At 44.8% G+C, this 71,156-nt stretch overlaps 3 protein-coding genes, 1 long non-coding RNA gene and 2 pseudogenes across 9 annotated transcripts; 3 read left to right on the forward strand and 3 right to left on the reverse strand.

The window, feature by feature from the left end:
* Positions 1-19,623: 19,623 nt before the first annotated feature.
* LOC120706116 lies at positions 19,624-28,059 on the reverse strand (annotated as a pseudogene).
* A 3,947-nt stretch (positions 28,060-32,006) lies between these two features.
* On the forward strand, positions 32,007-37,105 carry LOC120706117. Its single transcript, XM_039990690.1, has 10 exons — positions 32,007-32,737; positions 33,082-33,219; positions 33,852-34,037; positions 34,873-35,010; positions 35,112-35,233; positions 35,368-35,500; positions 35,581-35,710; positions 35,816-35,895; positions 35,973-36,104; positions 36,451-37,105. Exons 1-10 carry the CDS (start codon positions 32,288-32,290, stop codon positions 36,685-36,687), a joined length of 1,746 nt encoding a protein of 581 aa, XP_039846624.1. The 5' UTR covers positions 32,007-32,287; the 3' UTR covers positions 36,688-37,105.
* A 502-nt stretch (positions 37,106-37,607) lies between these two features.
* Positions 37,608-39,472, forward strand: LOC120706120 (protein MAO HUZI 4, chloroplastic-like). 2 transcript variants are annotated; one of them, XM_039990693.1, is made up of 6 exons: positions 37,608-38,227; positions 38,308-38,494; positions 38,619-38,719; positions 38,815-38,943; positions 39,015-39,149; positions 39,231-39,472. In XM_039990693.1, exons 1-6 carry the CDS (start codon positions 38,177-38,179, stop codon positions 39,333-39,335), a joined length of 708 nt encoding a protein of 235 aa, XP_039846627.1. In that variant the 5' UTR covers positions 37,608-38,176; the 3' UTR covers positions 39,336-39,472. The 2 variants fall into 2 exon arrangements, with proteins under 2 accessions (XP_039846627.1, XP_039846628.1); XM_039990694.1 differs by having other exon boundaries at positions 37,616-38,227; positions 39,061-39,149.
* Positions 39,473-39,674: 202 nt separating this feature from the next.
* On the reverse strand, positions 39,675-43,527 carry LOC120706118 (endonuclease 2-like). The gene is made up of 8 exons (XM_039990692.1): positions 43,291-43,527; positions 43,000-43,171; positions 40,944-41,042; positions 40,690-40,829; positions 40,507-40,599; positions 40,302-40,369; positions 40,130-40,203; positions 39,675-40,022 (listed from the first exon to the last, which is right to left on the reverse strand). Exons 1-8 carry the CDS (start codon positions 43,426-43,428, stop codon positions 39,892-39,894), a joined length of 915 nt encoding a protein of 304 aa, XP_039846626.1. The 5' UTR covers positions 43,429-43,527; the 3' UTR covers positions 39,675-39,891.
* Positions 43,528-45,252: 1,725 nt separating this feature from the next.
* Positions 45,253-47,430, forward strand: LOC120706119 (annotated as a pseudogene).
* Positions 45,681-49,026, reverse strand: LOC120706121. Of its 5 annotated transcripts, none has more exons than XR_005688198.1 (5): positions 47,273-47,407; positions 47,065-47,178; positions 46,535-46,634; positions 46,016-46,442; positions 45,681-45,928 (listed from the first exon to the last, which is right to left on the reverse strand). It is a non-coding gene; the product is annotated as an uncharacterized LOC120706121 (long non-coding RNA). The 5 variants fall into 5 exon arrangements; XR_005688200.1 differs by having other exon boundaries at positions 45,681-45,935; XR_005688199.1 differs by having other exon boundaries at positions 45,681-45,938.
* Between the last annotated feature and the right edge of the window lie 22,130 nt (positions 49,027-71,156).

Genomic DNA, 71,156 nt, shown 5'->3' on the forward strand with positions numbered 1-71,156 from the left:
CCTCTCATGCCTTTTCATTTAATTTTAGTACTCCCTCCGACCGTCTCAAATAGACTGTTTTGTTTTTTTAGAAATTATGTATCTAAAATAGTGTAAATCTAGATGTATAGCAAGCAAAATCTACGAAATGATTATCTTATTAATTAGCTACAAAAAATGACTTAGGGTCGAAGACAAATACCTATATTGACACTTTGATCAGAATCAGATTGAGTGATGTGTTTTATATGGCCCTTTCTACTACTTGAACAAGCTATGGGTCCTTTTTTACTCTCTCTAGTGGCAAATATATATATTGACGTACACTTTGATTAGAAATCCAACCTAGACTTTGACCACCAATAATATTCAAATATTTAATTTGGAATCATAAAAACCATATCTATGTATTTATCTTGAAAATGAATTCTTTTATAGTCTCTTACTTTACTAGATAACATAAATATATTCTAATCAAGAAAAATAGTGGTGGAAGATAGAATTTAAAGAGAAAAAGACAAAGTCGTTAAGTATTTATTACTGGGGTGAGTAGCTTTTGTCCTCTAATATATCATGAACTTTTTGGAGGACACCTACACAAATTAGTGATTAAAATGACTATATATATGATTCATTGTCATTTCAGAACTTAAAGTTGTCACTTAGCATGACTCTGATGTTTTTCAGTAATGCTCTTTGTGTGATGCAAAATGACAAAAGTACCTGTGTTAAGGATGCATCATGCATGGGGACCTAACATTATGTTGCTCGCACGCTCCTAGAGTGAACCATGCATACACTGATGATAATGCACATATCATGCCGCTGCTGCCTGCTTCGCATTGGTGCGTCTCCACTGCCACTATGCATGCATGTTATGGCTGTTAGGCAGTGGTGCCTGTTGTGAATGCACTATTAGAATCATGTGCTGCATGCATGGCTGGCACGTGTAGTACCACTTTTTATCCCCCTGTGAAGTTGTGATGTTGTATAGCATAGGGTCCATTACTCTCTTTTTTTTCCCTTCTAATCTACTGATGTCACTGTGGCTGCCAATGTATCTTCCAACTCATATCTTGTCGTTAGCGGTGACATTCCTTCGTGTCCCCGTTAATAAGGACCATTTGTACTGCCGGTGCCAACAAATTTTTTTAACCCGCCAACAGCTTTGTGGTCCGGCATGTATTGAACTATTGATAGAGATCGAAGAGTCAAAACTTTACTCAATTACAGAGAGAAAAATAAAAACAAAACGTAGCTAGAGTAAACAAAAATTACTCTCCTGGAACAATCTCTCTCAGTTTTTTTTGCTCCGGCCATGCATATGCACCACATTCTTCCTTGATCTTTGATCTTCACAATTAAAGAAGTTTTTTTTACTGTCAACGGAGGGGGAGAGGATCCCCACCTGATATGTATTAATTCAGGGGCCCATAAGTGGCCAGATAGTGAAAACAGTTTACGGTTACATCAAGTCGGGTTTACATTGCCGAAGAAAACAGATTAAAGAAGTTGCACTAGGGTATCTCAACTCCCAAAATTTTTACGCTCATTCCAAATCTCTTAAGCCACAAGGAGCCTGTACTTTGCTTCTCTTTCTCTTAATGAAAAACGTGCTCAGACACGGTGGCAAAAAAAACAAGGAGTAACATCGAACAAATTATATTGCACACAGTCTGTGCTTCAGTTTTCCCCACCACACGGTCCACCAACCTGAAACTGACTGAAATTGTGCCAATGGACAAGAAATAATTCATAGCATCTAGTTTAATTAGCCTTTCAGCTAGCTTCACCCAATGGACAGACTTGCAACTTCTTCACAAAATGGGAAAAATATTTGCCCTGCGATCACACGCAGCCAAGTTCTTATAATGATTTCAGCTCAACAACTAATCACAAGTAAATAGGAAAAGGACCACACAAATAATAAGGATTGTCAAATTAAGTCCAGCTGACTCGATCGATCGACCGGAGCTCCTTCCAGAGAGACTTTAGCGAAACAGAATTCGATCGACAGCGTTGTGCCGTATGAGCAGCGTAGTACACAGACGCATATGGAATCCTTCCAAACAAGTGCTGCACGCGGGAGGTGTGATCGAGGACCTGCTGGTGCTGGGGCTTAGCGAGCAGACGAGAAGAGCTCCAAAAGAGGACAGAACGAAAGAGAGGACAGGAGAGTGGAAGTGCGTGTGAAAGATTTGCTAGCTGCTGCATCGACGATCGACCTATCCTGATCCCCGATGACCAGCAGCAGGTGCGGCAGCAGGCAGAGAGAAACGCATGCGCGTGCCGATCGATCGAGACGTACGAGCGACACCCTCGATCAATCACATGCAACGAGGAGAGAGAGGCCGGCCGGCCTGTGGATCAGTGGGTGGGTGTCTCTCGATCGCTGCCTCATCGATCACTGGCACTCGCCACTTCACTTGAAATTAAACCCCCCGTGGGCGCCACCTACGCCTTCGTCAACCTCCCGCTTATTATCACAAGCCGGAATATAATAGCCGCGATTAATTAGCCGGCTGCAATTCGATCATGTGCCCAATCTGCCGCGGGCCTGTAGACGAGTCGTAATAAGCGAGTACGCTGTGGACGCATAGGGATAACGATGAATGCACCATCAGATATAAGAGGAGAGCTTCTGGTTCTGGATACTGTAGGCGCTGAGCGTACCCACGGCACAATGCACATTTATTTCTCTTCAGTTGTTAGGGCTAGATCTCTGTGCATTGCATGGGTCTAAGAACGGCTCGGCAGGGCTAATAAGCACATGGTGCTTCATCATCCGTTTGCAGAAAGAAGAAGGGAATTAAAGGCAAAAACTGTAATGCATATATATGTTTAGTTGAATTCCACGTAATCTAGAAATATCTTGTAAAATAATAGAAAAACTACACCTTAATTCAGGAGTCTAGCTAGCAATCCATGCGTCTTCATTCCACTGGATATAAATATTCGTAGTTTCTTTAAAAACAAAAGAAATATTCTTAGAAACTGTGGATAGTAAACTTGTTCATACCTATGGTCTCTTGTCGTCGCATCTTCCATGGCCGCGGTGTATACCAAGAGCATCTCCAAGAGTCTTTCTAAATTTCATTCTCTAAATCATCATTTGGAGAGTCATCTATATAAAAAATGTTTTCTATACATGTTCACTCTCCAATAGCTTTTCTATATCCTGTTTACACTCTAGAGAGCTATTTTCGCTATTTATCTTTGGCTAGCGAGAAGTCTGGAATAGATGATGGCTATATTTGGATAACCACTTAGAGAAGCTCTTGGAAGGTATTTTTCTATTAAAATCGATATTCCTAACAATTGAGTCTTTTTGGAGTTGCTCCAAGGGGACCCCTTTGGCCTTTAATTGTCACCTATGCCGTTCCTCTTGGTTGCGGGAGGATTGCATAAGATGATTTAGTTGGCAGATCGATCCGAAATCACTCGATCTCCAACTGCTCTTTGGCACCATGACTTCTTGCAATAAATCTATACAAAAAATAATGTTAGTCTTCTAATGGATGTTTTTGACAAAATCGTAGTCAGTGTTCTAAAGACTGTAAGGCGAGGCGAGGCAAGGCGAGCTAGGTATGCCTGGACGCCTAGGCGACAAGGTGCCACTGTAACTCAAGGCGAGCTGGGTCTGCCTGGACACCTCGGCGACGCCTTTAAAACACTGATCATAGTATATACTAAGGCCTTTGACAACAGTACTCCCTCCTTTCTGCATCATATATAGCGATCTACAGCTTTATCATATAACTCATAAGTCAAATATTACTATTATTAATTAGAGGCTCCTTTGAAGCCTCTATGTGAAGCCACCTTGGATCCTAGATGGACACTCTAAAAAAATAGAGAAATTCTATAAATTCTCACAAAAATTGGGAACAGCCGGCCATCAATTCGACAACTCTAATCATAATAGTTATTGGATCTATTATCTTTCCTAATAAATTACACACATCTGCTATTATAAAAGTAGATTAAAGTAACCCCCTAAGCATGATTTATTACCCACATCTATCATTATAAAAAAATCTAAAGTAACCCCCTAATCTATATATAAATTACCCGCATATGCCATTATAAAAACAATGCAAATAACCCCCTAAATTTGAATATAAATTATCTAATTATTTCATTATTAAAAGTTAAAGTAGCCCCTAATTTTGAATTTAAATTGTATAATTATAACAAAATATTAAAGCACGCCAATCTGAAATTCTAAATTACTATTTATATCATTATTAATATATTACTCATACTACCCACAATATGTGTCACCATGTATTCATGTATGATGGAAGAGATAAGAATATGTGATGCAAAATGAAATCTATTGCAATTAGATAATGATAAATATATATTTTAGAGTATGTGTTAGTAGATAATTTAGTGGATGAAAGAGGGTGTGAGATTAATAATTATAATTATTTGATATAAGTTTTTTTCATATTAATTCTAGGCGGGAGTTTAGGTTGATAGGCTAGTTTATCTAATTTTGATCAAATCTATAGAAAAAATGATCCATCTATGACAAGATAGTTTCATTGAATATACTGCAAAATGTGTCTTGATATTGCTTTTATCACAGATGTTATTGCATGTTTCTATAAATTTAATCAAAATCAGATAAATTTAATTCGGGATAAAATTAAAAAGGAACTATGGCAGCAGAATAATTTGTAATGACCAGTCGTGGTAAAAAAAAATACTGTACACAAACAGCACATGGACACATGCGATTCTTTTCCCCGAAAATGACGCGGCTGGCACTATATATCTTGGAGCAAGAAAACTAGAGGGGGGCCTCAAAAGGCAAGTTCACGTACGTACCTTCCCCTGCTGCAGGCATGGCATGCGCTCGCGTGGTCCTCCTCGATCGATCATGGATCATCGGTCGATGATGCTAGCTAGGCCCCCGGCGTAGCTGAGCACCTACACCTTACATATCTGATCATCTTAAGGGCCTGTTTGGCATAGTTTCAGCTTCTCCTAAAACAACTGGTGAAGCAGCTTCTCTGGTGAACAAGCTGAAGCTGTTTTCAGAAAATGTCTGGCAAAATAACTTCTTTCTGTTTTTTATGAATGGATGAAATAAGTCATATGTCCAATATACCCTTAGCTATTTGACTTGATTGAGATTTTCTCTAGCCTGTAATATGATTTTTTTTCCTTATTTTATTTTTTCCATTCCTTTTCTCTTTTTCTTCTCTAATTTTTTCTCCCTTTCTATTCTCTATTTTTTCTCTCCTCCCTATCCTTATCTCCCCGCTGGTCAATCCCCCACCTCACCGTCTCCACCTCCACCACCTCCTCCTTGTCACACCCTTCTTGGCGCGCACGCCAAGGCCCGGTCCCCGCCCCTATTTAAGCACCGCACCGCACCCTGGAACCCTACCCAGCCGCCGACGTCGTTTTCGTTTCGCGCAAAACCCTAGTTCGAGCCGCCATCGTCGGAATCGACCTCAGTTGCCGCCATTGCGCCGCCATTCCGTTACTCTCCTCGACGCCCAAGCCGCCGCCGAAGCTTCCCAGCAAGGTAGGGCTTGACGCCGACCCGGTTTCACCTCTCTCTTGCTTCCCTTCGCGCGAGATAGCTCGCCGGCGTAGTCCGAGCTGCCGCTCGCCGTGGAGTGCCCTTGCCTGGCCTCCAACTCGCGCACCCGATCCTCTAGATCATTTTGCCGCGATGCGCGCATGCTCCCTGACCCGAGCCCAGTTTGAATCAAGCGCCGGAAGGCCGTTCCGGTAAACACCTGCGATCCGCCGTCGCGCGCCGCCCTTCACCGGTCATGCGCCGCCGCCGTTTGCCCCCTTTGCCCAGAACCGTCAGATCTTGATCTAATGGTCCATATTAGATCTAAAACCCAGGTCAAACTCGGTGTACCGGTCAACCGTGGCGGTTTTGCAGAAAACCCCCCAGTTTATAGGAAATCAACCCGCAGTCCCCTCCAGTTCAGAAGTAATTACAAAAGAGCAATTTTATTTATGTTTTAGACCCTTACCTTTTAGGAAATACAACCCGCCATCCAAGAAGTGTAGTTTTGCTTCTAACCCTCGCGAGTTAGGTTTAATTTCGTTTTACTCTCTGGTTTCTTTAGAGCTAGCCCCTGGAAGTTCAAAACTCTCACAAACAAGTCCTTAGAACCTTGTTTTAGCCATATCTTTCACGTTTCTACTCCGTTTTCAGCGATTCTTGCGCTCACGTGATCCTTGTGACGTGTGCAATAGATTTATAACCTTTTTATCCTCTGTGAGCACACTTTGTTGTGTCTTACAAATCTTTTCTATTAGTTCTTAACTCTATAGTTAATCGCGACTAGATCCCTGAAGTATCGTTTATCTCATAGAATCGCCGTTTTAGTTCCGCGTTTCTTGAGCTCTCGTCACCGTAGCAGCGAGTCTTATCCTTTAGTACATTATTTTAAAGATTTTCTTTGTTTGGTGTATTGTTCTTAGTTGTATCTTTTGTTTGTTGCTTTGTATGTTTGCTCGTTGATTGCCCTAAGTAGAAGGATCGTCGTTTGAACATTGAAGATCAAGTTCTCCGAGTGAGCAAAAGCTGAAGAGCAGTAAGAGTAGCTTTTCATTGGTGAAAGGCAAGTGACCCTAACCACACTTCTATCTATGCTTTATTTACAAGAATACTTATTTAATTGGAACATGGAGAACCACCCAAGAAAACCGTACAACCACAATACTACATAGCTCTAGTCTTGGCTAATTAATTAGAGACTCTAGCTTGTGACAGTTTTACCGAAAGGGCAAGAGGGGATGCATCGACGGGGTATAGCTCGGTCCTCTTGGGACAATTGGTATTGTTTAATGGTCCTTTGGCAAGGTACCACCTCATTAGGACAGTGTTATGACCGCTTTGGTTTGAAACCTTAGCGGATTGTCATAGGTTAGGGAATCTTTGTAAACGCCTCGTAGCGTCCCTATGCAATCACACCTCGAAAGGGTGGTATTGTGCCTAGCTAGCACATTGCGTGGTTGGGTTCAAAGTTCTTCGGAACTTTTACGCGAATTGTGGTGAAAGTATACAACCTCTGCAGAGTTAAAACTAACCGGTTAGCCGTGCTCACGGTCAAGAGCGGCTTGGACCCTCACATGATTAATAAACTTAAAGATGGATATAAATCACTTTCTGGTTATTTCTTGTGGCCTTGCTGAGTACCAACCATAAGTGTACTCACCCTTACTCACTGCTGCTCAAAAGGAGAAAGTTGTGGTGAAGTCTTTTGAAGATGATGTTGAGTTCTAGGCGTACGCAACCCCCAGTCGATTGCCTGTGAAGTTGAAGCCATCGTTTTCAGGATAAGCTGTATAACTCTAATAATCTTTTAATTGTTGTTTTTACATGATACTGTTACTGATTATTCACTTATAATGTCTCTATATGTATGAAACTTGATCCTGCCATACATATAGCTATGCATTCGGTTTTGTCCTTAAAACCGGGTGTGACAGAAGTGGTATCAGAGCTGTATCGACTGTAGGACGTAAGCCTAGATAGCAATGGTCGTGCTCTAAGGTTTCTTTTGATATCAAATCTATTCATCCTTGTTCTTTGACCCCCTCCATTGAATATTCTCTCTCCTTAACTATTTTCTTTTCTTAATCAACCTTGACAGCCTCTCTCACCTGGCTATATTACCATTTGCACTTTCTTATTTTGCAAATATAAAATCTTAAACCTTTGTACATTGGCCTACTCTTCCCTTAAAAAATGATATTTGACCCTTGGTCAATTACACTTTGCTGTTTTTCAATACTCTCAACCTTTCTACCTATTCTTTTATCTCCTGATGAATCATTCCTTTATTTTCTTAAGAACTTATCCTTGTGGATATATCTCTCCTTTCTTTATTTTATCCAACTGTCTCCGTTGAGCCTCTCCTCTTTATTCTCAAATAAATATCGCTTTGGATTCATTTCTTGACTTGAATTCCAAAGTATCTCTTCTGTTTCAAAATTATTTAGATTATCCGTGCCACGTACCCTAATGCCTGTCCAAGCCATCTGAAGAATGGAGCTACTAGTTGATCATGAGGAGTCAAATCGAAGCAATTGGAAATTGTACCACTTACCCACGTTCTTGCTCAAGTTGGATGAAGGATTCAGAGCTCCACCAAAGGATCAAGCCTGAGTAAGATTATGACACTCTCACTACCACTACAATCACGAAGGTGGAGTCAACACTGGACAAGCGGAAGGATACACGTGTCGTCAACAACGAGAAGCTGGAAGATATAACCATGCTTAGGAGAACCCCTTCTAACTCTAACAACGTTTAGCATCGTCTTTGACTATGTTGACTGGTGAATTTTAGTGTTTGCATGATGATATTTTGTCTTTGTGACCTTGTTTGATTCGCTTCTTTGTAATGATTGTTGGTGTATTGTGGGTCTTCTACCTGCAATAACATCAGTTGTTTAGCTGGGTTCTTCTTTTATACCTCCCACATACTTGTTCTTTTTTCCTTTCTTTCTCCCAAATTCAATAGAAAACACCAAGAAAGAAGTTCAAGATAACACCGACAGCAATAGTAGGAACCAACGAGTATCTGCAATGGTCGACAAGAGAAAGAAGCTGGAGACAAGAGCATTCTAATTTCCTTGTTACCTCCATGCCTTTTTCCCCGTCCACCTTGATGTATTTAACAATCCCGACCACCAAGAGTTAGTGAAGAGAATACCATAGATCTTACCTTGTCATTCCATCTTCTTATCAATTGTTCTCTGTTTTGACCTTCTCTCTACTACCTAATCAGATGATGAGTCCCCACAGAAATTATGAAGATAGAGTCAACAAAGAAGACCTCAACGTTCCAGCTCAAACTCAGAGGCTACAAGCAATGGCTCCGATCATGGCAAATATCCAGCAGTGTATTCCAGAGCAAGCCTTATTCCCTAAGAACCGCAACACAACCATCGGTGATAACCATTCAGCCTCATCTGCTCTGTTGCCGCCATCGTTTGATAAAGAGAAGCTATTAGCCATGCAGGCTCAAGTGTTACAAGGAAGAATGCAGTCCAATACAGTGTCACCTCATAGCATGAATTTGAGCAATGCAGAGATTCCTATTGGACCAGTAAAGAGGCAAGTCGCTGAAGCATGGAACCGCCAAAGGAATAAGAGAAGCCATGAAACACTGGAACTGGAAAAGGAAAGACAACATAAAAATATTAAGACTCCAGGAATATGTCAATGTTGTGAGCATTATGGTCGCCCATGTTTCCTGGAAGAAGATAGCTTAATGGCAGCAGAAGCAAGGCAACGTTACCATTCAGATATTAATAAGAAGTTATCTATGCAAGATCCAAACCTAGAAGGAGTTACTCAAGCTGAAGATAGTAATCAGACTATAAATCTCGAGGATTGGACTATCACTTTCAAAGAGTATCAGCCTAAAAGAAGCAAGCAGTATAGGAAACGAATCAGTAAAGCAAGCCAAGGGAAGTTGGAGTTACCGCAACCATTGGCAGATAGTCGTACTCAATCCAGTTTCAACCAACCACAGTCTAAAGCTGTTCAACCTCCGCATGACAACTCTATCAAGAAGAATCATGATGTGCAAAGAGTTATGGTGGAGCAGAAAAATAGCCCATATGGATGTCTTGCTATTTTCATGTGAATAGGGGGATATTTCACAACAGTGTTGCAACCGTAGCAAGTTAGGTCATCACACTAGAAGATGCCCAGCAAAGCGAGATGTAGACAATACTCAGTGGTCAAGCTACAATTGTGGTAAAGAAGGGCACTATGCCCATAGTTGTCCAACAAAGCATAAGAAGACCAGGTCCCATGATCTTGGATTGTATTGCCTCAAGTGTGGAGAAGACGGACATCTTGCTAGTTGGTATGAAAAAGAGTATGATAATCAACCGCATGGCCAAAGTCCCAATAGCCCTGTACTCGGTCAGACGTCATCAGTTGGCCTCCTTGCCAAGGTGGATGATCAGGATAGTGCCAGACAGGAATGCTATTAATTTTCAATACCCAATTTCTATACCTGTCATCGCCATAAATTAACAGGATTAATTTATGGGCCGAAATCAAGATGGGCTTAAAGCAGAAGACTGAAGAAGACTTGTAAATCGGCTCCTGCGTGAGCATCTGGGCCACATGGGCCATGCATCTTTAGATTTAGTTCAAGGTTAGAGATAGAGTCCGATCGGGACAAGATTAGTTTAGATTGTTTCCCAAGTCTCCGGACTATAAATATGTATCCTTTGTTATTCGTAAAGGAGAGCGTCATCATGTCTCGCAAACAACAACTCTCGGCGCATCGCCACCCCTAAACCTAGGGTTTCATCCAAGTAAGTGTCATGCTGCCCTGATCGCTTCTTGCGATCAGGGCAGTATTGTTCTTGCTTTTACCTTGGTATTACTCGTACTGAAGCGTTTTTGATGGCGAGTAGTACTAGTTATCCTGATGTTCGTAACATGGCTTTTAGTAGATCTGTTATGCTTCGTTGCTTATCATCTACGAATATCATGTTGTCTCTGTGCAATCACGTTTCAATCTCATGCTAGTTCTTGTCGCATAGAATTAGTTGCACAGAGGCAACACCCTGCTTCTTTTATGTCTAGTAGATCTGATCTGTTATGGTTTGCTCTTATCTTAAGAGTTGGTATAATATCTGCTAGGTTAGGCCTTGCAAACGGATTGGATGATCCGGTGGTGTAATAGATGCTTTATCTTAGCCCAGATAGGGATTGTTCCGGGAATCGGCTCTTGCTAGTTCTTAGGCCTCTGTTTTGGGTTGTGGTTTAGTTGTCTGTTATGTTCATTAGGCCTAGTCACGCGTAGGATGTTCCGATCTAGCAGTAAAGCTGTTACCATCGTGGATTAGATCAATTAGATTTATTTGAAGCAGTTTTATAGTTATTTGCTTTATTTATCATATCTGGATACAATCAGATCCCATCTGACACCGGGACTCGATCGGCTCTTTAAAGCCGATGCAAGAGTCGTCCCGGGGAGCCGACCACGGCTCGGACTTACATTTACATGTGTCTTTGTATGCAGGAAACTATTTGGAGCACGTCTGCACCCTCCTGATCGGGTATAGGTCAGGTGGCACGCCCGGTTTTCACACATCCTCCGGGCGCGTGACGGAATTGCGGGCCGTCGACGAGGGAGCAGTGCCTGCCAGCGCCCCAGCAACCTCCCGGCTCTTCGTGTTGTCCGTCGTTACTCGCCGGTGGGTTTCGACTGACAACAATACCACATCGAGTCGCCAAGATATCAAAGCTAGAAAGAAGCAATCAAGCTCTATTCAAATCACTTTATTTAAGTACGACAGAAGTTCTTAGATAGATGGGCCGACAAAGTTGAGAAAAAGAATGAATAGCTAAATGTGGAGTTAGACTGAGTATCCATTAAGTGTTGATGTAAGTTGTGGAGAATAAAGAAGCATGTCTGCAGAGGTATTGTAAGAGGAAATGACCGAGAAGAAAGTTAATATATGTTGGAAGCTACCCACCTTAACCTCTATTCTCTTGCTAGTCTTATGAATCTCGGGATGAGATTCCTTTTAAGGGGGTAGTTCTGTCACACCCTGAAATTTTTAAATTTCAGGATGTGATTAAAATTTAAAATAAAACAATAATTATCTCATAATTTTAAAATTTTCTCAACATATATTTTCTTTACAGGAAATTTAGTGTAAAATAAAATATATGTTGGTTGTTTTTCCAAATTAAATAATGTTGTTCTTTTGTGTTGCATGCATGCCACCTCTGCATTGTTTTATTGCTTGTTGTTCAATTTAAATTTGAATTCATATGAGTTTGAATTTAAATTGAATGTGTTTGAATCTTTTCAAAAATGGAAAAGCCTTCCTTTTCCCCCTCTCCTTTTCAGCACAGCCGGCCCATCTCTCCTTTCTCCCTCTCTCTTTTTCTTTTTCTTCCCGCGGCCCAGGAAACCTCACGCGGCCCAATCCAGGCCGGCCCGGTCCAGTCCGCCAACCCCCTCTCCCTTCCTCCCCCTGTCGCTGCCACGCGGGCCCCGCCCGTCGGGCCCTTCTCCTTCCTTCGTGCTGAGCGCGGGCTCTGCTCCGAGTCCGCCTCCTTACGCGCCGCCGCGGCCTTCTTGGCGCGCACGCCAAGGCCCAGTCCCCGCCCCTATTTAAGCACCGCACCGCACCCTGGAACCCTACCCGGCCGCCGCCGTCGTTTTCGTTTCGCGCAAAACCCTAGTTCGAGCCGCCATCGTCGGAATCGAGCTCGGTTGCCGCCTTTGCCCCGCCGTTCCGTTACTCTCCTCGACGCCCAAGCCGCCGCCGAAGCTTCCCAGCAAGGTAGGGCTTCGCGCCGACCCGGTTTCCCCTCTCTCTTGCTTCCCTTCGCGCGAGATAGCTCGCCGGCGTAGTCCGAGCCGCCGCTCGCCGTGGAGTGCCCTTGCCCGGCCTCCAATTCGTGCACCCGATCCTATAGATTGTTTTGCCGTGTTGCGCGCATGCTCCCTAACCCGAGCCCAGTTCGAATCAAGTGCCGGAAGGCCATTCAGGCAAACGCCGGCAATCCTCCGTCGCGCGCCGCCCTTCACCGGTCATGCGCCGCCGCCGTTTGCCCCCTTTGCCCAGAACCGTCAGATCTTGATCTAACGGTCCATATTAGATCTAAAACCCAGGTCAAACCCGGTGTACCGGTCAACCGTGGCGGTTTTGTAGAAAAGCCCCCCCAGTTTATAGGAAATCAACCCGCAGTCCCCTCCAGTTCAGAAGTAATTACAAAAGAGCCCTTTTATTTATGTTTTAGACCTTGACCTTTTAGGAAATACAACCCGCCGTCCAGGAAGTGTAGTTTTGCTTTCTAACCCTCGCGAGTTAGGTTTAATTTCATTTTAGTCCCTAGTTTCTTTAGAGCTAGCCCCTGGAAGTTCAAAACTCTCACAAACAAGTCCTTAGAACCTTGTTTTAGCCATATCTTTCACGTTTCTACTCCGTTTTCAGCGATTCTTGCGCTCACGTGATCCTTGTGACGTGTGCAATAGCTTTATAACCTTTTTATCCTCTGTGAGCACACTTTGTTGTGTCTTACAAATCTTTTCTATTAGTTCTTAACTCTATAGTTAATCGCGACTAGATCCCTGAAGTATCGTTTATCCCATAGAATCGCCGTTTTAGTTCTGTTTTCTACGTTTCTTGAGCTCTCATCACTGTAGCAGCGAGTCTTATCCTTTAGTACGTTCTTTTAAAGCTTTTCTTTGTTTTGGTGTATTGTTCTTAGTTGTATCTTTTGTTTGTTGCTTTGTATGTTTGCTCGTTGATTGCCCCGAGTAGAAGGATCGTCGTTTGAAGATTGAAGATCAAGTTCTCTGAGTGAGCAAAAGCTAAAGAGCAGTAAGAGTAGCTTTTCATTGGTGAAAGGCAAGTGACCCTAACCGCACTTCTATCTATGCTTTATTTACAAGAATACTTATTTAATTGGAACATGGAGAACCACCCAAGAAAACCGTACAACCACAATACTACATGGCTCTGGTCTTGGCTAATTAATTAGAGACTCTAGCTTGTGACAGTTTTACCGAAAGGGCAATAGGGGATGCATCGACGGGGTATAGCTTGGTCCTCTTGGGGCAATTGGTATTATTTAATGGTCCTTTGGTAAGGTACCACCTCATTAGGACAGTGTTATGACCGCTTTGGCTTGAAACCTTAGCAGATTGTCATAGGTTAGGGAATCTTTGTAAACGCCTCGTAGCGTCCCTATGCAATCACACCTCGGAAGTGTGGTATTGTGCCTAGCTAGCACATTGCGTGGTTGGGTTCAAAGTTCTTCAGAACTTTTACGCGAATTGTGGTGAAAGTGTACAACCTCTGCAGAGTTAAAACTAACCGGTTAGCCATGCTCACGGTCAAGAGCGGCTTGGACCCTCACATGATTAATAAACTTAAAGATGGATATAAATCAATTTCTGGTTATTTCTTGTGGCCTTGCTGAGTACCAACCATAAGTGTACTCACACGGCCATCTTCCAGTCCACATTGAGCCAACCGTCGTCGCCCCTCCTAGGTAGCGCAGGTCATCAATGGGACGGGAGGGAGCAGCTCGATGCAGGTTGAAAGCTAACCGTGTTAAACCTGCTCTATAGATGGAGAGTAAAAAGGATATGTCACATCTCAAAATGTACTGAGCGGTGACTGGAGTAGCCAACATGGCGTGCCACGTTACATTCAAGGACGAAGTTGGACTGATTAGAATAGTTCAGAGACTAAATTGTGTGAGATTTGGTGGAAGCGTTGAACCTCCGTAGAGGCCGCTGTGCGTGTTAATATAGGATGGGAATAGCCCCCACCGTGGCTTACAAGATGCACCCGTGTAACAACCTGGCCGAGATCTAGGATTACAACAAGATATCCTACAACTAATCTACTAACAGCACACGATTTGTTACACGGGATAAGAACTGAATACACACACCATCTAACACTCCCCCTCAATCACACCTTTTGAAGGTTGAGATTGTTCCTAAAAACTTCAAGCTGTCGAACTGGAAGTGCTTTTGTAAAACCATCCGCGACTCGATCATCTGTAGAGACAAATCTGATCTGAAGAAGCCCTTGAGCTACTCGTTCTCTGACGAAGTGAAAATCTACCTCAATATGCTTTGTTCTAGCATGAAACACTGGATTTGCCGACAAGTATGTAGCACCAATATTATCACACCATAGACGAGCAGAAGTAGGAGCTCTTACCCCAAGTTCTTGCAACAAAGTCTGTACCCACATAATTTCAGCAGTAGCATTGGCCATTGACTTATACTCTACTTCAGTACTAGACCTTGAAACCGTGGCTTGTTTTCGAGCTGTCCATGAAATAAGATTAGAACCCAAGAAAACAGCAAAGCCACCTGTTGAACGTCTGTCATCCAAACAACCGGCCCAGTCTGCATCTGAGAAGGCGCTCACAAGAGTAGATAGACTTCTATGTATTCGAAGACCAATACCAGATGTAAACTTTAGATATCACAAAATTCTTTTGACAGCTGTCCAATGTACAGTGGTTGGCATATGCAAGAACTGACATACCTTGTTCACAGAAAAAGATATATCTGGGCGTGTAAGAGTTAAATACTGAAGAGCTCCTACAATGCTTCTATATCTTGTTGCATCAGTTGGCCCCAATTGTTCTCCTCCATATGCTGACAATTTTTCAGAGGCCGACAATGGTGTATTCACTGGTTTAGAGTCCACCATTCCAACCTTCTTTAGCAGATCAGAGGTATATTTTTCTTGAGACAGAACAATACCTTGCTGTATTCTTTTTACCTCAATGCCCAAGAAATAATGAAGATCACCAAGGTCCTTCAATGGAAACTCAGACTGCAGTTTCCGTAGAAGCGCTGCAGTTGCTTCCTGTGACAAACTTGCCACTATAATATCATCAACATATATTAACAAGAACATAGTAACCCCCCCCCCCATTGCGAAAATAGAAGAGTGAAACATCAGCTTTGGATGGTTTAAACCCCAAACTTTGTAGTTTTGTGCTCAGTCGGGAATACCAAGCACGAGGAGCTTGTTTTAATCCGTATAGTGCTTTATCTAACTTACACACATAGTGTGGATGTTTCTTACTTTCATACCCAGGGGGCTGCCTCATGAACACTTCTTCAAGAATACCATGAAGAAACGTGTTCTGTACATCTAGCTGGCGAAGACTCTAGTTATTAGATACTGCAATGGAGAGTACAAGTCTGATAGTAGCTGCCTTCACTACAGGACTAAATGTATCCTCGTAGTCAATGCCATATCTTTGTTTAAAACCTTTTGCAACTAACCTGGCCTTGTACCTGTCAATAGTGCCATCTGGTTTACGCTTAATTTTGTAAACCCACTTACAGTCAATTATATTTCTGCCTGCTTGTGAGGGAACAAGATGCCAAGTCTTGTTCTTGAGGAGAGCATCATATTCTTGATCCATAGCACGCCTCCAATTTTTATTTTCAAGTGCTGCATCAAGAGAACTAGGCTCAGAATTTTCTGTTAATAGCCCATACCTGACCGTGCCATCTGTATAAGTCTTCGGCTTGCGGATCCCACTTTGTGCGCGAGTTTTTCGTCGTGTTTCTCCCCCTGGATCCGCAGACACCACAGGAGGAGCCACAGGGGCCGCGCGGGTCGGCGAGGCGGGAGCATGCGAAGCCGTGTCATGTGCTGGTTTGGTGGCGGGGTCGTTAGCCGCAGCATCAGAGGGCGATTCGCCTGGACTGGACGGCACGGAGTCGGAGGGCGATTCGCCTGGCGCAGGTGATGCAGCTGCAGGCAAATCCTCTTCGGGATTGAGAACATGCTCCCCCTGCGTATCACCACCACTAGAAAAACCTTCCGAAGCCAGATTTTCAGGAGAAAAAGCATCAGTAGTTACGGGTAAATTATTTGAACTATTAGCCACATCAGTACTAGATATTGTTGTACCCCTAACAAGCATAAAAGGACTAAGTAAATCAGGTGGAAGGAGGTTTATTTCTTTACGAAGAATTGCACCGGCATTGTCATGAAGCTCAGAGAAAGGGAAAACTTCTTCATCAAAGACAACATCTCGAGAGATGTAAACGCGTCCGGTAGAGATATCAAGGCATTTGAATCCTTTGTGAAGATTGATGTATCCAAGAAATGCACATCGTTTGGATCGAAAGGCTAGCTTTCTGGAATTATAGGGACGCAAATTCGGCCAGCATGCACACCCGTAAACTTTCAGCATAGAGTAGTCGGGTTTCTCATGGAATAGACGCTCAAGAGGTGTTTGAAAATCAATCACCTTGCTGGGAGTGCGATTAATAAGATATGTAGCGGCAAGGAAAGCTTCATCCCAAAATTTAAGAGGCATGGATGCATGAGATAATAGAGATAAGCCAACTTCAACAATGTGTCGATGCTTACGTTCTGCTGCTCCATTCTGCTGGTGAGCATGAGGGCAAGACACTAAATGAGTGATGCCGACCCTCTGGAAGAAAGAATTGAGCTTCTCATATTCTCCGCCCCAATCCGTTTGCATAGCAACAATTTTTCTATTAAACAGGCGCTCAACAAGATTTTGGAAGTCATTAAAGCATTGAAAAACATCAGACTTATGCTTGAGCAAGTAGATCCAGGTAAACTTGCTATAATCATCAATAAAGCTCACATAAAATTTATTTCGCCCAACCGAAGTAGAAGCAGGTCCCCATACATCAAAAAATATTAAATCTAAGGGAAATTTAGAGGTGCTGGATGACTTGGGGTAGGGAAGCTGGTGACTCTTAGCTTGCTGACAAGCGTTACAAATGGAGTGTTGATGAACCTCCCTAGCACAAGGCAGCTTATTTTCACTAATGACACGCTGAACTATGGGAAAAGCAGGGTGACCCAGCCGACTGTGCCATCTCGTGGTAGAGGCTTTGACGGCACTGAAGGCGTCTTTGCTTGGCTTCGGTAGGGGGTAGAGACCAGATCTACATTTGCCTTCCAAAAGAGTTCTCCTCGTTGCCTGATCCTTGATAAAGAATGGATCAGGATGAAATTCAAGAAAAGCATTATTGTCTTTGGCAAGACGATGAATGGAAACAAGATTTTTCTTGGCTTGTGGAACGTGAAGAACATTATTTAGATGCAAATTGCGAGTAGGGGTACGAACAATAGCATGACCGATATGGTTAATGTTCATACCTGATCCGCTAGCAGTGCGGATTTGATCTGTTCCAGTGTACTTGTCGTGGGTGGAAAGCTTCTCAAGCTCGCCCGTCACGTGATCAGTGGCACCCGTATCGGTATACCAATTCGTGTCGATGCCGTAGGAGTTGGCGGCAGCATTGACGTTCCTTTCATCAGGGACATAGTCTTGGTCGAAGCGATGCCAACAGTTGACCGCACTGTGTCCCTCCTTGAGGCAGACTTGACACCTGCCATTGTACCTTTGCTTTTGTCCACCATTACCGTTGCCACGACCCCGGCCTCCAGTGCCGGAGCCACGGCCACAGCCACCATTGCGGCCACCACGGCCGCCTCCTCTGGTGAAGCCGCCTCGTCCTCGCGAGGCTGAGTTGACAGAGGACTGAGATCCACCGCCACCACGTTGCATCTCCAACCGGGCTTCGAAGCTGGTGATCTGGGTGACCAGCTCAGTGTAGGAGATCGTCTCGATCCTGGTGAGGACAGTCGAGACAAGAGGATTATAATCCTCCTAATCCAGTCCCGTCAAGATGTATGACGTGAACTCGTCGTCGCCGAGAGGTCTCCCGGCGTCCTTCATCTCATCAGCATAGGACTTCATCTTGGCAAGGTACTCCGAGGCAGTGGAGTTCCCCTTCTTTGTCGTGGCGAGCGCGATGCGGGTGTTCACCGAACACACTCGGCTTTGGGAGGAATAGGTCTCCTCCACATTTGCCCATAATTCGGCAGCTGTTTTTGCCATGGCGACTTGCGCCATGACGTCTCTGGTCATGTTGCTGAGCAGATAGCTCAGCACCTGCTGATCGCGGGCCACCCATGAGGCATACTCTGGGTTGGCCTCCTTGACGGTCTTGTCGCCGTGCTTGACGTCGATCTCCTTCGATGGTGCCGCAGTAGACCCATCAAGGAACCCCTCTAGCAGGGCACCTCGAATGGCCGGCAGCACCTGGAGCTTCCATAGACGAAGATTATTCTTGGATAGCTTCTCGGTGACGGGAAGAACAAATGGTGAGGCAATGGCCTGACCAAGGGAAGAGTTGGAGGTCGCCATTCTAGATGCAATCTAGAGGCAGTTGGCTCTTGGTACCATGTGAGATTTGGTGGAAGCGTTGAACCTCCGTAGAGGCCACTGTGCGTGTTAATATAGGATGGGAATAGCCCCCCACCGTGGCTTACAAGATGCACCCGTGTAATAACCTGGCCGAGATCTAGGATTACAACAAGATATCCTACAACTAATCTACTAACAGCACACGGTTTGTTACACGGGATAAGAACTGAATACACACACCATCTAACAAATTGGGCGCTTTCATAATTTATGGACCAAATTGAATCGAGTGCTCTAGTTGAGGGACGATTTTAGCTATTTTACCAAATTTTAACATTTTATCGCGACCAGTAAACGCCATCACAGCGATCCTCCTACGTTCGTAGACCTTGCGATTTGTGACGAAGCAACCAACGTCAACGAGGACCCAAAAGTCAAACGCTTCGATCGCTGCTGCTTCCGTCAGAGATCAACATTGACTTTGCAGCATGATTTTCACACCCGAATTCTTTTTTTTTTAAAAAAAGGAAGCATGAGGTGTCGTACCGCCGTACTGGCACTACCACTGGTAGCTTTCAGGTGGTAGCCCAAGTAGGGCATTCATCGCCCCGTCCCTGCTTTGATCGGCGTGTCCTCCCCCTCCCCCGTGCCGGAACGCTTTCCAGTTCGGGCGCTGCGTCCCCCGCTAGGCTTTCGCCGCCCTACCTGCCTCCAGCCCATGTCCGGCCGGCGACACCGACACCTACCCTGGAAACCTGGCGGCGGCCCGCCGCCATGTGGAAGTGGACTCATCAGTCCGGGCACTGCGTCGCGGCGCAGCCAAAGGCATGCCTGCCTGAAAAGAAACGCGCGGGCCATTGGAGGGAGCAGAGAGCGCATCATTTCTTTTCTTCGAACCACACCAGTTTCCAGCATCCAGATCCAGCGTCTGCGTACACATAGCCTGCTGCAGCCTGCAGGTTTATTACTGGATCATCTCTTAATCTGACCGCTGGATCATCAATTCTACATTTAGCTGTGCACAAATGCCAAAAGTGGAGCGACTTCAGTAAGCTCCGTCGTCGCTTGTCTACCCATTCTATCCTACTTACAAGCTATACTGTTTACTGGTATAGTATGTGGAAGTAAAAGTGTTCTATGTGTAATGAGCCAATGAGGTCTTTGCCTGCCCATACGTGTATGTCCATCACTTGGGCGCATTCGTCGGTCTACCTAGTACGGCGTCCTTGGAATGGAGGGCCAGATGCTGTTCTGATGATCTCGGAACCGAGCTCCTGAATCTTGTGCAGCAGCATCGCCTTCTCCCGCTCCAGCACTTCTATGTACTCTTCCTGCTCGCTCTGGATGCCTTCCATCTCTGTCACCGCCAAAGAAAGGGCCTCCGGGTCACCGCCCTCGTCGATCAAGCCTGTGAATTTCTTCAGGCTGTCCCTCATCTGTGCAAAAATCACATGAGTACGTTCATCACACTATCAGAAAAAATGAATATCAACGAGAAGAAGACTTGGAAGGGTGCAGCGCGAGTAAACGGGATCAATTGAACTGAGGCTCCACACCTGTGTTGCTATCTTGTGTCCTTTGCCAGATGGATCTGTCCCTAGCGCGGCCTTCTTTCCTGAGTCTGATACTGATACCCTTCGTGCAATCTTTACATGGATTTCTCCGCAGTTTACCCCTTGGAGCGGTATCCATTTATTGGCGGATTGATTTGGAGAAAGCATGCTGTATTCCACGGTGCAGTGGCCAATACTAGCGGTTGGAAGGATCGCGTTATGGTCCTTGACATGCAAAATCAGGGGTTCTCCAGTTTCGGGAAACTCAAATGTCTGGTTCCACTGCGGAGAGAGTGTTTTGTAAATGACCTGAACAGAAAGAACAAGTCAGCTTCAACATACTGCGACTTCTCCATAATAGCATATATGAGAATTAGGCCAGCCAGGTGGCCATAACATTTTCCAAATTCAGACGTGAGAAACTGCAAAAACAATGGCACAGCCCCAGCTGCAAGAGTGTATACTAAAAAGTGACAAGCGTCCTTGCATTACCAAGGAAGTGCTTTCATTATACTTCCTCTGTCCCAAAATGTAAGATGCTTTTGCTTTATCCCAAGTCAAACTTCTCGAACTTTCACCAAGTTTATAGAAAAAATGCACCAACATCGACAACATCAAATTAGTTTCGTTACAAATCCACCATGAAATATGTGTATGGCTTGATAATACATTTATTCGGTACTTTAGACATTAATACTTTTTCGGTAAACTTGTTATAGAAGTTTGACTTAGGACAAAGCTAACACGTCTTGCATTTTGGAACAGCGGGAGCCGGGGGTAGCTAAGAACAGTGTTCTACGATCTGAAGTAAACAATAAGCACCAATAATGCCAGATACTACTAATCCAGCACAGTGTGGCAAAGTTGCTCGGAAAATCAGTATGACTAGCAGCTCCGATTAGGCAGAGATCTCATGCAAACTTAGCAAGATAAATTTGTAATCTAACCTTAGTTCGTTTCTTCTTGTTCCCATATTGCACCCTGACATAAGGATCGCTAGTGCCTCTCAGATCGGCAGCAACAAGATCTCTGGCTTCAATTACAACCAGCTCAATCCAACCAGCTCCAGCTTTACTACTTGAGCTCTGGAAAAGAGAACGAGAAGCAAAAGTTCAGATGCAGAAAACAAGATGGGCAACTAACGGAGGGTTATGCAATTATCAATAAACTGGTATTGCTGCAAGCTTCAGATATTCAAATTCATAATGTCCACCGTCTTAAAAATGCCAGGAGCTCTTCACAATCCAATTTAGTTCTTAAGAGCACATACATACCTGCATGGTATTGTTGTGATCATTCTTTATAGGCTCTATTTCAAGCCTGATCTCTCCTGAATCTACTTTTTCAAGTGGGACCCAAACATCACGGCTAGCACCATCTAAAAGTCCCTCCAAGTTAACTCTTGCACTACCAATGCTTTCATCACCAAATACATCTGCACTATAGCATTTGATCTTCAGACATTCACCACCAGCAATCTCATCAAACTCAAACTTGTCATTCCAAACTGGTCGAACTGTATGTGACAGCGTTTTTGTTCGGTATAGAGCCTAATAGCAAAATAAAGCATTTTTAGAATTTGAAATTGTCTTAACTGAGTAGTTGGTGGAACTAAACTTCAGCAAGTGAACAACTAACCTTTCCATACTGAAGTTTCACATAAGGATCGCACTTTCCAGATTTACTATTTGCAGTGAGGGCCCTACCCTCAACAACTCTGACCCTAAGTCTCCTTCCTGTTATGGACTGAAGCTTTGGTGATCCATCAGATGAGGATTGAAGACCACTGCTCAGAGAATTACTCAATGTAACCGACCCATCAGAGAACTGCCATTCTTTTAGCACAAGGCTTACAGTTAACTGCAATCAAAAGCATTCAGAACAACTTCATACCATTCATAATTCGTAAACAAAATGAGCTAGAACAGGGTGGGTGTGGGAGGCAAGAAATGGCATAGCTTGTCTTTCTTATAGCAACCCAGTTTTAAGAATCCGTTTCCAATTGTTATGCCAATTTGATTTTACATATTGTCATGATACACAGCTCTCGTGCATGTTCAGGGCAAAAAATAGGACGCAGCACATTTAAGATGTAATACCTCTGTCCTAGAATATAGTTATTTTTAGGTTTTCTTCAAGTCAAACCTTTAAAACTTTGACTGTAGATGGTAGAAAAATCATAAATATTGACAACATAAAAGTGATAGTAGTTTATCCATGATGAAACCAACTATTGCAACATGTAACCTTTTCTGTTTAAAAGTAATTATTTTTGGAGATATTATTGGTCAAAGATGAAAACATTTGACTTCGACCAAGTCTAAAAGTTTTTATATTTTAGGACGGAGGTAGTAAGACATTAACTGAATTAGATTGATTTATAAAAAGAAGGGCTCAAGTAACAACTTAATTAAAATAACACCTAATTATTCAGCCCTTCTAAGAAATTATACACAGAGCTTGTAAAGTCCAATTGAATGAAATTTCATTACTTCCACTGGTTCTCTGAATGTGGATGAACTTTATCTTTCTTTCTCGCTTCAAAAAATGTTAGTAAATAAAATCAGCAAAACTTTCTTGTCATATAATATATCAAATGTTCCAACCATAAAGACTGTCAAAAGTGACAGTCAACAGGAAACTATGTAGAACTAGGGAGACCAATGGAAGTTTACAACTATAGAAGTCACAGCGCCTTAGTTCACAACATGTCTAGATGACAATCTCCTAGAAATATATGGTATAATGGCAGACCACTACCAGACAGATATGGTGGTGACTTGAGAAAACTAGCCAGCACATCTAATTAAATTTCTATCAATTGAACATTCTTGTCTTACAATCGTGTGTGAGGTTTAAAAACTGAAATAGGAATGTAAATGAATAGGCAAGTTACCTCGCCATCGATATCCTCAAATGGAACAACCATTTGAACTTCTTGTCCGCAATGCTCAGGATGCTTTGCGACAACACCAGAGTTATGCCCTATAGCCCAAAATATTGTTGAACCATCATGAACATACTTGACCTGTTTACATTAATTTTTATCTGAGTGTCCTTGGATATATAGGAAGAGCCACAGTTGCCACAAGAACAGGGAAAATTCACTAAAATGAGAATAGCTTTATATCTAGAATACCTTTATCTCACAGCTTGTCAAGTAATTGAATTTGACACCACCAGAATCCAATTCATATAGAAGAAACTTAACAATGCCTGTCTCTCCATGCAGTACCATGTTAAATGTATTGTTCCACGTAGGATTTAGACCCTTACTGGTACTGGTTTTTCTCATCAAATTGCCAACTTCAACCTCAACAAATGTCTGTTGTATCTTGTTATCAGCAATTCCAGACATGGTCCCTCCATTTAAGCTTTGGCGGTTAGCAGTGTTCTTACAGAGGTTACTAGCTGAAACAACAGTAACTGAAAGAACACCTGCAACAGCTTGTTTTCTTAGATCTACTGCTGGCAAAGAAAAACATAGTCGGCGTGGTTCGACCATTGTTTTCCCTATGGTTTCAGTCAAAAGCTTTACCTGCATGGTTCATGAAGCACACACCAGATATCATTAGATATTCAGATATAACATTCAGATTATGGTATGCAATGGCTGCCATTGATGAAGATATTACATGATATGAACCACTTTTTAGATAATTAAAATTTGAACCTAATTCTTGGAAGTTTGGCCCTAAATGGCTAACACAAACCCACCAGCCATGTCGAGACACCTGGCAACTCCATACCGGGAATTGCTTGACTTCCACCACTTCCAAATGCTACTCCAATCCTGACTTCCGGGGTAGATTCAAAAGAATAAAGTATAGCTTCGCCATCAAGTATGGGTGATAGTAGAAGCTGCAACAATATAATCTGTATCAGAGATAGTGTAAAAACTCTGGCACAGACAAGTGGGTGATGCAATAATGGCCACTTCAAAATTCAGAATAATTGTACACATAGCGTAATCGAGGGATAAAAGCTAGCTTTAAGGTGATGAAAGTACTTGAGTACAAAAAATTCTCTGCTCTGCAGCGAAAAAATAATATTTATTATTATATTCAGTGAAATACCACACTACAACAACAACAACATAGCCTTTTTTCCCAAGCAAGTTGGGGTAGGCTAAGTGAAATAGCACACTCAGCATACTAAATCACAATATATGAAGTATCATGCAAATCAATTGTTGTTACAGCACTATTTCCTAACCACGCAAAACTAAAAAAAAGCTCAATAAAACCACTTTTTATCATCACTGCTCGTTGTAGACTACTCAACTTGTTCACAATGACAGAATTTCTCAGCTTTTGGAATTATGAAAAGTATTTTGCAGAGTTATAAAAAAACAAATATAATAAGTCAAGGAACAAGACACAATGGAGAGGGGAAAGAGCATACATCTCCCTTGATGTGAATGCTGTTAATAACAATGCGACATGTCCCAATCAGCGGCTTCGCTAATTTCGCCAAAAACATTACACTCATCTCGTGGCTATTCCAATCAAAACCCAATCTCATGACTTGCTGTGAGAGAGAGAGAGAGAGAGAGAGAGAGAGAGAGAGAGAGAGAGAGAAAGAGAAAGAGTTTATGTTAGAGAAGGTGTAGCTACTAAATTGCATATTCCATCAAATACAGAACCTCTTCAGCTTCAAAGGAATACATGAAAGTAGATGGATACTTTTAACTTTTAAGCACATATTGGTTGATTATGCTTTCAAAAAGGGCGTACCCAGTGCCGTAGGCTTCCCTTCCCCAGACCCCGCACAGTGCGGGAAGCCTACGGCACTGGGTACGCCCTTTTTGAAAGCATAATCAACCAATATGTGCTTAAAAGTTAAAAGTACTGTAAAGTATCCAATGATTCACCTTTTTCTTAGTTATAATCCTCTTTAATGATGTGGGACTAAGTTTGAAAATAAAATAGCCAACATACTGACAACAAGCTAAATCAGTGTCATATAATTTGGTAGGACCACAAACTGCCTAATACCTCTATTTCCATCTAAAGAAAATCATGGGCAAGTGAAACTTTCAGATGCAACTGCAGTTCAGAATAATATACGACTGACCTGGTCACCTGAAGTAATCCAGCGCATCCCCTCATCTCCCAAGGCAGGTGGGCACGAGCCAAGTGAGAATTCTTGTAATTCTATTTTATCCTGGTGATAGGAAAACAAAACCTCAGTACTAAAATCAGATGATAAATACATGAAAAGAGAAGCATATTAGAAAAAAAGAGGAGCTTACTATCAATTTTGGTTTCCGATTCTTCAAACGTCTCTGCAAAATCATATAGCTCTGTCAGCTATGCATGGAAAATGTATGATATAATTCTAATACATATTTAATACATCAAATAAAGGAATTTATTAATTAGTATCTTTATCTGGGACCTATCCACTTCAAAGAATCAAATACACCTAATCTCAATAACACAACCTACTCAAAAGCTTGTCTGCCCTCTCATGATAACAATTAATTAGCTTATACTCAAACGGAGTAAAAATCTTCCAGATGCTCTAAAGTTCATTCTCTAGATTACATCCCCCGCAAAACTACTAAGGGACAGTTTGTAATTGATGTCACTGTACTTTTTTTTAAAGCTGTGTCTGAAAATGATAGTTAAAAACCTCAGTTTTAGTTGGAAAATTAAACTTAGTTTGTACAAAGTCTGCTATTCAACCCTTGTTACCTCACAATTGTTGGTAAATAGAAACAAATCTGATCTCTGGTTGCAACTTTAATTAAAAGCAGTTAACCAGACTAAATTTCAAAAAGCTGTTCTACAAATAACATTACAACTATCCACCGTCGAGCAGACACAAAGCATAACTGACATCTTTCATAAATCAAGAATAATGGTGAATTGGTCCTAGCACCTTAGTGTCTAAAGCTCTAGAGCTAAAGAAAATACATCCTAGAGAGAAGAGACATAGAGAACAAATATTCAGTGAGGTTGCAGAAGCAAACCTCAACAGTAGATTGAATCCTCCTCGATAGTTTTGGTTCCATGTAATTGGGCCAAACTTCTGTTAGAAGTTTGTTAAACCACTCGCAAGGCTCAATCGGTGTGATGGGCTGTAAAAGATAAAAAGTAATATGGTTTGAGAATCTATGAAAGGAAATCAACAAAAATAGCAGTAAAAGAGCATACGGTTGTATTCAGTATAAGATGCTTCCATCTTTTGTTCAAATCTTCTACAGTTATCCTCCTTTTAAACCTCCCATACTGCAATAATCACACAACAAGGTAAGAAGACAAAGCAAACTATAGTAAGAGGGGCAGAAACAATTCCTCATGAAAATAAAATGAGGCAGGAGAATTCTCCCCTGGAATTATGAGCACTTTGGACAACCAAAAGGGAAGATAATGAGTTCATGAACAAGAAAAGAGCAATTGCTCATGCTATCGTGCTTTGCTGCTACCAATTAAACATGGTATTAAAGAGATTGAGCAAAATCCATCACAATCCTTGAATCAATTCAGATGAAACAGCATGGCAGAAATAAATACCTGAATGGTAGCCCAAACGGCAGCTGCAAGGGGAACCCAATTTGAGAATGGCACAACCCACCGTTCGACGAACCATGCAAAGAGGCCGAGTGGGATCAGGAAGGGCAGCAAGGGCTGCTCCACCATGACCTGGTTAAAGAACTCCCGAGCATCCTTGCCATATAACTTCTTCAGCTTCCTCACCATGGTTCCTGCCTTGTCTCTGTAGCTTCAGCAACGAGCTCCTTTTCACACCTCTCCTGAGTCCTGTACGAGACACCTTCACCTTGGTACAGATACCTTTACCACTTTATGCCTTTGTTTCCACTAGATCCTGAGCTGCTGTCGTCCTAGCCCACTCCCTCACTCCCTTTAGCACTGTGAGTAATGGGTACCTGTCCACCTACAATTCAGGCAGAATTAATACCCACAAGAATTGCGACACCTAAGAAACGCATGAGATGAGTGTGATACAATGCCCCCACACTAATTGAGATCTTTCACATCCTCGGCTTCTAGAGTTAGGACCTCAAATTTTCTATCCTCTGATGTTGACCTTTTTAATGGCTCGCATGAACACGAAATTGACCCTAATAATCTCTTCAGTCAAGTCAACAGGTTAGTTATACCACACAAAGAATAGATGTCTTCTAGATCACATAAACAAGAAACTAAGTCAATCGTAACATTCGAAATCATCCAGAACAGCGGAATCGAACCCCACAAAAAAAAAGGACTTTCAGTAATCGCTCAAGTTGTAGAGCAAGATTGCTGGTCAAGATGACAAAGGGTAGCCAAATGGTGAATCCTCCATGAAAGCAAACTACAGATGAAGCAAGACTTCCAGTGAGAGAACGAACCAATTGAGCGCTGCAGGTTCCAGTAACCACTTCTTTGCCTGTCGAGCTCGCCGGGGACGCGCCTGGTGACTGATTGGGCGCTAAAACTCCAAGTCCCGGAACCAATCACAAGAACCGCTGCTGCCGGCGGAGCCTCCTCCCGAGCCTGGATACCACTCGGCGGCCCGTAGAAGCCGAAGAAGCCGGCAAAAATCAAACCTTTCTAATCCGCGAGAAAGACAGAGAAAAGATCAACCAAGAGCCGGAGCAAGGGACAGGAGGGTTCTACTGGTGGGATTGAGGAGGGTTGGGGATGGGAATGGGAGGGAGGAATCGAATGGGTTTCGGCCCCCCATTGTTGGAAGGCGTCAAATTTGGAGGTCATGGCCTGCCACGGCCGCGTGCTCGCTGCTGTTTCCCTTCTTTTTCTTTGCGCGAGTTAATTAATCGACTATGACAATGAAGATCTGTTCCCGTGATGGGGTTGGTTGAGACGACGGCGTGCTTTCTCTGACGAAATGCGGACCCGTCTCCGCCCCGCCTCACTGTGGCCGGCGCCGCCGGTAAAGGAAGGCAGCAACACCGTCCGGGGTTGATTTGTGAGGTCAACGTGGATGCTGATTGCGTCCAAGCGTGCCTTTGAGCAAACACAAAGGTAGATTTTCGAACATTTATACCACTGTAAAAAAGGATCTTTGAGCATTTATCTGAGTTTATTTACTCTCTGCAATAATACTCAAAGAGATTAATCAGATTAATCGGGCCGGATGGACTGTGGGCTGGACTTAATTTTTTTTGAGGCGGACGTCTTATATCTGCCCGCCTCTATAAATGATTAACCATGCGAGATGATTTTTTTAACCGTCTCGGTTAATAAAAAATGATCATTTCGGTTAATTGAAAGTATTAACCGAGACGATTTTTTTAATATGTCCGCTTCCGAGACAATTTTAAAGTGCCTCAGTCAATGAAATTTTGTAGTAGTGTTTTTGAAAACTAAGGAAGAAGCTAACTTTCATTTGGTCTGTCAGTGTCAAATCGCTTTTAGGTTTTGCCGTTCTTTGGAATTTTTTATCTATAATAAACCTAGCGCCTGTTTTGAAAAGGATCGGAGGAATCGGAACTTTTCGTGCCTAAGATCCAACAGCAGTGGATTCCGGTTCTTGAATGGAGGCCTCTGTCTGATAAGTTACCATCATCCATCGTCGTCCAAAGGGTCAGCATAAGTTAGTTGTGACTTGTATAAGCGTGCACGGATGTGAATACACTGTACGTACGGCTGCTAGAAGCCTAGAAATTAACGTCCGAGTCAAGGGTCGTCGTCTCGTGTCGAGACCTTTATGTGTTTGTCTTTTTTTTTTTTGCGAGACGAGGCCTTACGTTTGTTGACGGACGCAGAAGCTTCGTAGGTCCATCACACCATCGTATTCTCGTCTCGGTACGGAAGAGAAACACCGCTAGTTTGATACTGCTTGCAGTCAAAGGGCGCTACTGTCCGACCATGGAATAGTCTGCTGCCGAAACTGTTCTTGAGAGTTTTGAGAGGCCGGTAGGCAGTAGCACACAGCACAGATCTTGAATTTTTCTTGAGCGAATTAAAGATTTTATTTGCCTCTAGGTTTGTGTATATATTCCATCCATTCTAAATTATTGGTTATTTTAATTTTCAAGATACATATATATATATTTTGCTATGTATCTAGATATAATATATATCTAGACGCATAATAAAAACTATACACCTAAAAAAACAAAACGACTAATAATTTTTAAAAAGGAGTAACTTGTAAGTAATGAGAGTAGTTATATTAGGATTTCTTTCTTTAAAAAACTACATTAGGATTTCTTAGTGAAAGGCTTCCGTCTGATCATCTTTTTTTTAAAAAAATATTAGGGATTTCTTAGTGAAAGAGAGAGTAACTTGTAAGTAATAAATTGTGGAACAAGTGACCAACCAACAAAATGGCTGAGGCCTGCTAATCTAATCGTTAGCCCTGATTTACCAAATCTCGGCCCAAATCCCAAACAACCCATGATGGTCCATCGGCGAGACATGCATTGGGCGAGCCAACATTCTACCAATCAGTCTCAAGCCCATGTGTGATATTTTCTTTTGGAAATCTGGTGGCACGATGAGCTGCCATTTCTAGTTGGTGACGCACCACTACATAACTAGGAGTAAGTAGTAATTATCACCCCAAAAATAGAATTAATTCTTTTAATTCGTAGTATATTAAGTCACAAAAATATTGACTCAACTAATTTGTACATAAAAACTGTTGAATCAACATTTCTCATATGAGAAAAGTTGAATCACTAAGACAAGAATGATGAGCAAGAACTACGAATAGAAACTAATCAACTACCCAAAGACATGGTGTATAAAAGGTTAGACACAACACAAAGCTCGAGAATTACTACTATTTATGCATGGCGTTGCACCCTTTTCAATTTTTCATATATGCATATGGTGTATGGACTAAACTATGACATCTGTGGAGACTAAGGGGAACATTTTGCCTAAAAATGGAACCAAAGAGGGGCAGTGGGCCAGCTTTATTAGGGTGATGTACCGGCTTTAGTGGGATTTTGTTGTTAGGACAAGTACATTGGTACACGCCAGAGACCACTTTATCACCATTATATCACGTAGTTGTTGCCATGCAACACATATTCATACATAAATATTTTAATATTAGAAACAACATATGTATAATAAGACAAAGATTCATCGATACAAGAGTTGTTTCCTTCGTTTTTTAAAAAGAAGCAGCGTGAACTATTTGTTCTAAATATTATACTTATATAAAAAATAGAGAGAGTAGGTAATAAGTGACCATGCATGCTATTTAAGCTTAGTGGCGCCGTAGAGTGACTGTACAATTTCGATGGAAGCTAGTTAGAGATGGTGAAATAGTCAAATACGTCCCTCAAGCTTAGTCCAAGGGTCACTTTATCCCCAAAATATCAAATAGCCCACCTAAATCCTTCAACTTTTCACATTGGATCAAAATGGTCCTTGAGCTGATGTGGCATGTCTCATGTCATGTCAGTTTTAGTTGTCCTTGGACGAGTCAATATGTTACAATGTCTTATTTTAACACTTGTTTCATCCAATTATAAATAATACTTTTACGTGGATTTGATAGTATACAAATACAAGAAACCCCTATTAAAAAAATAGTATACAAGAAACCTATGTTAATGAGTCCCCACAAAATCTAATGTCCAATAATAAATAATACCTAGTACACAACCATTATAATAGGTATGATGAATCAAAGGTGAAAAACCTACCATTTTGTCATGCTGACTCATTTATTTAAATGATGCCCTTGCAGACATGGCAAGAACACATGGTATGCCAAGTCAGTGTATGGACCATTTTGATCCAAAATAGAAACTTGAGGGATGCAAGTGGCCTATTTGATAGTTTAGGGATCAAAATCACCCTTAGAGCAAAGTTTAGGGACGCAGTGCTGGCATCTCTATCTTCTGCTAGGTGTGGCCATTCATATCTACAAGGTTTTATTTTTTATATTTTTATTTGAAAAACACTTAATTTTTATACACGATATAACAAAAGAGGGCAGCGACTTGATACCATGGTGACGCAATCGCAGCTGCATGGTCAGAGCCATGACATACTTGCCCGTGCCACAACGGGACAGTGATCTCGTTCTTTCTCACGGGCGGGGTCATGCCGTCATGGCATGTGGGCTGACATGAATTGCTTCTGGAGGACGAGATCATTAGCCGTAAGATCACCCGTGATTTGGCAGGACTTATCTCGACCTTAAATCACATACGGACAGCCGGACAGATATGATGGAAATTGAGATTCAGTTCAGACGACGACTCCAGCCGACGAGACGAGAGATGAGGTAGACCGGTAGAGTGATCGGACGGCGTCCAGCACCGTGGCGCCGGTGCACGTGGCGGCCTCCACCCCACAGGCCACAGCCACAGATCACAGCGTCATGCCGTTCATCATCTCATCTACTATCAGACTATCACCTACCACCTTCAATTTCTACCCGGCCGGTGAATCGCTTCCTTCTTATCTGATTTGGACGGCCAGTTATGTGATTCTATTGACAGTTCTACACCTAGTACAACGTACTCCTACTAGTTTCTAGAAGCGTAAAACTAGCACACTAATCCGTCACGTTTTTTTGCGAAGAAAAGAGGGTTAGCAAGGACACCAGCGTCATCAGGCGACACCGGAAACGAGCCGGCAGCCTTACCCATCCATGGGGACGAAAACCATATCCATATCCAGGTCATATCTCCATCACCAAAGTTGTTTCCAAAACCAACACGATCCAAAAGCCGCAGGCGGCTGCAGGCTGCAGCACAAGGAAAAGGTAAAAAAGAAGAGACTGGCAATCGCAAGCAGTTCCAGAACTGAGGGCGCACTCCGACATTGAGGAAACGGAAAAGAAAAAAACTCGGGAGAGGGGGAGCGCGGAGACCTGGCCAGAGCGGGGTGGTGTGGTGCAGGCCTGCAGGGCACGCGGGGCACCTGGCCTCGTCGGGGCTCAATAAAATCCGCCTCGCCTGCGCGTCCTCGTCTCTCTCTCTCTCCCCCCCCTGACAGACTCCACCCTTGTTCCTGCTCGTCGCCTCTCGGAGATCAGGACTCGACGGGCCCGGCCCTGACTCCCGCCCCGCGCTCCTCCACCTCGTGCCGGCGATGGCGATGGAAGACGTCGCGGGGGCCTCCTCCTCCTCGATGGCGGCGGCGGCCGCCTCCGACCCCTCGCACGGCTGGCAGACGGTGTCCTACCCCAAGCGCAACCGCAAGCAGCAGCCGCCCCGCGCCGCGGCGCCCGATCTGGCGCTGCAGGCCAACGGCAAGGCGGGCGTCTTCGACGCCGTCGAGAAGCGCTCGCAGGAGCGCCACCGCGCGCTGCAGCAGCAGCTCGCCGCCAGGGCGGCCGGCCTCGACGACGCGCGGGTCGCCGCGGCCGCCGCCGGCTACTCCGACGACGAGGACTCGGACGAGGCCGCGGCCCCGCGCCAGGAGGAGGGGGAGCCGAAGAAGCCCAAGAAGCCCAAGGTGAAGAAGCCCAAGGTCACGGTGGCCGAGGCCGCCGCGCTGATCGACGCCGAGAACCTCGCCGCGCACCTCATCGACATCTCGGTAACGCTCCCCCGTCTCCGTGGAATTGCGGTCAGATCTCGGGGGCAGGGTACGGGTCAAGGTTTTGTCCGTTTGCCAGGGATCGGATCTGGGTAGGGTTTAGCGTCGGATCTCGCGGGGTTTGTTGAAATTCCGACCGAATGCTAGGTCCGGCGGGGTTCCGGATCGACACGAGTCGAAATTCTAGCCCCCTATAGTTAGGAAGTTCTACAGAAAGCCGGATCAGGGGTGTAAAGTTGGGATCTCGGGGGAACTTTGGGTTTTGGTTCGAGTGTTAGATCCTGCTAAAGGTTGGAGCCCTTTTTTTAGCGTGTGCAGATTCTTATCATTTATTCTGTGCGCAGGGATCGTACGAGAATCAGCAGGACATTCAACTGATGAGGTTTGCTGACTACTTTGGCCGAGCATTTGTAACTGTAAGCGCAGCCCAGTTTCCATGGGCAAAGATGTTCAAGGAATCCCCGGTGTCCAAGATGGTTGACGTGAGTTATCTTTTCCCTAGAGATTCCACAAGGCATGTGATGCAATTGCTGTTTCTAGGATAGCTATATGCTTATAGATTTGTATCTTGTAGCCGCACGTACTGATGTATTTGGAAATTATGTTTTCGCGCCAAAACTTAGAAAATTCATGCAGCAGCATCCCTGTTTTGGAAAACGGTTATGTACTTCTTGTCGTATCTTCGTATTCTTAACGAAATGAGATGGCCTACCATGAGAAGCAATTAAATCCCTAAGATTATCACATTCAAGTTGTGTTCCCTGCATGGTGGCAGTATGCAGGTAAGCGCCCTGATTATGAGTGCTCGAGTCCTGATTGGCCATCAACGTGATGATTGTAGCGTGCATGTCAAGAATATCGGCTTGATCACACCATATTTGCACGTGTTTGGGATGCATGATTAATTTTGTCATAGTATACAGCTGGATCATGTCATTTAATTTGTATTATTTCGCCACCTGTTTCATATTAGGATGGAGATATAGTCTTCAATGGATCACATTGATTTGTTATTATGTGCCTTGTACAACACTAAAATGGTAGCTGCACATGCAATTAATGTTTTGAGTGTATTGATTTCTATTTTCATCTAATTAGTTGCTGTATTGGGCAGATCCCATTGTGCCATATTCCTGAGCCAGTCATCAAGACGGCCGGTGATTGGATCAGTCAAAGATCATCTGATGCCCTGGGAGACTTTGTTTTGTGGTGTATAGATAGCATCATGTCTGAATTGTCACCGCCAGCAGCAGGAACTAAGGGTTCAAAGAAGGTTGTCCAACAGTCTCCAAGGGCTCAGGTAATCTCATGGCAACTCCAACTGTAATCGAATGTGTTATAATTTAGATGTGATCAAGTGCAAATAATATTATAGTTAAGAATCATATTCGTTTTGGTTTGGCATGAGTGCACTACACTATTCTTAGCAAGTTAGCATCTTAGGGGAAAAGATGAAATGTACATTTGGTTTTTGGTTTGATGTGAGTGTACTACGCTATTCTTATCCTGGGGGAAAAGATGAAATGTGTATTTGGTTTAGTCAACTTTATTCACCTGCAACTTAAGCTAAGAAAATTGATAGATGGACATGTCATGCCATTTGTTTTATTCATGAGTTAAACTGGTTCCCTGCTGCTAGAATCCAGCAGTAATCTATTTGCTAGTGCATTTATAGACTTGGTTGGATAGGAGTATACAATTTGTAGTGGCATGTGCTCAGGTTCCTGATTGTGTATCAACAGTTACAAATAACCTGTTGTGGTTTTAGACCTTTTTATATGATGAGTAAGTAATTTTATGATACCATAGTTATTTGATCACTAGGACTGCTTCAATGTTTATTCTAATGTGCTTTTGTTCATCATCTGATCCTGAAATAGTGTTAATTACATTCATGACTCGTGGTTTCAAATTATGCTGTATCTTCCCCTTTTTATTTTCTTTCTGCAAGATGTTGATGAGTGGAATCAAATATTTGTTGTAAGATCTTCCAAGATTGCATCAGACATATATGTATATATGATAAATCTTTTTTTTTTGACAAAACACTTGTGCATTATTGGCTTTTCATTTGTTAAGATGCACAGCTCCATTTTTTTTGGATGGTATTTTTTGACTGAAGTTACTGTTGACAGGTTGCAATCTTTGTTGTTCTTGCCATGACTTTAAGAAGGAAGCCTGAGGTACTAATAAACATTATGCCAAAGATAATGGGAAGCAATAAATATCTTGGACAGGAAAAGCTTCCCATCATTGTCTGGGTCATTGCTCAGGTATTCTTTTGTCTGGTACCAGTTATGCTAGTTACCTACGCTGCACTAATCTTTTCCATTTTATAACTTAGTTGCACTAATTATTTTCTGATATGCCACAGGCATCTCAAGGTGACCTAGTGACTGGTATGTTTTGCTGGGCTCATTCCCTATTTCCCACATTATGTGCGAAATCAAGTGGGAATCCTCTGGCAAGAGATTTGGTTTTGCAGTTGCTTGAAAGGTACTGGGTTAATGTAAATTTGATTAATAACATTGCGTTGTCTCTGTGTTCTCTATTACAGAGCACATTCTGATTCTACTTTAATACACTTAAAAATATTTGTAATCTTAACGCTCCACGTTGTTTATGTGTAGAATTTTGTCTGTCCCCAAAGCTCGATCAATCCTATTGAATGGAGCTGTTAGAAAGGGGGAGCGCCTGGTCCCCCCTTCTTCATTTGATTTATTCATGAGAGCCACATTTCCTGTTTCTAGTGCTCGGGTCAAGGTTTGTCTTGTCATTTCTACACTCCTGTTCACTAAACTTTTGAATGAGTTATGTTCTGACTACCTAAAGCAATTCTGTAGGCTACAGAAAGGTTTGAAGCAGCCTATCCAACAGTCAAGGAGTTGGCCCTTGCTGGTCCTCCTGGCTCTAAAACTGTGAAACAAGCATCACAACAACTTTTGCCTTTGTGTGCAAAGGCTATACAAGAAAGTGAGTTGGAAAACAGTGTTTTATTAACTTAACTTTGTACAATATTCTATGTTTTGCCTTTGTTTTGGTACACATCTAATTAGCTTTTGGTGATATCATATTCAGACAATGCAGAGCTCAGCAGGGAGGCTGTTGATGTATTTATCTGGTGCTTGACTCAGAGCACAGAGTCATACAAGCAGTGGGTGAGTAGTCATACCTATTTGGTCTTGTATTCTTGCCCCATGAAAGAAAACTGTGGCTGAATAATCTTGATTTTCAGGAAAGAATCTATCCTGAAAATATTGAAGCCAGTGCTGCTGTTCTGAGCAAAATTGCAATCGATTGGAAGGGCGTGTCTCCTAAACTCAGTGTTGAAGCTCTTAAGTCAACTGTGAAGAACTTTAAGGCTAAGGTAAAGCTAAGTCGGGTTTTATAAATTGCTTTGTTCGTCTTAATTAATCTTCTACGGTTAGATGTTTGCGCCATCCAAATTTTACTTTGTGTGCAACCTTTTGCTTCTCCTGAAAACTGAAACTTCAGGAATAGTTTGATGAATGTTAGCTCACTTCATAAAGTGCCGAAAGGCCTTATGATGTCAAAATGAGATATACATATTCTGTTAGTTCGCATTTCCCACTCTGAACCATATGCAAAGCCCAAGGGAGCTAGTTTGATCAAGGCAAAGGCATTATTAATTTGAACTCTCAGTATATCCTGGTATTCATGTGTTCTAATTTATTCATTTGGTGCTATTGTAGAATGAGGCAGCGCTAGAGTCAGCAACAGATGCTGGAAAGCAGGCATCTATCAAAGAAGCAGACAAGCACTGCAAGGTGATCCTTGGAAAGCTGACCCGTGGTACCACCTGCCTGAAGAGCAGCCTGGTTGTGATCGCTCTCGCTGTCGCTGCTGGTTTCGTGCTATCTCCTGACATGAACATTCCGTCTGAGCTGGAGAAGCTCCAGGCGATGGTCTCGTCGCACCTGTCGTTCTAGACATAGTCCAGATGTTGATGAAAGTTATACAAGCCATCCAAAGGGGATGGCTCGCTCAGCAGTGAAAAGGGGGCTCAGGGGGGGAGACATAATAAGAGGGGATAGATGCTAGAATCAAAAGGATATAGTTTCGTGAGTTGCCTGTTTTTTCCCATCTCCTCCCAATAGCATCAGAGCCTGGGAGGAGATGTAGTCTCTTTGCAGAGAGTTGGGGAAATCAGTAGACTGATGAGTGCGAAGAAGGTTCGGTCAAATGGGCTCAACCAGAGGACTAACACTTTTGCTTTTCTCGTTCAACATCTGAGATGATGATGGCAAACAGTTTTGCTTTTTTAAATCTAGAATCCTGAATTGTATTCCGTGTGCTGTGTGCTTGTCGGGTAAATGTATCTGTTAGCGTTGATATCGGGTTAAATTGCGTGTGCTGCTGTGCTGATCCTAGTTTCCCTTTTGCCCAAGGTGTCCCTTTTTGCAGATACCCACACGGTGCGGCTGCTGTCTGGTGAATTTCTGGGATTTTGAGTTTTTGACGAATTGGACTGTGTCGAATGACTTTCTTTTGGAGTGTTTCTTGGTGGTGTGGATGAGGAATTTTGTTTTACTTTATGACCAATTATCTACAATTTATCTGAAATTGGACTAAATCTCACGGATTTGCCGTAATCTACTATTTCTGGAGGCGAACTAGATGGATCGTTACGGTGTTGCTTCTATCCGGTTGATTTCTGGGATTTTGACGAATTGGACTATATAAAAGACTCTCTGGAGTGTTTCTTGGTGGTGTGGATAGGAAAGCTTTGCTTTATGGCAAATCAGTTTATCTGAAAATTGGACAATCTCACTGATTTGTCGAGTCGAGTGAACAGCTCTTGGATCTCCGTGATTTTTTTTTTGGTTTAAAAGTAGAAGAACAACCAGACGGACAAAAGTTTGGATTCAGATACCATGAACCCGGACATTCTTTCCGTGTGGGAAATCATACGAGCAAAGCCGTGCGGCATGGATATTCCCGGGCGGCGACGTGTCGAGGCGGCGGCGCCGTGCCGGCGGCGAGGGACGGGGACCGGGCAGGGGGTAGCCCCCGCACGGCGGGGCACATGGCCGTGCGTTAGCTTCGCTTGACTCGTGATGCAATTCGATGGAGTCAGCGCCAGCACGATGCTGGGCTGGGTTGGTGCGGACGGTGCGCCTGCCCACGCGTCCGGCCGCCACCGCCCCGGCCGACCTCCTCCGGTGGGCCCCGGCACCGCCCCCGCCCAGCATGGCAAGGCCGCGCGCGCGCGCGAGTGGCCTAGTCGGTGAGTGCTCCGGCACTAGCTGCTGAGGCCGGTCGGCTCGTCGGCCTGAGGTGCGCTCGCCACTGCTGCAGAGGAGCAACCGCGCGCTGCTGTTACAAACTACAAAGGGGACTCCACCTGCGCCCCGGCTCGAATGGCAGCCCACCTCTTCTCCCACCCGCGCCCGCGCCCGCTCCGCTCCCTCCCGAGCCATGGCGCCCTGCGCGTCCGCGTCCGCCCTCGCGCTCTCCTCCAGCACGCGGGTATGTAGCCGCCTCAACTGCAGCGTCAATCCCCCGAGTGCAATTGGCTGAACCGCTTCTCTGCCTCTGGTTCGCTGCAGGTCAGCCTCCCGCTGACGCTGGCGCTGCGGCAGCGGCCGGAGGCGCGTGCCGCCCGCGCCCTGCTCCGCCCGTCGACCGCGGCCTGCTCGTGGCAGGGGCCCTTGCCGCCCGAGCTCGCCGTGGCGTCCCCTCGTGCCGGCGCCCGCGGCACCGGCAGGGGGCCGCCGCCGTTCCGGCCCCGCGCGTGTACGCATCCCCCCCTGGATTCCTTTGACAATTCAATTCAATTTTGCGAAAGAGAGCATAAAAGCTTGGAATTTTTTGCTTGAATTGCCCTGGGTGAAATGAATTGTTCCCTTGCCGAGAGCAGTGATGACGTCGTCTCAGATTGCCAGCGCCGCCTTCACCTGGGGCACCGTCGCCGTCCTCCCTTTCTACACCCTCATGGTCGTCACCCCCAACGCCAGCATCGTAAGTCATCTCCCTCCTCGATCTAACAACGCACGACACGACGGTCTCCACGCGCTCTCGTCAGTCGGCACCTCATCTCCCTGTTCTTGGTGCAGACCAAGCGCACCGTGGAGAGCAGCGCCCCCTACGTCGCGCTCGGCCTCCTCTACGCCTACCTGCTCTACCTGTCGTGGACGCCCGACACCCTGCGCGCCATGTTCGCAAGCAAGTACTGGCTCCCTGAGGTACTAGTACCACTGCAACATCACCACTGAAGAATTAACCACCAATTCTCTGAATGTTCTGCTGCTGTTAGCTGTTGCTTAGAGAAATGAGACGCTTTCGGCTTATGAATACTGCAGCTGCCGGGTATCGTGAGGATGTTCGCGAGCGAGATGACTGTCGCCTCTGCTTGGATCCACCTCCTCGCCGTCGACCTCTTCGCCGCAAGGTCAGTAGGCACGCCTCTGAATCATGTCACCGCTAGCACTGAAGAACTTGATAACATCTGCGTTTAGTGTTTGCAATGCAGGCAGGTGTACCACGACGGCCTCAAGAACAACATCGAAACCAGGCACTCGGTCTCGCTGTGCCTGCTCTTCTGCCCGGTTGGGATCCTGTGTCATGTGGCGACTAAGGTACTGGCGGGGGCAGTTGGCCGCTCACATTGATGATTGGAATTGGGTGGTTGTACGTAGGATCCCATTGTTTAGCTGGTGGATTTTATGTGATTTGAATATCAATAAAATTGATTCAGTGCACCGATTCTTTTCATAGATGGGCTCACACCAATTATCGGCAACTGAATTTACTTATTGTCAGGGTCTCCTAGCAGTTCATGATAGTCTATACTTTTTTTAGCTACTAATTACATATAATCTAGTAAATTCATGAGATCCCAGACAAACTGAAAAATTCAGACACCATTAAGCGAGGAAATGAGTGGGAAAAAGGATCACATAGAACTGAACTTGACTTTGAGAGAACAACAGAAGGGTGTTGCCTGCCTGTATTAATTAAAAATATATAACAAGAGGTTTATAATTACAAATGCAGAGAAAACTGAATCGCTTCTCTGGATGATGTGCTTCCTTATTAGAATTGATGCTGATTTACTAAAGTAGTAATGTACCCATCCTTGTAATAGTGGCAACAAAGGATAACCCCACATATATTTGTATTGACTACAACTATTACTGTACTTGTAATGGTATATCATCTACTTTATCCCCATCAAATATCCGGTTAAGTATTAACGCTAATCTGATGCCGGCCTGTGCTAGCCTCTTCTCCACAACCGGGTATCGAGTGAAGAAATAATCATCTGCATCCCAGAATGTGGAATTTCTAAGTAATGTTATGCAAAACAATAACACGAAATTGCCTTGTAGTTCAAGTCATATGAGTGTGTGCTATATATGCTCTGGTTACCTCCTAGAGTAATGTCTTGCTCCACATCTTTGTAGGCGTAGTTGCAGGAATAATGAATGCTCTCAATGGCATAGCTGCATGATATCATCAAGGTCATGTAATGTCAGTTTCTGTCTGAAACTAGAGTACATATGACCGAAACGGAAGTTTCTGAATTGGATACTAGTCTTACTCGTTTGCGCAGGTTGCCCATTTGTTCTTGCAATTTTCCCACCGTGTAATGTCATCAGACCATCCACCCTACAACTTACAGCCTTAATTAGAAACTAGAAAAACATCCTTGAACGACAACTTACAGTCTTAGAAACAAGAAAAACACCCTCGAACTGGATGGAAGAAACCAATAGACCGGCATAGAACTGTTCTAGCATACTCACGGTAAGGTTCATCTTGAGAGCCTCTACCATGGTATCCATGCTTTTGTTGTAGAAGTCCTTGATTGCCGTGTCTATGATGCTGACATCCCACACCTAGCAAAACACAAGGTTCTGTCAGACTGAATGCCTAGCGAGTAAATCTGAACGTGGTATAGAGTTTCTATCAGAGGTGAAAGAACAGACGTGGTGGAGGTTTGTTTTCCTCCGGTACCAGTGCACGACGATCGTGTTCCCGCCCTCATCGTCCTCGTAGCCGACGTGCAGAGGCTGGTGCACATCGCCGACGAAGTGCGCCAGGAACATGAGGCTCTCTGTCAGGTTATCTGGTTGCACATACGAATGTTCAGAAATTCAGAACGACTTTATCTTCTTCCTGCTAGATTAGACAGGGACACAGGGTGTTGACATGTGCTGCATGTAATTCGGCACACCCTTACACGAAGTCTTCTGGCCGTAGCTGTAGAGCTGTTTGGTGTAGTTGTTGATGGCCCCGACGACGCACATCCCTTGCTCGCCACGAGAATTGTGGCAATCACCTGAAAGGTACATCTAATTGCATGAGTGCATGCTTGACGCTGCTGCACACCTCAGTTAGTCTAAAGGACCCTTGCGCCTGCAACATCTCACTACGGGAAACAGCTTGTATGCCGAGTGCGCCACGTTTGCTGTGTGCTAAACCACGGGCACACGGCAAACATGCACAGTCCTGTAGTGTCTCTGCGAGTCACTGTCTGGTAAGTTTCAGGGTTGCCAGATACGTCTCTTTGATTTGCCACATGAACATTACCTCAAGTAACAGATAATTATTAGCAAAAACAAGTGATTCATAGACTATGTTCTCGCATTGCCAATTGGATTTCCCAGGTCATTTGACATCGCACGTTACATATCTAGCTCTAAACAAGGCTACAAGAGATTATGCTTGCACATGTGGCTGCCGGGTGCCGGCGTCTTGCGACGTGCTCGCAGGTGGTCACATACTCACATTCCTAATCCCATATATAAGAACGTGGGCCAAAGATATCGAGGTACGAACAGTACCCTTTTCTAGTTTTCTGAACCGGGACAAACGACACAACTGTCTCGCTGTCTTATTTGCCCACGTGCAATTATTAGTTCACCCCTTTTTTGTTTTGTTTTTAAATTATTTCCCACCGGATCTATGCATTTCACTGGCAATACAATATTTTCAAGAATAGGAAATTTGAGAGAGGTTAAGATAGGTAGCTAAAGTAGTGTTCTTGAAAAGACATGGGCTTAGCAATGAACCAATGAGGCCGGGCCGGGGCATGTGGTGATGCGTGAAGCAAAAGCAGATTAGAGATCTGCATCTTCACTCAACCACCCCTTGTCCACTCCAAGAAGCAACGTTCTTATGGTTGGCAGTGGAACTTGAAGATGCCTCAGCGTGCACGAGCCAATCAGCAAGGCACATGTTCAGAATGGATATGCGCGGCATCTCCATCATGGATCACCAAATTTAACTCAAATTCTTTGATTGACAATGCCCGTTGATGAACCTCTCAAGGCAAGCGACCAAGAAGAGAGGTGGAAACAAACATGCGCCAATGACATTGGCATTTAGGACGGCGAACGTTTTATGAAGCTAAGGAAATTCAAAACCACATGCAAGTTTGCTCTTTTAGTTGGAGAGGCCGGAAATAACATGCAAGCTTGCTCCATCAGAATATCAGATAGCCCAACACTTGTCCTCCTTTGGGCAAATATCTATTTGGCAACTTGTAGTCTTAAAAAAGCATAACTACTTGCTCAATTATGCTCTGGAACTACGCCTGGTTCCACCACACTCGATACTGCTTACCTTTGCTCAAGCAGACACCAAATTTCATCGACACATTCTTCTTTTTCTCTCACCTTTTTATTTTCGAACCGAGAACACATTTTTCTAGTTGGCTGCACGTATTCGCGCAACCAACCATAAAAAAAGGATCGTGCAACTAAGGCAATGTTTAGTTCTCAAAAAATTTTCTACAGTACCTATCACATTGAATCATCAGATATATGCATGGAGCATTAAATGCAATTGAAAAAATAACTCATTACACAGTTTAACTGTAAATGACGAGACAAATCTTTTAAACCTATTTAGTCCATAATTAGACATTAATTGTCAAATAACAACAAAAATGCTACAATACCAAAACTAAAAAAATTTCGCGAACTAAACAAGGCCTAAACTGCTGGCCAGGCCATGCTTACTATTTTTTCTTTACTGGTGGGATTTTTTAGGAGACTTCAGCAGTGAAAATTTCCTGAACTCTATTGCAGAATGGCATCTAAAACATTGCTACCCAACATTTTAACAACGCTCGCTTCTGGCTCGTGAACTGTCCTAGAGCAATTAACGGATCGCAATTAAACCCCGAACCATTCACATTCACACAAGACCTCGGCGAGCATGGAGCTGGGGAGAGATGGGAATTGGAAAGAGAAACGAATCAAGCGAGGAGAGGAGAGGAGAGGGGACATTACGAGAATACTTGAAGTTGCAGACTTGCGGGGTGTTGACGTAGTGGAGGGGGCTGGACCAATGGTAGTGCCAGCGCACCTGGTCCGCCCACGGGCACACCGCCGAGAGCTCCCCGCCCGCCGACTCCGGCAGCAGCGCCTGCACCGCCGCCGCCGCCTTCTCCGACAGGTACTTCTGCACGCCGCGGGAGAGGCGCACCCGTCAGAATTCAGGAAGGAACGAGCAACTCTCTGCCTCTACGGTTCGATCTGACTGACTATCCCGGGGGCCCTGGGGGTGGAATCGGGCGCGACCTCGGCGATCTGGCAGACCATGATGTGGCCCTCCTTGCCCCACGCGTCGGCGCGGGGCGGCGCGAGGAGGAGGAGGAGGAGGAAGACGAGCGGGAACAGGAGCAGCGTCCGCTGGTGGTGGTGGGGCGGGGGCGCCATCTCTGCCTGCTCTCTCGGCTCTCTTCCTGCTCCTGCCTTCCTCTTTTGCGTTGCCGCTGTCGAGACGAACGGAACGCCGCTTTGTCCTTTTCCTGGTGAGCTTTTGGTGCTGGGCTGGTATTTATTGGAGCTCGAGAATTTGGGGCAAAGTAAACGTAAACGTAAACGTGGTGGGCGGTAGATTTTGGGCCCGGCCCGGATAAAGGCCGAACCGATGGCGATTTAGGCCCAGTAGCAAATGGTCGACTTTATGGGCCTTATGCTGGTGAGATGGCAGTATTCCTTATCTCTTTTTTTTTAAGAAAAAAAATGTGGGATGTTTCCTTTGCCTCATGAATATTTAGACATGTCGGTTTCATGAAGAAAAAAACACATCAGCTGAAGAGGAGAAAATTGTATTTTTAGGACTCCAAACATTAGGTTTCGCAATTGTAGGACTCCAAACATCGATTTCGCTAGAATGACCTTTGAAACATTGTCACTTTGCTTGACGTCACATTGCGGAAGTTGTTTGGATTTGCACCTGCTTATTGCTGTCTTTTTTTTCAACCAAAGTTTCACTAGAACGGAGGGTGAATGCTTTAGTGCTGATGCACATGCGGCAGCATGGCAGCGCGAAAAAGAGGGGGAAAAAGGAAAGGAAACGCTACCATGGATGCAGCAGGCCGACGGCAGCGGCGTGCCGTTCCGGTTTTTAAAACCCCCTGGAGTGTAGAGCAGTATGAACACGGTCTGCGGATTTCAATCAAGGTGTGAGCGCGATGAGCCGATGAGCGTTCACGCGCCGTAATTCCACGGGGATATCCGACATTTGTGCAGGGTTTTTTCCCCAACCGGACACCTCAAACCGGAGCACTCCGGTTCTGGTAAACCGGACCGGTTTGACCGGTTACCGGTAGAAACCGGTAAATTCAAATTTGAATTCAAAAAACTCAGTTAAACCGGTTCGTACCGGTATACCGACCGGTTTACCGGTCGGTTTGACCGGTTTGAATTCAAATCTAAATTTAAAATCGCATGTGTAACCGGTTTGGACCGGTATACCGGCCGGTTTGACCGGTTTATCAAGTGGGCCTTAATGGGCCGTCTCATTTTTTTTCTTTTCTTTTTTTAACTTTAAATGCCCAAAAAGTATGTTAAACGAACGAATTTTTGAGAAAATTTGACACCATTAGATTCGTTGCACCTTGAAGTAATTTTAGGAATTTTTAAGAAATTTTTCATTTTTTTAAATTCAAATTTAAATTTTGAATTTGGCCCAGTTTGTTATCGGCCCAAACCGGAATCGGACCGGACCAGTTTGACCGGTCAAACCGGACCGGTTCCCAACGGTAAGGGGAACCATGCATTTGTGCCGTATCTCGCACACACCGCCAATCAACTCTTTCCTTAGATACCCTCCTGTAATTCCGTTTTAAATCACCTCCCTCTGCTGCACGGATCGATCCACCACTCTGGGTGTGTTTAGTTCCACTCCGGAAACGCAAAAAAGTCGTAAACGCATTAAACTAAAAAGGAATCTTGCTATTTTGAAGTACTAAATGAAGTCTATTTATAAAAATTTTTGTATGGATGAGCTGTAAATCGCGAAGCGAATCTAATGAGTCTACTTAATCCATGATTTGCAACAGTGATGCTACAGTACCATCCGCTAATTATTGATTAATCATGGATTAATTAGCATCATTAGATTCGTCTCGCGATTTACAACTCATCTGTGCAAAAAGTTTTGTAAATAGATTTCATTTAGTACTACAAATTGGAAAGATTCGAAATGCAAATTTTTTTTACGTTTACACCCTACCGAACTAAACACGGCCTATGTGTTCCTCTTCGTCTTCCTCCTCCACCTTCGCTCCTCGGGATGGAGGCGACCGCATTGCTTCCGCTGCTGCTGCTGCTCCTGGCCGCGGCGCTGCCGGCTCCGTCGCACGGATGGGGAGTCGACGGCCATCTCATGGTCTGCCAGATCGCGCAGGTACGCTTGCCTAGTTCTTGCCACTCCGTAGCCTGCGAATCCTTCCATTCCGCAACTCTTCCGGCATTCTTCTGAAACCTGTCGCTGGGAATGCTTGCTGCCCAGGGCCGCCTGAGCGGCGCGGCGGCGGCGGCGGTGAGGGACCTGCTGCCCTCCTACGCCGGCAGCAACCTGAGCAGCCTCTGCTCCTGGGCCGACGACGTCAAGTTCCGGTACCCCTGGTCGTCGGCGCTCCACTACATCGACACCCCCGACGGCCTCTGCACCTACAGCTACGGCAGTAAGCAACCACACCCACGCCACACGTTCTGAATTTCTTTCTGAAACTCTGGATTTCACACGCGAAACGGTGCCGATTTTTGAATTGAGCGTCGTTTTCTCGCCCCCGTTTGGACAGGGGACTGCAACGACGAGGACGGCGTCAAGGGGCGGTGCGTCGCCGGCGCCATCAACAACTAAACCTCGCAGCTCCTCGCGTACGGAAGATCTTCTGCTGCCCAATGTAATGCTCACGTTCGAGTCCTGCAAACTTCTGAATAATTTCAGTCGTTGCATAGTTCTGTGTGACACTGATTAGAAAAAAAAAACTTTCTCTGGAGTTCAGATAACCTGACGCAAGCGCTTCTGTTCCTTTCACACTTCATCGGCGACATCCACCAGGTAGAAAAATCCTAGAACAAGATTACCGTGCCCTGCCCTGCCCATTGTGATCTGCTCTGTAGTTCATCACTCAAGCTGTTGTCCTGTACTCTGCACACTCAACTGCTGCTGTATTTTACAGCCACTTCATGTGGGGTTCACCTCTGACAGAGGAGGGAACACCATCGACGTCCACTGGTACAGAAGGAAGACTGTCTTGCACCATGTAAGCATACTTCTCGTGCTAATCAAACACTGCCATGATTCTGATTTCTGAAGGAACCTTCGAGCTGGAACTTGGTTTTCTGCACCATTTTGTCAGGTTTGGGACGCCAACATTATCCAGACGGCCGAGGACGACTTCTACGGCGATGGTGTCGCGGATTATATCGACACACTGAAGAAAAACATAACTGTATGAAACTAGGATTACTTTTTTTTTTGCCATATATGCCAATTGGCAACTGCTAAGTAATGAATCATTGAGACCTTCATCCACGCTGCAGGGAGAATGGTCGGAGCAAGTGCCTAGCTGGGAAGATTGCGGCAAGAATCAGACTGCATGCCCAGACATGTATGTTTCGCTTTGCTTCACATACAGAATTTTGCAAGTGTTTAGATCATAAAAAAATTTGGATGAAATTCATTGTAGCAATTTTCAACCAAATAGAAGGACTAAACATAATCTAATTATATGGATGGACAGAAAATCACAAGATGAATCTATTAAGTCTAATTAATCCGTCATTAGAAGTTGTTACTGTAGCATGACATTGTCTAATTATGATCTAATTAGACTTAAAAAATTCGTCTCGCAATTTCACCTTGGGGTTGTGGAATGAGTTTTATCAGTTATCCACATTTAATACTCTTAACTAGTGGTCAAACTGTCAAACGTTCAAAGTTACTGTAGCGCTAAAAAATTTTGGGAACTAATTTTTGTCAGGACATTTTGGCATGTTCGTTAATTAATTCAGTAATCGCCAAGATCTTTCTTTACGCTGCAAATTCTTCCGTACCGTATCTCTGAGTCATGACTTGGATCTGTGGTTGTAAATGCTGCAAGATATGCATCTGAGAGCATCACTGCTGCGTGCGGCTGGGCGTACAAGGGTGTTGATGAAGACTCGACACTGGAAGGTAGTACGAAGAATGCTCTTAATACCGTCTGATTGAAGTTGTTTCAAGGCATTCTTTAGGGCATGTCCTAATTACATTGCTTTGTACCTGTGTTGCTGCTGCAGATGCTTATTTCTCCAGCAGGCTGCCGGTCGTCAACTTGAGGCTGGCGCAGGGCGGTGTCCGGTTAGCTGCTACTTTGAACAGGATATTTAGTTAAAAACGGTGGAATGCGTTCTCTGTGAGAGGATAAACATTGTCCTCGCTTCTTAAGTATGTCACACAATATTTTTGAGTTATGCCCTAGAGCGATGTTTCAAAAAGAGGTGGTTACTGATGTCTGTGCAATGTGCTGGAAACGGCGAGGACAAAATGTCAGAGCGAAATGCCAAGGAACAGGCAAGCCAGCTTGGCAGGCCGTGTATCTTTTCTACCTTAGAAAGTTAGTATTTTAATAGCTCCACCAAACTGAATTTTTAAGAAGTAATTGAAGTACTGGGTTCACAGCATGCCAAAGTGAAGATCAGCTGCAATCTTGTTCCCATGCCAACTTCGTTGTCTAAAAATAAATATCTCTGTTCACATTTTATGAAAACAAATGCAGGAATGATTCACACTCACCATTGATGAGTTGTGCAACTGTGCAGGATGCAGGTTTAAGGAGGCAGACTATGTCACTGTGAGCTAGGAACATATTGCGCAGATTCCTCTTCTCCATATGGCATCGAAAGTGAAGGACCGAACAGGCGACCAGAGGGGGGTGAATGGGAGCCGCAAATTCGAATTAAAAATTCGAAGGGCCTATGTCCCAATAACACCCGACGCACTTCAAAAAGCGAGTATCAACACCGCGTAGCTCAGAACGGCTACCGGCGCTAAGAATACTCCCACACAGAGAATCTGAATACACACGGGGAAGCACTACACAAAAAGGAACCCAAACACACACGCACACGCTCGACTAAAATTGGAAGAAACACCGTGGCAGAGAAATTACTTAAGAAACTCGAGGCAAAGGGTTAGTGCACGGATAAAATAAAAGCTAGAAAGAACTGGCTTTAAACTAGCTAACACAAGCACGACTAAGTTAAACTAATTTTTGTTTTGCTTTTCTTTTTAAACTAGCCCTAACAGAAGCAAATTAAAACTAGCTAAATTAGCATGCTAAGAACACCCAAAAAAAACTTGAAACTAAATTACACAAAAGCTAACTCGACAAGAGACTAACCAGGACTAGCAAGAACAAAACTAATTAACACAAGCTAACGAGCACAGAGCAAATAGGAGAGAAAAACTTTGTGCAGCATTTCTACAAACACTTGATAGGCATAGGTGAACTAACCAATCACAAGCCAGCTTTCCACTTCCTAATTTCCCACGCACGCATGACTCAGACCTGCAAGAGAGAAACAAATCAAGAGGCAACACGGCTGCTGCCTGCTCCAGAGCCGCTCGTCCTTCTTGTTGGATGCTGCTGCTAGTGCCGCCGGACTGCCTCACCAGCCGTGGAGGGCGCCCCACCTGATGCTGCTCACCTGTGCCGCACCAGGCCAAGCCAAGCACCTGCTCCCTGCAGTGCTGCTTGCTCAAAGGATCAGCGCCAAAACCAGAGCCGCCCCTGCATAGCACCGCCAACAAGAGGAAACCAAAAACTACAAGCAAAAACGAGATGTACAAGATGCGAAACAAATCAACTCAATCGCCCAGAGGGCACTAGGAGGGAGGGCCTCCTTTCCCATGGATCCAAGGTTTAATTTTCCATCCAAAAATCCTAACCCTAGGTGAAGGAGGAAGAAGGGGAAAACCAGAATGGAGGGGCCAACGGGGCGACGGGAACAAGTGAATGGCTATCTCTGGCTGCCCTCCTCTCTCTCTATTTTATCCCCTCTGACTCTCTAGACTAAAGACTAAAATACCCCTAGACTTAACTAGACACTAGAAAGCCCGTAGGGGCAAAACCGGAAAAGATACATTGGACTCATCCGACGGCCGATGTTCTTTCTTCAACTCGAAGCCTTCTCCGCGATGCCGCCATGTGGACGAAGATCCGTTCCGCTGTTTTGGAGGGTCCGCGAAACTCGGGTAGGTGGCCGGTTTTGAGAAAACCGCCAAAACTCCACGCGCGGGAAGATTCCCGCCTCCACGCCGCGGCCCTAGACGCCGTTCCCGCCTCGGCCTTCTGACGGCCCTAGACGCCGCCCGACGCCCGTCACCTCCTCGCCCGCAGCGAGGCCCTAGACGCCGTCGACGCCCGTCGCCTCCGTCAGTCCCGAAACCGACGCCCGTGCCTCCACGACTTGGCGTCTTCAACCGCCGTCAGCTTCCTTGGTTTTGTGGCGCAAACCAAGAAACCCGCCTTCCGTCGCCGCTTGCGCCCTCGATCCAGGAGTGGACGCCACAGCTGCCGCCCGGCCTGAGCTCCTCCATGGCAACTCTCCGTCGACACTCGACGCCCGTGTACCTGCAATCCAAAGACCAAGCGCACGATCACACCGCACGGTTGACAATTCACTCATCACAGGCAGAATAGAGTACTCTCATTCCTCAGAAAGCAAGCTATATACAAAGCAGTTTCATCAATGCATAGCACCGTCAAACATAAACTAGAATTTGCAAGTAGTACAATATAGTTGTATCCCTTCTAAACAAACAAGAGTGCCCAGGTTTGGCAAAAATCACATGATCTTCTAGATAAAATGGAAAGGCAACAATTAATGGCTAGGGTACCATAAACCTGCAATACAGGGAAAAAAAGGACACCAAGGCTAGGACAACATACCATTCTACGTTCCTACAGCCTATAGCTTTTCAGGTCTCAAAATCGTTTGTACAAGAGCCTATATGATTCAAAATTCAGTGCACAATCCTTGTCCTAGATTCAGTTCAAACTGGTACCATTCTACGTTCCTACAGCCTATAGCTTTTCAGGTCTCAAAATCGTTTGTACAAGAGCCCATATGATTCAAAATTCAGTGCACAATCCTTGTCCTAGATTCAGTTCAAACTGGTAAATTGCTAGAAAAAATATATCTGCTCAACTGAAAAACTAACAAACCATGTAGTGAACAGAATATAAAAAAAGAGATTCATTTACAGATGCAAAAAATATCACTTCTACATAAAGAAGCTAGTTGTCACTAAAGTTGCCATGTTAGGGATCATAGCAATGAAAACAGACATCAAGAGGACTACAACATGTGAGAACAAACCTTCCAGGCATTTCGTCCAACAGCTACAGGGCCTCCTCGCTAGATGGAGTGAGGACGAATGTAAGCGCGACTCTAGGGGGCAACCCCCCCCCCCCCCCCCCCCGCGCGTTGCCGGCTCTGGCGACTCAGGGGGCGACTCCGCACCGCCGCCTCCCGTCCTCATACTAGGTGCCTCCGGTGTCTGCCGCCGGCGCGGTCGAGCCGAAGCCGGTGTAACAGAACCGCCCAAATTAAACCAACTTAAGTGCGCTAACTATCATCTTAATGATTAATCAAGTTACCACGCACTTAAAACGGTGTAATCCGGTCGTCTGTCGGGTTAAGGATAAAAAAACACTGGGAGTCTCGCAAGAAGACGAGCACAGATGATTACAAACAGACAAAAGTTCTCAAAGTTAATTTATAATGCGGAGTTTTACAAACAAGTTTACGTAAAATATCAGAGTTCAAAATGCAGCGGAAATTTAAATAGAAGTTTAGTTTAAAAAACAACGATAACTACGATGACGTGAGAACGTCACATCGAGCCCACCGATGTAATTCATGGTTACCTCCAACCAGTAGCAGTTACCTGAAAACAAGGTGGCAACAAATCCTGAGTATACTAATACTCAGCAAGACTTACCCGACTATGGTATATACTTAGCCGACTCCTAATATGCAAGGCTTTTGGCTCTGGGGTTTATTTTGCTGGAAAGCAACTAATAGTGGATCCTTACTTTCAATATTTTAGCTCAAATTTAATGTAACCAGTACCAACTAGATTTGCATAAATATCTAGAGCAAGCATGATATATCACATTAATCTTTCCAGAGTACCATCATATCATCATCATTCCATTCTCATTCCACTTCTTTACTACGATGTGACAAATAGATCAAGGCTCTCATAACCGCGAGTCACGGCGAATCGATCCGATTTAACCTTGCAAGGTGGACTTAACCAACACGGCACGTATATGCCCCGTCGGACTATACACACCAACCCTTCACATATGCACACCGAATAGCCGAACTGCCCTACGACCCGGGACTGCTAGCCCCACCGATACCAACGACGGGTCAGCCATGAGTTTCTATACTAGCTCCACTGGTGAAGACAGTATCAAGTTCGCCTACCAGTGCGCATATGGTACTGAGCTTACCGGTTTCGACTGTCTCCTACTCCCGGCATGTGGTTAGTACTGTTCAATCCTCGATCAGCACTGCCAACAACAGTACGGTTCTTAATCGACACAGACGGGGCCATCTACGACACCAGGACCCTATCCTGTTGCCATCACTTACATCTCAACATCATTTCCCGTCCGGTCTCCATTTTTCTTTCCTCATTGATTCCTTCTCAAACAACTTTGCCATAAGTAACAAGATCCTATAACTCGCGAGTGACATGAATCACTCGACTTCTACCGAAACCTATTTAAGCATTGTAGTACTAACGACCTGCACACTAGTAGAGTAACTGAGGAAACCTAGGGATTATGCATCTAAGGTTCCAATCAACTCCTAGAAACGTAAATGCACAATAATTATATAGTAAATATTGAATACTAAAATTAAAGGTTATGCTCCGGGGCTTGCCTGGGATAACACTGAGTCAGTGTTAGTACTAACAAGGCCTTGGGCCCTTCTGACTTTGAGCCGGGTCTTTGGTTGCTCCAGCGGGTCCTTCTCTCTACAGGATGCGTCCACCCAACACCGTCTTGTGGTTCGGTTCCGTCAGCATGTGCTCCACGTCCACACGTTGTACGTCTAGCGTACCTAAATGATATGCAACGAGGCGAGTGCATGAACATAAAGAAAACAACACCTGATGCATTAGTGCTCAGGATGCAATGCAATTACAAGAAAGGCCTGACTGGGCAATCATTTATCAAGTAAGCACCGCAAACAAACTCAAAAGGCAAAATGGGTTGGTGCTACACCATGAGAGTTCATTCAATTTGTTATAGCCTGAAGTGTTTCCTACAAGAAGTATTACTAACTTATTTAGAACGACCAAGCAAAGACATAAAACAAGAAAGAGCAACTAGGATAACTTGTTTAACTAACAAGATACATGAAACCAAACGATATAAAAGTAACCTACATTCTAGTATTTAAAAGAGTTAACAAAACTTATACCAGATCAACATGAGTTATTGAAATTAAACCTGCGGAAAAGAATTGCCTAGCAACCATTATAATAGAAAAGCTGTGGCTAGCAACTAAACAAAAGCAGAAACATGACTTGTAGCCTTAAACTTGTATCCAAAATTTACTAGCATGATAAGCTACTGAGAAGGAGTGTAAAAATAATTAACCAACATTTATTGATAACATAAAGCATTTATTTTAGCCTCAACAAGACAAACTGAACAAAAATAGATTTACAAACATGCACATAACTTCTGGATCTAAAATTTTTACAGTGAACTAAAAATATAAATAGTAAGCTACTGCATAAATTTCATAATTTTTTGACTTTCCTAACTGCAGATATTAAATAAACAAGCTAAAACAAGCATTACTAATGATTAAATCAATACATCATAAAACATTAAATAAACAGCAGGTTAAATATTTTTTCTAAGTTCTACATGCAAGCTAACCCAACTTTTTTTACATTTTCACCATTTTTCTACTATTTACTATGCATTTTCAAATCTTGCAACCACTTAAACTAACATTTAAACAAGAGTAAAAACTATTTAGAAACTGAAGATCAACCTGTAAGGAAAGTTGTAGATCCTAGAACAAGGAATCCAACAAATTTTAGTTTGTATTTTTCTGATTTTTCTATAATTTACTACGATTTTCCAAAGTTTCAGCCAAAAATTACAAAAAGGTCCAGTGCGACACTATTCATCTGAGTCTTGGTGTGTGCAGATAGGCCCCTGGAAAAGTTCTAATTCTCGCACGAGGTCCCTGGTCGCGATTTTTGGAACAGAGGAGGCTCAGGGAGCTCGATTCCGGCGATGGGGTGCTTTCGGACAGCGAGGGAGAGGTGGGGGAGCACGAGGGACTCGAGAGCTACCTCTGGGTGGTCTCGGTTGATGCCGGGGTGGCCGGAGGAGGGCCGGCGACGGGAGCAGGCGGCCGGCGGCGGCGGTGAGCGGCCACGGCGAGGTTCCGGCGGCCGATTCGGGGCGGGTTCGGGCCGAGGAGCACCGGTGGGTCGTGAGGAAGCTCGTTGCGGGCTCGGTTTGGGAGGAAGAGGGCCGGAGGGGAGGCTCCACAGAGCAGGGCTGGCGGCCATGGCGGCGGGCGGCGCGCTGGCGTGCAGGGGCGAGCTCGATTCGGCTCGGGGATGGGAAGGGAGTGGGGAGGAAGGTCGGGAAAGTGTGCTGCGCGAGCAAAAGGAGAAGGATAAGGGCTAGGGCACAGGTCGGCCGGCTCGGCATGTCGTCGCCGTGTCGCTTCGAGCGGACATCCTCGGCGTGCGCGCATGGAGATGGCGCCGCGTGGCGAGACCGAGAAACGTCGGGGAGAAACCGGGGGCAGGGAAGGCGGTTTTGGCCGGGGGCTCGGCGCATGGCCGGCCATGCGGCCGCGCTGGCGGCGAGACGGCGGCAAACGGCGTGAGCAGAAGAGGAAGATAGATGGAGATGGTGGTGATGGCAATTTTGTAAATAACTCAAAGTTTCAAAGTCTAATTTGTAAACTCAGCTTTTCTCCATCTTCATTGCCTTAAATGAAAAACTTTTGAATACCAAACTTGCTTAAAATTTAGAGATCTACAACTTTTGTTTTAGTCACATTTCCATTTGAACAATGGTTTGAAAGAAAAAAAAATTGAAACTTGAGTGCATTTGAAAATGTCCTATACACTTCGGAATTCAACTTTTTCTCCCACTTTTATGTGCCAACTCAAAAAATTTTGAACACGAAAGTTGTTCATCATTCGAAAACCTATAACATTGGTTCTAGGAAAAAGTCCATTTAAGCAAAGGTTTGAAATTTATTTTTAAACCTGTTTGTTACAATTTGAAATATAGATTTAAATGTTTAAAAACTGAAATTTGAAGAACTCGTTATTTCATGTGTTAAAGTACTAACAAACTTTATTGAATGCCTTTACATGATTAACATTAGTATTAATCGTCATGTTAAACATATGATTAACCCTAATTATAGGTGATTAACACTTGGTTGTTACAGCCGGTCTCGCCCGCCCGCCCCCCTTCCCCCTCCCTCCCTCCCCTCTTCCTTCTTCCCAGCCTTCAAATCTTGGTCGTCGTCCCGCTCCGCCCCTCACCATCGGCGGTCTCTGGGGGCCGGATCCGGCCTTCCCTTCACCGGATCTACGCCCCCAAAGGCCAGATCTGCTCGTCCTCGACAGGTGTCGTGGGGGGCCAGCCCTCCATCTCTGGTGCGGTCGCCCTCTCGCCCTGGCTGGTGCTTGCCCGGGGGTGGCTGGTGCCACGGTGGCCTCGTCCTCGGCGGCGCCGGCGACGAGGCGTGCCGCGCGGGAGTTGGCCCTCTGTGCCCGGCGCGGCCTGCCGTCCTTGGCGGCCATGTCCTCCTCGACGGCTTTGGCGGCGAGGAGGGCTCGCTACGTGACATGCAGGTTGCTCCGTCTGCCCTCCCCCAGGCTGGTGTGTGGCTCTAGCTGCCACCGCCGGCGGTGGCAGCTGGCTTTCGCCCGGCTGGCACCGTGCCTTGCCGGCCTGCTACGCGTTCGATGGATTTGGTCGCGGGAGGTCGCTGCGGCCATCCTCGGCGGGCACTGACGGGGGCGCTGCGTCGCTCCCGCTCGCTCCGTTGGGCTTGCGGTGCTCGGTCATTGCCGTTGCCGCCATGTCCCTCGTGCCCCGTCCTTGGCAGGCGCCGCTGGGGGCGTTGCGCTGCTGCCGTCGGGTTGCCAGAGTCCGACATCGCCGCCTTCTCCTCCTGGTGCGTCGCGCCTCGGTGGCCCTTGTGGACTAGGGGCTGCGACCTCCGCCTTTGGGTGCTTCGCCTGGCCGTGGGGCCGTGTGCCCCTGCCACTCTCGGTTGTCATGAGTCGTGGCTTCCGCTACCGGCTCGGGGTCCGTTGCCGCGCCGCCTCTTGACCGTCGGCTCTGGGTTGTAAATGGGCGGTGGCGAAAGCCTTGGATCCTATTGTGGACCGATGACGACGACGCCCGGGGGCGCCGATTACCTTCTTGAAGGCGTCATCCTTCCGCCCATTTCGTCCCTCTCCAGCTAGCCTCCGGGTGAAAACCTGGACCATATTGGTCGGACAATGTCGGCGCCTGTGGCGTCGTTTCCTTCCTGGAGGCGTTATCTTGGAAGCTTTGCTGGTGGCGGTCACTGGCTCTCCTCTGAGAGTTTCTACTTCTGTGCCTGCCTTTGCTTCTGTTGATGCTTCTTAAAGCGTCAATTTACGTACCGCAAGCGCACGGATCGTGTATAGCTTTTCCCTTAGAGTATTCCCCCAAGGTTTATCAATCCACGGAACAAGTGTATTACTATGCTTAACTAAGCACTAATGATGTTAGTAAAAGATCTATATTGAATGATTGAGTGTGAAATAGATCTAATCTAACCAATCTAATCTAATCTAGACTAGTGAGCAATGATAGATGTGTGCACAAGATATGAAGAGCATTTGTCCATAGGGTCTAGGATCACTAGAGATGTAATCGCCAAGCAACGAAGAACAGATCTAATCTACCAAAGGTGTGTTCCAAGATCAAAACCTTTCCCTCCCGCATACTGTCACTACATGAGGATAATCGGTAACGAATCAACAAGAACACGATAGTTGATGTAATCTAAGTAAACCATGCAAGAGCAAAGCAAACTCAAAGCCAAGTCGCGAACTATTAGGCATCAAAGCATCATCAACAAGAATCGTGATAGATCAATCTCATAAAGGATTCGGCAATTACAACTCAAGATCTCCTTACAACCCCATGAACAAACGAGGACTTTACCCCATGAAGCTAAGCGAAGCGTAGTCGATCATGGTGGTGAAATCTCCGGCAAGGGATGGATCCCTTGCTATCCTCCAACTTGCAGCGGCGCCGAGGAACGATGAGGCCTCCGGTGTCGCCTTTCTCTTGTGTCTAACTCGAATGTATCTCTGGATGCTCTTCTCTGCGATCTCTGCGATCCCTCTGCGGTCCTCCCTCGATCTCCCCTTTTTTGACGGCGGCTTCGGGGTATTTATAGGCAGATATGGTCGGTGGTTTTGGTGAAACATAGATTAGGGTTGACGCATACTTCGTGCCGAAGAAAACCGAGACCGATTGGGCTCCGAAAAGGGCTAGGCCGGCCGGCCCAAGGACTCCAGGCCGGCCGGCCTGGGCCTTTTCTGGCCCCTTTCGGTCCCATCTCTTGCGTGTTGATTCTTCCTTTTATTCCTCATCTTAGCCCAGTTGTAACCATGCGTCAAAACATCTCCAAAAATGTCCAAATTCCTGTCAAAATGCAACATGCTCCAAAATCCAGGACAAAATCGAAAACGGTCAAGTTCGGGTGCCAAGTGGCGGGTTAGTACATGAATCATCCCGAAGAATTTACCAAAACAACTCCTAATCATATAGTAAAATGGGTACTTAAGGAGTGCCAACATTCCCCCCATGCTTAGCTTTTGCTCGTCCTTGAGCAAATCAAATCATCAAATCATCAAATCCTTCCATGGGTTGCTCAAGAGTTCTCGAACTGCAAAATTTACTTATGCAAACAAGTCTAACAATATTTCTTCAAACAAAGGTCAGAGGAGCAGCGAGGATAATCATATCATGGGCATTTTAAAAAACTCATTCAATATTACTCCACAACTCTTACCTTTAGCCGGCAACTCGAATATCGACAACACTTGCTTTTCTTGCCATCCTTGGAGGTTTTTCTCTTTTTTTTAGAAGCAAAATACCCTGTAACAAAGGTTAGACCAAAAATTCTTGCACAAGCCCTTTCATGTCTCTCAATATAAGTGGCTATCCTATTTTTATTTGCAAGCTCTTATCTCCCGAAAGTCTCTCAAGTATAAAGTGGGGCTATAGGTGAGGCTTAGCAAAGTATATACATATATTGTCAAATTAAGAAAACCTTCTAATGATTGCTTACCTTCCGAGCCAATGATCATGAGAGTTTCTCCATAATGTAAAGGGTTCAAGGGTAAGAAGATTTAGAATGGTGGACATGTGCAAAGGCATACAAAAAGATTGACTTCAAGGCACAAGCATCGTCCTCGTTGTCGGATTGCACATGGTTGGAATTGAGGATATTGTTCTCAAACAACAAGGTAATATCTCTTTGCACTTCTCTAACCATAGAATCCCTTCATTTTTTTTCTTCTCATATATTTTTTTTCTTTCTTTCTTTCTCCCGAATTTTCTTTCTCTTCTCCGAACCTTTTCATAGGACACTTTCTATAAAACATAGATAGGCAATTCTCCGAAGTGTCTCCCTGAATTTTTGGAGCCCGAACCGAGACCAGAGAGGCCTAGGCCGGCCGGCTCAAGGGGTATAGGCCAGCCGGCCCGGGGCTTTCCCAGGTCAGATTCGGTCCATCTTTCGAATACTCCTTCCTTTCTTCATCCCAAAGTTATGTTTTATACAAATCATGCGCAGAAACAGAACGTATCCTCACAATTGGGTTGTGGTCAAGGAAGACGATAATAAACAAGATAATCTCGGGTTCGAGTTTTGGAATCCGGTAGATTTCATGAGTTGTTCCAATGAGGAATTCTCATTTCCGAATATTGACGTGACTAGCAATTCAGAGATGAAAAATACGGACATGATCATTGCTCGAAATTAAAACTCCCAAGAGAAAGATATCCTAACTCAACTCAATGTACATCCAATACTTATGGTGGAACGAATAAAGCTTTTGGATGATAGGATTTTTACTCTCGACTTGTCAAGGACTTGATCAACCTTATGTTTGTAGGGGTTTTATTATTTTTATGAAATTAAAGTCCTCCAAATCATGCCTTACTCGCAAGCGTAATCAAAACCAAGTGCTAGATCAAAGCTCAAGTGTGGGTATTAACATGGACGAATAATCTACTAAGCTCCACAAATACGAAATAAATTTCAAGACAACGCTCATGAACAATTACTTTAAAGAAAATAAAGTAAAACTGAATGCATAAATAAAATTGCACGATCCAACAAAAACAAAGACTCTTTTTATTTTGTTTTCATGACTCAACACTAATTTAAGACTCACTCTCACACATGCGAAAAATAAAGCACACAATGCTAAACTATGACTCTCACACATGCGGAATTAAAGCACACTCACACGACGAACTTTCGAGTAAACAAAGACCAAAATTCAATCTAGGAGCCGTCACACCTCCCCCCCATGCTTAGATTATGCGGCGTCCTCGTCGCAATGATATAAAAGACGGGTGTGATGCTCGTCGGCGTTCTCAACGGCACCTCAGGCAATTGCATCTTGGACGCCCTCCTCCTTGCTTTTGTAGATCTCCGACCATCCCAAATAACTTCCTTATATTGCGGACAAGGAAGTTGTAGTCTTTTTCGGCCAAGCTCTCGATGTCGTCCATCCTTTGATCCATTGCCACGGTTTGATCGTGACACCTATCGATGGTGGCGCGGAGATCCGCGATTTCATTGCGGCACTTGAAACAGCACCCGAAGTGATGCCCGCCGCTGTTGGCACTGTCATCTTCGGGTTTGTCGTCGTCCTTCTTCTTCTTGCCGCTATCACCTCCGGAGGGGTCATCTTCCTCTTTTCTCTCCTCTTCGGCCCACCCCGGCCAATCATCATCGTAGTCACGACCGGTGGCACCCCATGAACCAGGGCTCATGATGCTCTCCCAATCGCTGTCCCCCGCATAATCCTTCGGCTCCGGGGTGTGCTCGATGTAGTTCTTTCTTTTGACTCCGAGGAGGCGCAAGGAACGCCTAGGTGTGGGTGGCTTTTTGTCTTGTCGCTTCTCGCCTTCGTCTTCGTCGCTGCTGATGACGACGACCACCCTTTGGGCTTGAGCTAGCCTCTCGTTGTACCATTGACGGCCCTTCCCTCCGACGCTCATCCGTGCTTGGGTATTGAATTTCTTCGGAGGGGCCTTCGCTTCACATCGCTTTGCTTCAACAAGGAGGGGCTGCGCACCGGTTGCCGAGATGGGGCTAGGCGTCTTTGGCGTGGGGGTGTCAAGCGTCCAACCCCTCTCCTCGATCTGCGCACCGGTTGCTGAGATGGGGCTAGGCGTCTTTGGCGTGGGGGTGTCAAGCGTCCAACCCCTCTCCTCGATCTCCATTGCTGCAATCATGGCTCTTGCGCTCGCTGAACCGGCCATTGTCGACGTCTCTCTCGAGGTGGTGGTGTAGATTGAAAAGTATGAGAGAATAGATCTACCCTGCCCCTCTATTTATGTCCCGAAAAGACTTGAACGAAAAGTCCAAAATCTCTTCGGTTTTGGCATGCGAAATATATAAGGCACAGGTTTGAAATTTCCTTATCTCGCACCTACCAAAAATTGAGACCGATTCGCACACGAGGAGGCTTAGGCCGGCCGGCCTAGGGGTGTTGGGCCGGCCGGCCCAGGGGTTTTTTCAGCCCCCTGGACTCCAACTTTTTCCGAGGTGCACACCAATAAATTAGAAGCCTATGTTTTACTCAAAGTTCGTCCAGAATAGAAATAAAACTATGAAAATAAAATCTAAAAGAGAATATTTACAAACTTACCTTGCTTAACGTCGTTAGGCTTGACGTTCCGGTTCCTCCTCCATGGTGTATATGTCGATGTAATGAAGGGGCACGACGTCGGGCTCCAAGAATACCTTTAGTCGCTGTCCATTCACCACATATTGGTCTCCTTTCGCATCCATGATTGTCACCGCTCCCGTGGGTGAAACCGAGTGTACGACGTATGGTCCATCCCATTTGCTTTGTAATTTTCCTTTGCCAAAGAGTTTGAATCTTGAATTGTAGAGTAGGACCTTGTCTCCTTCTTTGAATTCCTTGTTTTGTAATCGTTTGTCGTACCATCTCTTCATCCTTTCTTTGTAAATTGATGCACTATTGTACGCTTTCAATCTTAACTCCTCCAATTCGCTTATTTGGATTCTCCTTTTAATTCCAGCGGCTTCCGCGTCAAAGTTCATTTCCTTCATTGCCCAATACGCCTTATGTTCTAGCTCAACTGGCAAGTGGCATGTTTTTCCATAAACAAATTGATAAGGAGTCATACCAATCGGGGTTTTGTGTGCCGTTCGATATGCCCATAGTGCATCATCTAGTCTCTTCGACCAATCTTTTCCTCCTTTTACCACGATCTTCTTTAAAATGTCCTTCAATTGCTTGTTCGAAGTTTCCGCTTGTCCGTTTGTTTGGGGGTGATAAGCCGTGGACACTCTATGTTCAATTCCCAATTTCTTCAAGCATTTACCAAAGTCTTTGCCCGTGAAGTGTGTTCCTCCATCGCTTATCAAGATTCTCGGTACGCCATATCGAGGGAAGATTACCGATTTAATCATGTGTATGGACTCCTCCGTTGATGCCTTCCGACATGGCATAGCTTCAACCCATTTCGAAACATAGTCCACCATCACCAATATATGCTCAAATCCATGTGAGTTCACAAATGGTCCCATGAAATCGATTCCCCAGACATCAAATAGATCTATTTGCAAATTGTAGTTCAATGGAATGGCATTCCTTTGCGAGATATTCCCCGTCCTTTGGCATTCCGGACAAGTCGAAACGAATCTTTTCGCATCTTCATGCATCTCGGGCCAATAGAATCCACTAGCCCATACCTTAGCTTGAGTTCTAAAGTGCCCATAATGTCCTCCATATCCCGACGAGTGACACTTTCTTAGAACTTCTTCACGTTCCTCTCTCGGTATGCATCTTCTTAGGACTCCATGTTCTCCATATCTATATAAGTATGGTGGATCCCAATAGTATTTTCTTCTTTCCGTGATCACTCTTCTCTTTGCATTCTTGTCCAAGTGATCCAAGGGCATCCCTTTTATTGCCCTTATTATTTCATTCATCCAACTATCTTTGTCGAGAATTCTATATAGGTGATCATCTCTCATTTGATCCTCGATAGGTTCTTTTCCATCATCTCCATGGTTCATCCTTGATAGGTGGTCGGCCACAACATTTTCTGCCCCTTTCTTGTCCCTTATCTCCACATCGAATTCTTGTAGCAATAGGATCCATCGAATCAAGCATGGTTTAGCATCTTTCTTGGACAAGAGATACTTGATTGCTGCATGGTCGGTATACACTATCACCTTAGAGTTTACTATGTATGATCTGAATTTTTCGAAGGCGAATACCACGGCAAGCAATTCTTTCTCCGTTGTTGCATAATTAACTTGGGCTTCATTGAGAGTCTTGCTTGCGTAGTAGATAGCATTTACCTTCCCCTCTTTCCTTTGTCCAAGAACGGCTCCTACGGCGTAGTCGCTTGCATCACACATGACTTCAAAAGGTAGATTCCAATTCGGAGGCTGCATGATAGGAGCACTTATGAGGGATTGCTTGAGTGTTCGAAATGCGTGAAGACAATCACTATCGAAGATGTATTCCACATCTTTTTGGAGAAGTTGTGTCAATGGCTTGGTGATTTTTGAAAAATCCTTTATAAACCTCCTATAGAATCCGGCATGACCGAGAAAGCTCCTCAAAGACTTGATGTCCGTAGGTGGTGGCAACTTCTCAACGGTTTCTATCTTTGCTCTGTCCACCTCTATCCCTCTCTCGGAGATAACATGACCGAGAACAATTCCTTCTTTCACCATGAAATGACACTTCTCCCAATTAAGCACAAGATCAACCTCTCCACATCTTTTAAGAACTTTCTCCAAATTTGCCAAGCAATTATCAAAGCTAGTACCATGCACCGAGAAATCATCCATGAATACCTCCATAATCTCTTCTATGAAATCTGAAAATATAGCCATCATGCACCTTTGAAAAGAAGCGGGCGCATTGCACAACCCAAAAGGCATCCTCCGATACGCAAAGGTTCCATACGGGCAAGTAAATGTGGTCTTATGTTGATCATCCGGATGAATAGGTATTTGGAAGAATCCCGAATATCCATCAAGGTAACAAAAGTGTGAATGCTTTGCCAACCTTTCTAGCATCTCGTCAATGAATGGTAGTGGAAAATGATCCTTCCTCGTTGCCTTATTCAATTTTCTGTAATCGATGCACATCCTCCATCCCGTGATGGTTCTTTGTGGTATCAATTGCTCCTTCTCATTTTTCACAACCGTGAGTCCTCCTTTCTTTGGAACGCAATGAACGGGGCTTACCCATTCACTATGAGGCACAGGGTATATTATTCCGGCATTCAACAATTTGATAACCTCCTTCTTCACCACATCACGCATCGCATGGCTCAACCTTCTTTGATGCTCTACGACTGGTTTGTATTGCTCCTCGAGCTGTATACGATGTGTGCAAAAAGCGGGGCTAATACCTTTCAAGTCGTTAATCGAGTAGCCGATCACCTTCTTGTGCTTCTTCAATAAATTCAGCAACTTCTCCGTCTCTTCCGGGCTCAATTCGTAGCTAATAATCACCGGAAAAAGTCTTGCCATCTCCTAAAAATTCATATTTCAATCCCTTAGGTAGTGGCTTCATCTCAACATCGGGCGCACCGTCCTCTTCTTGATCTAATACTCCAATGTCTTCAAATTTTTCTTCCTGCAAATTCCCGTGTTGCGGCTTCAATTCTTCCATTGTTTCCGCTAGTTCTCCATCTTGATCATCTTGAGCGTCTCCATTTTCCAAAGCGCGTTGGAGAGGATCCCTGAAAGAATCGATGGAACGAATGCTCTCTACCTCTTCGTTATCAAGAGGTAGAGGTGAAGCAAAAGACGGTTTTGAATGAAATTCGAATGAGCGCTTCTCTCCATCTAGATCAAAAGTGACAATCCCTTTTCCAACATCTAGAACAGCATTTACTAATTTGAGAAAGGGTTTCCCAAGGATTATGCCTTCATGCTAATCATTACTAGCATTAATCACAAAAAACTCGGTAGGAATTTTTTTACCCACTATGGCAACATTTAGATTTCTAAGCACTCCTAGCGGTTTGATTAATCTACCATCTCCCATGATCAATTTAATGATTGTGGCATCTAGGTTTGATGTTTCGTTAAAAAGCTCAACATAAACTTTGGAACTCATCACACTAACATGGGCGCCAACGTCACATAAAACATTGCAACATTTTATTCCTTCTATCATGCAATCAACGCGAGGTGTAGGTGATGGGTTACCTTCGCCTTGATCGCTTCCAATCACATATACTTGGGCTATGTGCGCGTAGGGTGACGATTCCGAGTTCACTCCTAGGGTCCTTTTGATTTCCAGCACTTCGTCCAAGTCGATCTCTTCCTCTTTTTCTTCAAAAAGTTTCCGAATAATATCACCGGCTGATTCCTTGCCAAATGTGTATCCCGTGTGATTATCCGGCGGGAAGTCTTCTGCTATCACCTTCGCCATTCCTCACTGATTTGGATGCGGTCTTGCTTTGTCGAACAATTTTCCGAAGTCAATTGGTATCCAATCCATTTGCTCGAATTCCCTTAGCGATTTGGCGGTGCCCATGGTTCTTCCTTTCTTTTCCGGGTCGTCTTTCGTTGCACTCCGGATCGATGCTTCTTCATCGTGGTTTGTCCCTATGACTTTCCCATGCTTCGGTTGTTCTTCCCTCACTTCCGATGCCTCTTTTCTGAAAATTCCAGCAAGCACCCGCACTTGAGATTCTTCCTCGGAGCTTGCCGAACATCGTTTTTCCCAATCTCTTCGCATGGCCGCCCCCTTGCTGATTTTTTGTAGGAGTTGGGCAGCTTCCGTGAGTGTTTTCTCCATGAGATCTCCTCCTGCACACATTTGAACAAATTGCATGCACTCGGGGGTTAGGGAAAAATAAAAGGTATGCAAGAGTACTTCACCGGAAAATCCGAGCTTCGGTCCTTGTTCAATCAATCCATTGAATCTATCCATGCTTGATCTATCCCTTCTTCTTCTCCTTGCGCGAAGTTGATCACTTGCTTCCGAATATGTTGAACCTTGCTTAACGGAAAGAACTGCTCGCAAAATTTCTTCATCAAGTCATCCCAATTTCCTTTTACCTCGAATGATGCAAGTGCAAACCATCTTCTCGCTTCTTCCGCAAGTGAGTATGGGAAAAGATTCCATCTAAACCAAGCTAGCGGAACTCCGTCTTGTTGTACCGTATTGCATAGCATTGTGAACCACTTGATATGTCTATATGGATTGTCCGTCTCATCTCCTCTAAAGGGGTTTGCCGCTGCCATCTTGATGATTTGAGGCTTGATCTCATACTCGGTGGCTCGCAACACCGAATCTGATTTTTGCATGTCGAAGTCCTCCGATCGCGGGCTTGCATAATCCCTTAGTGATTTTTCTCCTTCCTCCATGTGTTGAATGAGATGGCCCATCTAGACAATCAAAACAAAAACAAGAAAACAAAAATTTTCTAGGGAAAAGGTTAGGTGTTAGTGACCAACAAAATTAATACAAAGTTAAACGTAGCAAAATCGCTTGTTCCCCGGCAACGGCGCCAGAAAAGCTTGTTGACGCTTCTTAAAGCGTCAATTTACGTACCGCAAGCGCACGGATCGTGTATAGCTTTTCCCTTAGAGTATTCCCCCAAGGTTTATCAATCCACGGAACAAGTGTATTACTATGCTTAACTAAGCACTAATGATGTTAGTAAAAGATCTATATTGAATGATTGAGTGTGAAATAGATCTAATCTAACCAATCTAATCTAATCTAGACTAGTGAGCAATGATAGATGTGTGCACAAGATATGAACAGCATTTGTCCATAGGGTCTAGGATCACTAGAGATGTAATCGCCAAGCAACGAAGAACAGATCTAATCTACCAAAGGTGTGTTCCAAGATCAAAACCTTTCCCTCCCGCATACTGTCACTACACGAGGATAATCGGTAACGAATCAACAAGAACACGATAGTTGATGTAATCTAAGTAAACCATGCAATAGCAAAGCAAACTCAAAGCCAAGTCGCGAACTATTAGGCATCAAAGCATCATCAACAAGAATCGTGATAGATCAATCTCATAAAGGATTCGGCAATTACAACTCAAGATCTCCTTACAACCCCATGAACAAACGAGGACTTTACCCCATGAAGCTAAGCGAAGCGTAGTCGATCATGGTGGTGAAATCTCCGGCAAGGGATGGATCCCTTGCTATCCTCCAACTTGCAGCGGCGCCGAGGGACGATGAGGCCTCCGGTGTCGCCTTTCTCTTGTGTCTAACTCGAATGTATCTCTGGATGCTCTTCTCTGCGATCTCTGCGATCCCTCTGCGGTCCTCCCTCGATCTCCCCTTTTTTGACGGCGGCTTCGGGGTATTTATAGGCAGATATGGTCGGTGGTTTTGGTAAAACATAGATTAGGGTTGACGCATACTTCGTGCCGAAGAAAACCGAGACCGATTGGGCTCCGAAAAGGGCTAGGCCGGCCGGCCCAAGGACTCCAGGCCGGCCGGCCTGGGCCTTTTCTGGCCCCTTTCGGTCCCATCTCTTGCGTGTTGATTCTTCCTTTTATTCCTCATCTTAGCCCAGTTGTAACCATGCGTCAAAACATCTCCAAAAATGTCACACAATATTTTTGAGTTATGCCCTAGAGCGATGTTTCAAAAAGAGGTGGTTACTGATGTCTGTGCAATGTGCTGGAAACGGCGAGGACAAAATGTCAGAGCGAAATGCCAAGGAACAGGCAAGCCAGCTTGGCAGGCCGTGTATCTTTTCTACCTTAGAAAGTTAGTATTTTAATAGCTCCACCAAACTGAATTTTTAAGAAGTAATTGAAGTACTGGGTTCACAGCATGCCAAAGTGAAGATCAGCTGCAATCTTGTTCCCATGCCAACTTCGTTGTCTAAAAATAAATATCTCTGTTCACATTTTATGAAAACAAATGCAGGAATGATTCACACTCACCATTGATGAGTTGTGCAACTGTGCAGGATGCAGGTTTAAGGAGGCAGACTATGTCACTGTGAGCTAGGAACATATTGCGCAGATTCCTCTTCTCCATATGGCATCGAAAGTGAAGGACCGAACAGGCGACCAGAGGGGGGTGAATGGGAGCCGCAAATTCGAATTAAAAATTCGAAGGGCCTATGTCCCAATAACACCCGACGCACTTCAAAAAGCGAGTATCAACACCGCGTAGCTCAGAACGGCTACCGGCGCTAAGAATACTCCCACACAGAGAATCTGAATACACACGGGGAAGCACTACACAAAAAGGAACCCAAACACACACGCACTCGCTCGACTAAAATTGGAAGAAACACCGTGGCAGAGAAATTACTTAAGAAACTCGAGGCAAAGGGTTAGTGCACGGATAAAATAAAAGCTAGAAAGAACTGGCTTTAAACTAGCTAACACAAGCACGACTAAGTTAAACTAATTTTTGTTTTGCTTTTCTTTTTAAACTAGCCCTAACAGAAGCAAATTAAAACTAGCTAAATTAGCATGCTAAGAACACCCAAAAAAAACTTGAAACTAAATTACACAAAAGCTAACTCGACAAGAGACTAACCAGGACTAGCAAGAACAAAACTAATTAACACAAGCTAACGAGCACAGAGCAAATAGGAGAGAAAAACTTTGTGCAGCATTTCTACAAACACTTGATAGGCATAGGTGAACTAACCAATCACAAGCCAGCTTTCCACTTCCTAATTTCCCACGCACGCATGACTCAGACCTGCAAGAGAGAAACAAATCAAGAGGCAACACGGCTGCTGCCTGCTCCAGAGCCGCTCGTCCTTCTTGTTGGATGCTGCTGCTAGTGCCGCCGGACTGCCTCACCAGCCGTGGAGGGCGCCCCACCTGATGCTGCTCACCTGTGCCGCACCAGGCCAAGCCAAGCACCTGCTCCCTGCAGTGCTGCTTGCTCAAAGGATCAGCGCCAAAACCAGAGCCGCCCCTGCATAGCACCGCCAACAAGAGGAAACCAAAAACTACAAGCAAAAACGAGATGTACAAGATGCGAAACAAATCAACTCAATCGCCCAGAGGGCACTAGGAGGGAGGGCCTCCTTTCCCATGGATCCAAGGTTTAATTTTCCATCCAAAAATCCTAACCCTAGGTGAAGGAGGAAGAAGGGGAAAACCAGAATGGAGGGGCCAACGGGGCGACGGGAACAAGTGAATGGCTATCTCTGGCTGCCCTCCTCTCTCTCTATTTTATCCCCTCTGACTCTCTAGACTAAAGACTAAAATACCCCTAGACTTAACTAGACACTAGAAAGCCCGTAGGGGCAAAACCGGAAAAGATACATTGGACTCATCCGACGGCCGATGTTCTTTCTTCAACTCGAAGCCTTCTCCGCGATGCCGCCATGTGGACGAAGATCCGTTCCGCTGTTTTGGAGGGTCCGCGAAACTCGGGTAGGTGGCCGGTTTTGAGAAAACCGCCAAAACTCCACGCGCGGGAAGATTCCCGCCTCCACGCCGCGGCCCTAGACGCCGTTCCCGCCTCGGCCTTCTGACGGCCCTAGACGCCGCCCGACGCCCGTCACCTCCTCGCCCGCAGCGAGGCCCTAGACGCCGTCGACGCCCGTCGCCTCCGTCAGTCCCGAAACCGACGCCCGTGCCTCCACGACTTGGCGTCTTCAACCGCCGTCAGCTTCCTTGGTTTTGTGGCGCAAACCAAGAAACCCGCCTTCCGTCGCCGCTTGCGCCCTCGATCCAGGAGTGGACGCCACAGCTGCCGCCCGGCCTGAGCTCCTCCATGGCAACTCTCCGTCGACACTCGACGCCCGTGTACCTGCAATCCAAAGACCAAGCGCACGATCACACCGCACGGTTGACAATTCACTCATCACAGGCAGAATAGAGTACTCTCATTCCTCAGAAAGCAAGCTATATACAAAGCAGTTTCATCAATGCATAGCACCGTCAAACATAAACTAGAATTTGCAAGTAGTACAATATAGTTGTATCCCTTCTAAACAAACAAGAGTGCCCAGGTTTGGCAAAAATCACATGATCTTCTAGATAAAATGGAAAGGCAACAATTAATGGCTAGGGTACCATAAACCTGCAATACAGGGAAAAAAAGGACACCAAGGCTAGGACAACATACCATTCTACGTTCCTACAGCCTATAGCTTTTCAGGTCTCAAAATCGTTTGTACAAGAGCCTATATGATTCAAAATTCAGTGCACAATCCTTGTCCTAGATTCAGTTCAAACTGGTACCATTCTACGTTCCTACAGCCTATAGCTTTTCAGGTCTCAAAATCGTTTGTACAAGAGCCCATATGATTCAAAATTCAGTGCACAATCCTTGTCCTAGATTCAGTTCAAACTGGTAAATTGCTAGAAAAAATATATCTGCTCAACTGAAAAACTAACAAACCATGTAGTGAACAGAATATAAAAAAAGAGATTCATTTACAGATGCAAAAAATATCACTTCTACATAAAGAAGCTAGTTGTCACTAAAGTTGCCATGTTAGGGATCATAGCAATGAAAACAGACATCAAGAGGACTACAACATGTGAGAACAAACCTTCCAGGCATTTCGTCCAACAGCTACAGGGCCTCCTCGCTAGATGGAGTGAGGACGAATGTAAGCGCGACTCTAGGGGGCAACCCCCCCCCCCCCCCCCCCCCCCCCCCCCGCGCGTTGCCGGCTCTGGCGACTCAGGGGGCGACTCCGCACCGCCGCCTCCCGTCCTCATACTAGGTGCCTCCGGTGTCTGCCGCCGGCGCGGTCGAGCCGAAGCCGGTGTAACAGAACCGCCCAAATTAAACCAACTTAAGTGCGCTAACTATCATCTTAATGATTAATCAAGTTACCACGCACTTAAAACGGTGTAATCCGGTCGTCTGTCGGGTTAAGGATAAAAAAACACTGGGAGTCTCGCAAGAAGACGAGCACAGATGATTACAAACAGACAAAAGTTCTCAAAGTTAATTTATAATGCGGAGTTTTACAAACAAGTTTACGTAAAATATCAGAGTTCAAAATGCAGCGGAAATTTAAATAGAAGTTTAGTTTAAAAAACAACGATAACTACGATGACGTGAGAACGTCACATCGAGCCCACCGATGTAATTCATGGTTACCTCCAACCAGTAGCAGTTACCTGAAAACAAGGTGGCAACAAATCCTGAGTATACTAATACTCAGCAAGACTTACCCGACTATGGTATATACTTAGCCGACTCCTAATATGCAAGGCTTTTGGCTCTGGGGTTTATTTTGCTGGAAAGCAACTAATAGTGGATCCTTACTTTCAATATTTTAGCTCAAATTTAATGTAACCAGTACCAACTAGATTTGCATAAATATCTAGAGCAAGCATGATATATCACATTAATCTTTCCAGAGTACCATCATATCATCATCATTCCATTCTCATTCCACTTCTTTACTACGATGTGACAAATAGATCAAGGCTCTCATAACCGCGAGTCACGGCGAATCGATCCGATTTAACCTTGCAAGGTGGACTTAACCAACACGGCACGTATATGCCCCGTCGGACTATACACACCAACCCTTCACATATGCACACCGAATAGCCGAACTGCCCTACGACCCGGGACTGCTAGCCCCACCGATACCAACGACGGGTCAGCCATGAGTTTCTATACTAGCTCCACTGGTGAAGACAGTATCAAGTTCGCCTACCAGTGCGCATATGGTACTGAGCTTACCGGTTTCGACTGTCTCCTACTCCCGGCATGTGGTTAGTACTGTTCAATCCTCGATCAGCACTGCCAACAACAGTACGGTTCTTAATCGACACAGACGGGGCCATCTACGACACCAGGACCCTATCCTGTTGCCATCACTTACATCTCAACATCATTTCCCGTCCGGTCTCCATTTTTCTTTCCTCATTGATTCCTTCTCAAACAACTTTGCCATAAGTAACAAGATCCTATAACTCGCGAGTGACATGAATCACTCGACTTCTACCGAAACCTATTTAAGCATTGTAGTACTAACGACCTGCACACTAGTAGAGTAACTGAGGAAACCTAGGGATTATGCATCTAAGGTTCCAATCAACTCCTAGAAACGTAAATGCACAATAATTATATAGTAAATATTGAATACTAAAATTAAAGGTTATGCTCCGGGGCTTGCCTGGGATAACACTGAGTCAGTGTTAGTACTAACAAGGCCTTGGGCCCTTCTGACTTTGAGCCGGGTCTTTGGTTGCTCCAGCGGGTCCTTCTCTCTACAGGATGCGTCCACCCAACACCGTCTTGTGGTTCGGTTCCGTCAGCATGTGCTCCACGTCCACACGTTGTACGTCTAGCGTACCTAAATGATATGCAACGAGGCGAGTGCATGAACATAAAGAAAACAACACCTGATGCATTAGTGCTCAGGATGCAATGCAATTACAAGAAAGGCCTGACTGGGCAATCATTTATCAAGTAAGCACCGCAAACAAACTCAAAAGGCAAAATGGGTTGGTGCTACACCATGAGAGTTCATTCAATTTGTTATAGCCTGAAGTGTTTCCTACAAGAAGTATTACTAACTTATTTAGAACGACCAAGCAAAGACATAAAACAAGAAAGAGCAACTAGGATAACTTGTTTAACTAACAAGATACATGAAACCAAACGATATAAAAGTAACCTACATTCTAGTATTTAAAAGAGTTAACAAAACTTATACCAGATCAACATGAGTTATTGAAATTAAACCTGCGGAAAAGAATTGCCTAGCAACCATTATAATAGAAAAGCTGTGGCTAGCAACTAAACAAAAGCAGAAACATGACTTGTAGCCTTAAACTTGTATCCAAAATTTACTAGCATGATA

This window comes from Panicum virgatum, chromosome 5K, assembly GCF_016808335.1.
Source record: "Panicum virgatum strain AP13 chromosome 5K, P.virgatum_v5, whole genome shotgun sequence".
Classification (NCBI taxonomy): domain Eukaryota; kingdom Viridiplantae; phylum Streptophyta; class Magnoliopsida; order Poales; family Poaceae; genus Panicum; species Panicum virgatum.

Excerpts from the sequence above, each read along its gene's own strand:
- LOC120706120 (XM_039990693.1), top strand. The coding sequence starts at position 38,177 with ATGGCGCCCTGCGCGTCCGCGTCCGCCCTCGCGCTCTCCTCCAGCACG. Across the intron at positions 38,495-38,618 it reads GCCGTTCCGGCCCCGCGCGT|TGATGACGTCGTCTCAGATT; the intron begins GTACGCATCCCC and ends TGCCGAGAGCAG. Across the intron at positions 39,150-39,230 it reads GTCGACCTCTTCGCCGCAAG|GCAGGTGTACCACGACGGCC; the intron begins GTCAGTAGGCAC and ends TTTGCAATGCAG.
- LOC120706117 (XM_039990690.1), top strand. The coding sequence starts at position 32,288 with ATGGCGATGGAAGACGTCGCGGGGGCCTCCTCCTCCTCGATGGCGGCG. Across the intron at positions 33,220-33,851 it reads CGGTGTCCAAGATGGTTGAC|ATCCCATTGTGCCATATTCC; the intron begins GTGAGTTATCTT and ends TGTATTGGGCAG. Across the intron at positions 35,711-35,815 it reads TGCAAAGGCTATACAAGAAA|ACAATGCAGAGCTCAGCAGG; the intron begins GTGAGTTGGAAA and ends TATCATATTCAG.
- LOC120706118 (XM_039990692.1), bottom strand. The coding sequence starts at position 43,428 with ATGGCGCCCCCGCCCCACCACCACCAGCGGACGCTGCTCCTGTTCCCG. Across the intron at positions 43,172-43,290 it reads TGGTCTGCCAGATCGCCGAG|AAGTACCTGTCGGAGAAGGC; the intron begins GTCGCGCCCGAT and ends CGCGGCGTGCAG. Across the intron at positions 40,830-40,943 it reads CTACGGCCAGAAGACTTCGT|ATAACCTGACAGAGAGCCTC; the intron begins GTAAGGGTGTGC and ends ATGTGCAACCAG.